Source organism: Vanessa atalanta, chromosome 29, assembly GCF_905147765.1.
Source record: "Vanessa atalanta chromosome 29, ilVanAtal1.2, whole genome shotgun sequence".
Lineage (NCBI taxonomy): Eukaryota > Metazoa > Arthropoda > Insecta > Lepidoptera > Nymphalidae > Vanessa > Vanessa atalanta.
In genome coordinates this window covers 241831-300743 of record NC_061899.1, presented here as the reverse complement: position 1 = coordinate 300743, position 58913 = coordinate 241831, and the positions used below count along the sequence as shown (strand labels likewise).

General features: G+C 33.7%; 3 protein-coding genes across 4 annotated transcripts; 1 reads left to right on the top strand and 2 right to left on the bottom strand.

Annotated features, from left to right (window-relative positions):
• Positions 1 to 7162: 7162 nt before the first annotated feature.
• Positions 7163 to 38896, bottom strand: LOC125074932 (glycogen [starch] synthase). Its single transcript, XM_047686414.1, has 18 exons — positions 38708 to 38896; positions 25527 to 25671; positions 19307 to 19384; positions 18506 to 18612; positions 16750 to 16941; positions 16047 to 16141; positions 15485 to 15587; positions 15220 to 15328; positions 14543 to 14696; positions 13300 to 13420; positions 12805 to 12971; positions 12513 to 12627; positions 11802 to 11879; positions 11016 to 11190; positions 10335 to 10464; positions 9913 to 9994; positions 9486 to 9618; positions 7163 to 7285 (listed from the first exon to the last, which is right to left on the bottom strand). The coding sequence occupies exons 2-18, from the start codon at positions 25663 to 25665 to the stop codon at positions 7188 to 7190; spliced, it is 2076 nt and encodes a 691-aa protein (XP_047542370.1). The 5' UTR covers positions 25666 to 25671; positions 38708 to 38896; the 3' UTR covers positions 7163 to 7187.
• A 1689-nt stretch (positions 38897 to 40585) lies between these two features.
• On the bottom strand, positions 40586 to 51806 carry LOC125075040 (breast cancer type 2 susceptibility protein homolog). 2 transcript variants are annotated; one of them, XM_047686595.1, is made up of 10 exons: positions 51482 to 51806; positions 48309 to 50751; positions 47030 to 48194; positions 46241 to 46421; positions 45463 to 45670; positions 44922 to 45028; positions 44527 to 44643; positions 43783 to 43972; positions 42725 to 42821; positions 40586 to 41738 (listed from the first exon to the last, which is right to left on the bottom strand). In XM_047686595.1, exons 1-10 carry the CDS (start codon positions 51743 to 51745, stop codon positions 40694 to 40696), a joined length of 5817 nt encoding a protein of 1938 aa, XP_047542551.1. In that variant the 5' UTR covers positions 51746 to 51806; the 3' UTR covers positions 40586 to 40693. The 2 variants fall into 2 exon arrangements, with proteins under 2 accessions (XP_047542551.1, XP_047542550.1); XM_047686594.1 differs by having other exon boundaries at positions 47030 to 50751.
• A 499-nt stretch (positions 51807 to 52305) lies between these two features.
• LOC125075043 (enhancer of rudimentary homolog) lies at positions 52306 to 56222 on the top strand. The gene is made up of 3 exons (XM_047686598.1): positions 52306 to 52446; positions 52519 to 52704; positions 53677 to 56222. The coding sequence occupies exons 1-3, from the start codon at positions 52444 to 52446 to the stop codon at positions 53797 to 53799; spliced, it is 312 nt and encodes a 103-aa protein (XP_047542554.1). The 5' UTR covers positions 52306 to 52443; the 3' UTR covers positions 53800 to 56222.
• Positions 56223 to 58913: the final 2691 nt, after the last annotated feature.

Genomic DNA, 58913 nt, shown 5'->3' with positions numbered 1-58913 from the left:
AAATTAATATACAATGGAAAACCTGTTAAAGTAAATCAAATTGAAGAAAAAAATAATAATAAAACTGAAAAGAAGAAGACAGATCAAGATGTCAAACTAGTTTCGATTTTTTACGATAATAAGAATATAAAACAACTACAAACTGTGAAAACAACACCAAACTATACACGTAAACAAAACCAAAATTCTCTATTAAATAAATTAATAGAAGAGTATTTTAAATCACGCTCACCTAATATTGATTACTTAGACAGTGCCGAAATGAAAAGATTTAAATCCAGGCGGCTGAAAAGACAAATCAAAATACATTACATGGAAAATCAAACAAACAATCCTAAGAATGTTGAAGACAACACTCAAAAAGATGATGACAACGTTTACATAGAAATAGAAACGCATTTCGGTCGAAAAGGCATTAAGGGAGAGAAGAAAAAAAAGCTAGTTAAAAGTCTTATAGATAAAATAGAGAAGGCTTTACGCTCTGATATACACGAAACAAACGATATGATTAAAAATATTAAATTTGTTAAACGAATCCAAGATCCGATAGACGGTAATAAACATATACTAATCAATAAAATTTTGCCACCACACGACCGTATCGAGCCGAGACAACTTGATCCAATAGATAAAACATTAAGCGATAATCAAAACTTACTTAAAGGGATCGATGATTCTTGGAAAAATCAAATTGAAAGTCCAAAATTCTTATCAATTTCGAAATCAGTTAATTCGGCAGAAATGAGAGAACTTAACATAAACTATGACAATGTTCTGAGAAATGGTATACCTAAACGACTTCAGAAGCCCATTAATACAGACACCGATGAGGATGATCATACTATAACTCCATACATTGATAACGATCACGGCAATGTTACTTTACTTTTAAAGGATATAGATGGCACTGGTTTCTCTATTGGTATAAATCAATATATCGGGGAACCACCAGACATGAATAGTATGAAAATGTTTAGCGGACTGGAAAATCTCATTAAAGAATATCATCAGAATTACGATCAAGATGTAAGTAGCGATTCTGACACTGATAAAGCCGAAAACTTTGTACAAAATAAAAATAATTTAATAAAAAGTAATATACGGAATGGTCACAATATTCTTAAACGGTCATTAAAAGGTATCGGTAATGTTTATAAATTCAAGTTATTTTATAAAAACATATCTCTTGACAAATATTTAAAACCATTCAAATACAACTATGACAAAAAATTATTTAAGCTACAAAAATATTTAAACAATAGAAATACAAATAATACAAAGAATAAAAACATGTACTCATTATTAAAAAAGATCAAGCTGATGGGAACGCCCGCAATAGTCAATAAAAATCTGAACAAAAACTCTTCAGACATATTAACATCTAATAATTTTATAAGTCGAAAGAAAAGATCTTTAAGCGTAAAGAAAATTTCAAACGTTAATTCAAAAATAAAACTCAGCAAATACATAAATACACGTGCTAGGGCGTATAAGAGAATATTACTTAACAATAAAAGAAATAAACGTCAAATCAATAAAATAAGAATTATTGCAAGAGAGTCAATAAATCCGGATAAAAATTCAGAAGAAAATATATTTACGATATCTGGAGAAAATCCCTTTGCTGATAAAGCGACTGTAATTAAAGAATTTGAAACACCCGACACTGTGATAGATGCTAGAAATCATTATGATGACGTATATCCTATGGGTGATTATTACAGAATACAACATCACACAGAACCAATGTACTCAAATTTTTACGACACCAAAAAAAGTTCCAATCGACTCATGTCTAAATATCCACATATCTTTATAAACGATGATATCGCTTCGAAAGAAGAAGAATTAAGCGGAAACAAGATGTATATAAATAAAGCACCTGATAGAATACAGCCAATACCAAAGAACGTAGAAGAAGAAACACTCAAAATAGATACACCAACTGTATCATCAGAGAAGGGCATTCCAAACGTCGAAGAAATTATTAACGCTATAATGCCCTCAGCCTCGAGACCAAATTATAAACTAACTCTTAAAATATCACCCAAAAACCCAATGAACATAAGCAAGGGCTTCAAGGAAGTACACACGAGTGTTAACAAAACCTTCGACGAGAATGGTTTACGGTACTTTACTTTGTTTAATCTGTCACATATATCCAAAATAGAAGAATTAAACAAGACAACAGTTTTAAAAAACGGTAATATTAATGTTAAACCTATAAATAACCAAGCAAAGGAACAATTTCAAATAAAAAAATTACTTCAACTACATAAAAAGAGAGTTGATCAACAATTAAGTAACCTAGTACGAGAAAGCAAACATCTAGAAGCAATGATTAATGGAAACAGTAAGGAGGATATAAATAAAACAATAAATACACTACATGAGGATATAGTTGCCACTGACTTGTCTAATGATGATAAAATGAATAAAATATTAGCCTCTATCAAAAAACTTCAAGAAAGCTACAATTTAATCACGAATGATTTACGAGCGCAGACCAGTTTAGTAACAGATAAACCAAAAAAAGCTTCGGATCCACCTGTAATACATACCGTGAAATCTAACGATAAAATCACCAACGAAATTTTAAAGAAAATAGACACAAATACTAATATATTAAAAACTTTTTTAGAAAGATTTTCAGATAGCCTCAAATCTAAAAAAGAAGAACCGAAGGATACAGAAGAAATAACGGTTAATCCAGCTGAAATCAAATTAAATATTGCAAAAGACTGGAAAAGATACAACAAAAACGTATTTTATGCTCCGGAAGAAAACAAAAACGCAACTATACCGTTTATCTATGCATATCAACAGAATAAGGGACCTCAAGCAAGCATGGTATATCACCTACACGCAAATGCTATACAAAATGATCTTAAGGAATATAAGCCTTTAAGCAAAATTGAACCTAATGTCTTCGACAATGTAGACGTTAATAAGCAAAATTTCAATGGCTCTAAATTCTTTATGGATGAAATTGAAAATGATTTTAAAGTAGCGCCGAATAAGCCCTTTATTAATGCAAATATAAAGACAAATACAACGACGGCTTAATTATATGTTTTATATCATTTCAAGTTCGGTATGAGTACAATATTATTGAAAATAAAATGATTAGGTTTGTAATTTTTGTTACAACACCGTTTAGAAAAACAGTTTGTTTATTTATTTTTATTGCTAAGTTAAAAGCTTATTAAAATGTCACGTAGACGTATTATATATATAAATTAGCCAAATTAAGAGAACCCGTAGTAAACTAAGGGACTCATGACAAAAAAAAGTATTTTTTTTTATATATATATATTTCGGGAAAACACGTGACTTCACTCCACCTGATGGTAAGTGGAAGTGGAGTCCAAACGCGAAGACAACTAGTACAGTCAGCTAGAATGAGCTGCACCAGTCAGCCTCGCCATGCCCGCCCGCAAGATCACGCTCGCCTCGTTTGAAGGCACCCAGGTTATAAGAGGGGAACACGTGTGCTGGTAAAGAGTTCCATTTTTCGGAGGTGCGACAAAGAAAAGATTTGCCAAATTTCGTGCGTACTTCTGTGTAGGAAATGTTGTTGTTAAGAATAAAATACAGTTTTAAATTTGAGATAAATGCAATATTTAAAACTGACAATAATATGTCTTTACCTGGAAATCAAGTGATTGAAATAGAAATTGAAACTTTAACAAAATATTACGACACTAAATATTCTATTAATTTACCGGTAACTACTGAAGCTGTAAAATAATCTACGACTATTTCTAAAGATAATTAAACACCTGCCACAGAATATTTAAATGCACTACCTACTCGCACAGATATAACAGACTAAACAATTATCAATACTACTACAGAATATACAAGTGATGCTTTCTATAGATGATTCAGAAGTAGAGTTTTTAATTCCAATAGCTTATAAAAATAACAAAACAATGAATTCTTTTGATTCAATTTCAACTACAAATAAAACTGAACCTTTAATAACTGGTACCTTGACTACAATAACAAAAAATATTTTAATGATACAGAATATAATAACGTGATTATTTTTAGTACCACTTACGAAACTACTAAAATTTTAAACAAATCTATAATAGAGTCAACGACTTAAGTTAAAGACTTTAAAGCTGACCTTACAAATATGTTAGAAGCTAATTATTCAAAAGCTGTTACAGAAAATACAATTGATCTTATAAAATAATCAAAGACTAAGGGCAACATTTTAAGAACTGAATCTACAGCTGAATTTTTAAATTTATGTATCTGATAGTCAGAAAACTGATGTAGATTGAACAACAAAACCTACGTTTGAATCTTCGTCTGATTCAAAGTCGTTATGAGATTCTAATAATCCAAAAATTAATACTTTAGGCTGAAACGTTAATAACCAAATCATAAACTAAAGCTATACGTGTATAGCAATCCAATAATCCATTAAGTAATGATATATACAATAAAACGAATTTATGAGAAAGAACAAAACGTTATATTTTTGTAAATAAAATAAAAAAAAATGTGCATTCACAAATATAAAAAAATTAACTTAGTATCGAAAAAAAAATTAATAATAATGAACTTTAATGATAAATTCGATTTTATATATAACCTAATTTTAGTTCAGTACTTAAATGTAAATCTCGTGTTTGAGTAACGATATTTTAGTCCAAGAGCGTGTGGGCAAAAACTATATTTGATTTATTTATCATTGAAAATAAAAGGAAATCTTGCTCAAGACTGCTTTCTGAAGCAAAGAAGTATAGCACTGCAAAGAAACCGAATCACTTATTGTCAAGCCAACTCGAGATTGCGGGACTCAGGCTCAGATACTGGAACCAACGAGTCAGATTTACATGATTTTTATTTATTGTTGAATTGACATTTCTTTCGGAGCGAGCGTATAATTTCAAGTTCAAATTCGAATACGTTTTTACCGAAAAAAAGATGAGAATTTTAAATTCCTCAAAGTCTACCGAGTTGAAATTGCTTCTTTTCTAAAACAAATACCGAATCTAACTGATAAAGAGAGGTTTTATTGTAATGCCTAACTAAACATTACTAGGGATACAACGCCTTTTAAAGGCTTTAGCAAATAATATTAGTTTCATAGTCGCTCAAGCTTTAAATTTAGACAATTAACGCGACAAGCACGAGTTTAATGTCCTTGTCTTATAATAAATAAACATAGTTATATTTATTAATAGACGAATACGAAATGAAATACTCATTAATTTTTATTTTTTAATGTTTTAATCATCATAAATATAAAAATATAATGTTCTTATTTAAAGTTTGAAATAGGAACTAATAATATTGTTCACATAACCTTAGGTACTCTTCATACCTATTTACAATCTATGGCAGATTTTTTTACACATAAATAAAAAAATTAGAAATATTTGTAAAAACAAATTTTGTACTCGTTGATGAATTATAAGCAGATATGTTAAAACCGACTTAATACTTAGAGCTGGCAACCTTACAAGCGCTCCGGCTTTCCTCCTCCCGAAAGAAGTAGGAAAGGGTTAAATAGAGAAAAAGACATAAGCGTTGTATTGTTTTTTTTTCTTATATTTCATGACACCTAATGAACAACTATTGCAAAAAAATCATCAAATATGACACTTTAAGAATTTAAGCCATTTCTTATACTGCCAATGCGATGTCAACCTGTATGCCTGTAATTCCTGGATCATTCACCATTCAAACTGGAACACATATACACTAATGACTTATTTTAATCTCTAATTTATATGATACTGAATTAAATACAATAAAACATACATTTGCAATTCATATATCATAGAACCCCGTTATTAAATTCTGATATATGTCTTTTTTTTTAGGGTCTAACAACTACACAGCGTTATAACAGATGCTGTACATAATATTTCTCACATAACACACAAACAAATCAAATAGAAATATTTGTCCTCAGCTCCCTGACTATACACCTTTAACATACTGTACTGACAATTTCTGACTCCCAATATCACTGCCCCAAGCTCTGACACATTTTTTTATCAGTACCTAAACTTTCGAAAGAAAAAGTCAGTATTGCTTAAACATTCCTTAAAATATTAATAGATTAAGTCGGTTCTTGATTGTAAATTGATTTAATTTCTCGATTCAATACATCAGCGAGTAATAAATCTGTTTTTGTTGACTGATAAAGCTATCTCTATTGTTAACATGTTTATTAAAATATATATAAATATTTATTTTAATTAAAATTTTAAAAATATTTAATTTATATTCTGTTCTTAAGCTATAATATAACATAATTTCAATTTGTAAATATATTATATGTATATTGGAGGGTATTTTTCGAGCTGTGCGGTATGAATTGCATTTTAAATACAAAAAACTATATATTAAAAAAATTATTCCGACTTAAACCACAACATCCATCTTAAACCCGAATATATTGTATAAAATTATTAAAATACCTCGCAATAGTTCAAAGTACAAAGTTTAAAAAAAAAAAAATACAATATATCAACAATGGCAAGAATGGAAGTTTACTCATAGGAAAATGGCAACACTTTAAAAAGATTATATTTAAATTGATTATCTGCTGTTTTATAAACTAATCTATGTTACAATAATTCGGTTTTTGACACAAATGTTTTAATAATTTCATAATTTATTTACAACTAATCTGCTTTTTGTGAATTTTGGCACAAATATAGTTTAAGTAAGATGTAAGATTAAAAAACTAAACAAATCGATTTCCATACATTTATCTATGTAATAAAATCAAGTATAATATCTAAAAATGTTTTTTGATCGTTTTCGATAGACAGGCAGCAATTAAATCCTGGAGCGCTATTCTGTAAAAACTCACTTGCTCGTCGAATTGTCTACTGGCTTGTGTTACGCTATTTTTATTTCTTCATTCTTATTCCAATAAACAATTGTTTGTCTGTTTGTCATTCAGATATTTTAACACGTTCATCCAATTGAGATGAATTTTCGGCCAGTTTTTCTGCATACATCATTGGCCTTCAATATGTTCTGTGTAGTTATTACGATTATTAAAGGCAAGGCATTTCACATAAACATTCAATTAGTGAGTTTTGAGTTTCTTTACCGAATAGCTCTACAGATACCTAGGTAAGTGCTTCATATCAAATCTAGTTTCCCACTTGTGGGCTATTTCGTAACCTATATTGTTTATATGTAAATTATTTATCAGAAATTCTCAATTCAGCTAGTTCCTTCTCTTCGTCTACTTCATCTTCGTCTTCTGAACCGTGAACTGATGCCGCTGGTGTGGTCGCTCCTGTAACAGATCGAAGGAACTCTTTAGAAGAGAAGACTTGAATTATAATAAACTAAAGACTTTTTAATTGGAACTCCTTGAGCGGAGAAGGCGTTTAGATGAGATGAAATAGTAACTGATATTAAACTTTTAAGGTCGCGTCACGTTTAGACGAATTTCGTTACACGAGAAAGAAAGAAATAACAGATAAATAAAGAGGGATAGAAAATCATGAGAAATTTAAATCTAGTCTTGAGCTATATTCAAAAATTTAAATATAGAACTCATTAGGAAGTTAGTTGAAAACCAATTACAAATTTGCAACTTCAAAGATTGCCTAAAGCGAGTTGGTAAAAAGTTGATAACAACGAGGCTCCAAAAAATCAGAAACTATTCAAGTAACAAACATTTTATTCTAGAAAAATATCGTCTTAGAAAAGATCATTTGGTCAAAAACCAGACACGCAAATGTGTCGAATTTTAAAGTTAATATGTTAAATAATATTTCATAAAATGAATATTGTTTGTGACATTATTTATAAACCCAGTAGTTTAGGCAAACAAACGAACGATTGGGCCACCTGTTTGGCGTCGTAAGAAATATGACCTATTCCTTACAACACCAATGCGTCACCAACCTTGGGCCAAGATGTTATGTCTTTTGACTGCTTCACTCACCCTTCAAACCGATAAACAACAATACTGAGTATTGTAGTTCAGCGTTAGAATATGTGATGAATGGGTAGTACCCAAACAGATTTACACAAAGTTACCAATGAGAAAATTAAAAATTTCTCATTGTTTTTTTTTTAAGTGACAGGACTTATACATATATATTTCAGTCTACGGATATTTTCAATGAGCGCTTGACAACTACGGCAATATATAAAAGTGCAGATGTGTGTTACTAAAAAGTATACTCTATATCCTAAACGATAGGTGATTAAGTGCAAGATCAAACATTTTACATGCAGGGCAGGATCTACTATATGGCTTTTTGGGCTTCAGCTTAGGGTCCCGTGGATTCAAGGGGCCCCCAGCTAAGTCAAGTCAAAGTAAAAAATAGACGATAATGCGAAAGAATCCATAACTTTATTAAATTAAACAGTCGTATGGTTTGCGGCCCTGCGAGTCCTGCATTAAAATAAGAATCTTTTGCTCATACCTCTGAAGTTATTTTACTTTACTTACTTGTTTTGGTGTTTTTTTTTTTGCCAAATTTTAGTAATACCAAGAGGTGATCGTTTCACCCAAGGTGTGTTATCAACTATGAATGGTAAATGCATATAATCTGCTCTCAACTATCTCTGATAGGATGAATGCCTTTTCGCTTCTCTTTTTTTAAAAAAGAACATTGGAAATCCACCTCAGAGGGAGGCATCAGCAAATCCTCTTTATGTAACAAGAAGCGGAGTCCAATGACAACGTTAGTACAATAATGGCAGCGTTCCTTAAACTTTATACAGTTGAATAACCGGCCATGAGCAAACGATACCCAAAATTAAATTCGCCAACTCCCTACCCCATAGTCCTCCATACAAAACAGTGTCTAAAATGTTTACAACACAACTCCAAGTGCAAAGTGACCAAACATGTTACTAGTCTTCCAACGAACGAACCTACTCCGAAGACTCGACACAGTCTCCCAACTTAGATATGAGCTGATCTATTTGCTCTGTGACAGCCTCAGTCAGTGGCTCCAAGAAATCGTTGGGCGTCTGGTAATCCTCTTGTTCAGACTCTGTGAAATCTAGATTCTTCTCGAACGTCACTTCTAGATCTGTTCCGCTCTCCAAGTCTGTTATTTCGAGGATCTCAAGAGACTTTCTGACGATCGCATTTCGTTTCTGATCTATTTCTGTTTGGACTTCTTCGTCTTTTGTGTCTCTGTGTTTTTCTATTTCCTTGTGATAGGAAGCCGTGAGCCACGACATTTCGTGGTGACTTCGCCGCACTGATATAAGCCATACATTTTAAATATTTTTATCGGTTTATTCTAATAAAGATAAGACTTATAAATGGCGGTCGAATACCTCACTATCCGCATATTCTTTGTATTTTTTGACGGTTAGAAAAAAACCCGCGAACATAAATTATTTAGTGCACAATAATCAATGTTTTTGCTGTCCGTACTAAGGTTTGTCGCCATTTATAAATCTAATTAGATTCTAATACATATGATTATAACATCGTAAAATATTTTCTCATAATAAAGACTCACTAGAATGTGTGGGGCTGGGGGGTTCGGAGATGGGTCGGGGGTAGTTGAACCTCTTGCCGAGCTCCTGGTCCATATGATCCACGTAGTCTGGGTACACTATCTTCAGCGCTTGGGCTCGCGCTTGACGGTAATACTGAAAATAAAATTTAGCTTCAAAATCAATTATAATAATTTTTAATTGGTCCAACTAATGAGAAATGCCCCAACAGCCTTCGGAAGTAAAATACTATGTCCCTTGTACCAGTTGTTACACTGGCTAACTCACTCTCCAAGCTGGAGAACAGAAATATAAGTAATGAATAGCGAGGGGACCCATAGGGTCTTGCACATAGATTTTTAATTAAATCCACTGAGTTGAATTCCTCCAAGAGAGATGTTTGACAAGCAGTGGAACAGGCTGACACTTTTTTTACATAGAAACATTTACAATTCCTAGATTCCTCCAGTCCATGAGGTCTGACAGTCTTTCAGTTCTGTTCCTCTGGATGATACGTTGTCGACGCGTCAATCTGTAACAAAGTTAATTTTCTATATATAATATGTAATATTTTGATGTGTAATTGTATAATAATTATAAAAGGTTCACCCGGGTTCGCTCACAAACAAATATAGGCATGAAAAAGATTTGAAGGTCATCCTGCGCCATTATATACATTTAAACTAATATTGTCTGTGTGGCTGTTGCTCTTTCACGGTCAAGTCACTGAACAGAGTTCGTTAAAAAATGGTAAGAAGCGAGCTTGAACCTCAAGGAAAGACATGGGCTTTTTATATACCTAACACAGGACGACCAACCCCTTAAACGCGAACGAACAACTTGTAGTCAATATTTAACATACAAACACTCACTTGGTAAAATCAAACATGTACTGCGCTAGCTGCTGCACGGAACCCTCCAGTGATATATACCGGCGGTCCACCACGTATATACCGTAGGACATGGGGTCCGCTATGTTCTCTTGCATGAAACAACCGAATCCTATAACATACAAATTACATTGTATGCAATTATTATTATTTATAAGACTTTTGGTTACCTATATACATATATGTATTACATTACATTACATTAACAGCCTGTAAATTTCCCACTGCTGGGCTAAGGCCTCCCCTCCCTTTGAGGAGAAGGTTTTTGGAGCATTCCACCACGCTGCTCCAATGCTGGTTGGGGGAATACACATGTGGGAGAAATTCGTTAAAATTAAACATATGCAGGATTACCTCACGATGTTTCCCTTCACCGCCGAGCACGAGATGAATTATAAACACAAATTAAGCACACGAAAATTCAGTGGTGCTTGCCTGAGTTTGAACCCTAAATCATCGGTTAAGATGCACGCGTTCTAACCACTGGGCCATCTCGGCTTATATGTATGAATTTGTTCAATACGAATAAATATTCATATTTGAAATAGCACAAGCCATATCTGACCTACGCGGCTTTATGTACTAAATACACTACACTAAATTGAAAACGATTCATGCCAAAATAGACCATAACACCTAAGAGATAACGTCCACATAGCTTACCGGATAGATTGGTGGTGATGCTGGGTATGCCCATGACGGTGCACTCGGCCGGCGTGTACCCCCACGGCTCGTAGTAGGAGGGGAACACGCCCAAGTGGCAGCCGCGGACGAACTCCTCGTAGTCCAGACCGAACAGCGGGTTTGTGGACGTCAGGAACTCGGGGTGGAAGATCACCTGCGGACAGACGATATTATTAGATATGTGGACAATTCACATATAAACTGTTGTTTGAAAGTGTAAAGCATTTATCTGTATATCTTATTCCATTCGAAGAAGGAAGCTTCGAGAGCTTGATTAATCTATGATATTATCTGTGGATATGGAAAAAACCGTTTTGAACAGCGACGAAACTATTATCGGAATTTTGGAAGTAAAATTAAAATGGCTATAAGTAGTTAAGTGTAATAGTGTTGTATTATAAATAAAGGTATATTAACCATAAACTCGAATGAAAGATGTAAATCTAAGGTTTGTTAATCTTTTTTCCTACTTCAATAGGAACAGATTATATATTTAAATATTCCATACAATTTGCTGCCAACTCTGCTATATTGCGCACTACAATCAGTTCTTGATTGACATATCTTTATTTATAATACAAAAGTGTTACACTTAACTACTTACATCCACTTTGATTTTACTTACAAAATTTCGAATATGACAACCCTGATATTAAAAAGCAATATTCTACGAATCCATAATGAATACCACAGATTATTTCTAACCACTGGGCCATCTCGGCTCTCATCCTACGATTAGAGTCGGCTAATTTCTATGTAACTTACTTTAACTTTATCGTTGACCGTATTGAACAGCTGACAGCGACGCACGGAGTTCAACACGGGGTCACTCCAATCGTCCACCTGAAAAATTGACATATGTTTAACGTATATAACTGTGATTATCTCACTATTGCGCTCCTCAGCCTATAAGAGGAAGTTTTAAAGCGAATTCCTCCACCAATGCGGGTTGGTGGTGTGCACATGTGGCAGAAGTTTGGTGTGGTAGGTTTCCTCACGATGTTTTCCTTCAACGAGCACAAGTTTAATTAAGTCAGCGCCTATCGAGTGTAATCTGACCCAAACATGGTTCTCAACTCAGATACACACAAAAAAATCATTGAAATCGTTCCGGCCATTAGAAGTACAGTTAAATACAAAAATAAAGAAGATACACTCATATAAAAAAAAAAAATATAATACAATACAAAAAACTTATATAAATACATTTATAGTGGAAAAAATATGAATTTGAACTTTTTATCGATAGCAATAAAGCTCGCTATAGCTAAAAAAGTTCCTTGGCAGAGGGAAAGATACGAGAGCTTACATGGTGTACTCTGGGCCCAAATCTTAAATCAAACCACTTGCCAGTCGCCATTGGCTCTACACATCTTCCCCTGTTTAGGTACCCTTATGATTTCAATATGCCACTGTGACATCCAAAGGACAATTATGATACAAAAAACCGCTTAAAACCGTATACGAGGTACTTACAACATTGTGCGTGGTGACGGGCGGCAGGCCGTCGCGCTGGAGCGCGTAGATGCAGCGCTTGAGGCGAACCGTGTCCTCTTTGTGGAGGAGATCAGACGCGTCCGGCAAGTGACCGCTGAAACACAACCATATTTAGTCAATCTTCTAAAAAATGGTTTAAATTGGTGTACTGGCTACTTCCAGTGAAGGGTGACTTTTCTGGTAGTAGTTACGCATTTTTTACATTGTATAATGATTGTTGAGAAATGTCCTAAGCGACACAAAAAGTCCAAGCAAAATTCAACTTTCTCACCTCAAACATATGTCATACATTCGCTTGCCGATCTTCTGCTGTATGTCGTTGATCGTGTCCCTCAGAGCCTTCGTGACGGCGTGCCCCCTCAGACTCTCCACGTTGAAGTTATTTGTTTTCGCGGGAAATATTAGAAACGCAACCACTGTCATTTCAGAGCCTGAAGACTGGAAGTACATTAGAAAATATCATTAGTTATATATAATATACAGTCGTTTTGGCAAATAGTCCACATGACGGTAACTGGTCACCATTTTTAATATCTTGGTGGCCACCCTTACATCCCCAACGCATCACCAAAGTTTCCAGGAGCTAAAATGTTGTGATCCTTGTGCCTGTTGGCACATTGGCTCTCTCAATCTTTAAACCAGAACCAAACAATGCTAAGTATTCCTAATTGGTAGTAGAATATGAGTAGACGGTACCGACCCGGTAGGACTTGAAGAGTTAAATCTTAACATTTAGAAAGAGCATAGCAGCTCCCCTGTAACGTACCTTCAAATAATGGTTCAACCTCGCCAGCGCCTCTATGAAGATGTCCGCGCCTTTGTTGCCGAACTCGTATCGTCCAGCAATGAAGAAATACAAGGTTTTGTCGAGGTCGAAGTTGAAGTGCCTGAAATAATATTAATTTTCGTTTGAAATATGTTTTTGACCATATTTTTATTAGTTTTACATTATATTTAATTACGTAAAAATACTATTTAACAATGCTTGTAATACAGTTTGTTAAATGACGATTCAAAAGTACTTGAATAAGGTAGAGCCGAGATGGCCCAGTGGTTAGAATGCGTGCATATTAACCGATGATTTCGGGTTCAAATTTTCTTGTGCTTAATTTGTGTTTATTATTCATCCCGTGCTCGGCGGTGAAGGAAAACATCGTGAGGAAACCTGCATGTGTCTAATTACAACGAAAATCTGCCACATGTGTATCCACCAACCCGCATTGGAGCAGCGTGGTGGAATATGCCCCTAACCTTCTCCTCAAAGGGGAGGAGGCCTTAGCACAGCAGTGGGAAATTTACAGGCTGTTAATGTAAGGTATATTTTGATTTTGTAAGAAGCTTCCTTAATACAGACTATTTTGAATGTCCATGTGCAGAATTTTAGCACGATATCTGCCGTCACCACAGAACACAAAAAGACTTGAGAATAGAGTAGATGACCAGATTGAAATCCTAAATCTTCGTTTAAGATTCACTTGTCTAACTCATAAAGTAATCCAGCTTTTATGGTGTATTTATTTAAGTTTGTCGGGGTAATAGAAAGTATTGAGTTTTCCTCTCGAAAAATCCTCAGTAAAACACCGAAAGTTGGATTTGCGTACACTCTTCGGTGCGTGGTTTTGCGCCTGAACTCTTTGCGGTCGAGAGTGTGAGGGATTACGTTCCCACTTGTGCTCTATATATCTCTAGCATAGTCGACTGCCCTTGATTGACCACCGTGTCCAAAACGAGAACGACATCATCATTATTAATTTATTAATGGTCTTCAACTTATGCGCATAGCAATGTCCAACAGTATTTTAAGATGTACTCCTATCATTACAGGATACCACATTAAGACTAAACATAATTTACAAAGGTAAATTTAATTCAGGTATAAATCACGGGTTAATATTTTTAACCATTCTCCCTGAACATGAGTTATCTGAGCTCAGAGCTAGATCCATACAGGTTTAAATTTAACTTTAAGAGCTTAAACATACCAATAGTCGAAGTAGTCCAAGACTCACCCATAGAAATGTCCTCTAGAGAATTCGTTTATCTTGTCCTTGGCTAACGCGTGTAAATTCTGAAACTCGTGCAGCGCGGAAAACTTCTTGACATTCAGACCGTTCGGTGTGATGAAGTCCGGCTTCCGTTTCAGAAGATGCTCCGCTTCGTAACCTGGTGACAAACCAATTTGAAGTGATAACTTCTTATGGGAGGGTAAACCGCTTCGTTACGTAACGCGTTACGGCGCCAGTCTGTTCTCTTACGCTTACGGCAACGGTTGGGAGGCAATAATGATACTAATAACGTACATATACAAAACTCTAATGTACAAATTCAAAAATTATAACTAAGAATAAAATATATTTAATTAATAAATAATCTTTCCTTACATTATCATATTAATACACAAAAAAATTAAATAATAACTATATTATAACTTTTTCTGCGTGGTTTGTGACATATTTATTTGTAGTATATTTTTGTGGTATTGTAATGTATCCTATATCTTCAAATAGTAACTGCTTAATTGGTCTAGATTGGGTTTTAGAATATTGGTTCAGATCAATAAAGAAATGAGCTCAAGTTAAACATCACCGTACCTCGGATAGCACGGTATCGTGTGATCTGCGACGCGCTGTCTACAGTAGTAGTCGTGAAAAGTGTTGAGCGATGTGGTGGTAGTTCGAGTGCTCACCCGTGATGTCGGAGACGGTGGTGAAGACGTGCGTCATGTGCGCCGCTGCGCGCTCCATGCAGTAGCGATGGTAAATCTGCCGCTTGCCGGCCTCCTCGTCCACAGAGAACTGAGACATTAAGACATTCCATAAATATAAAGATTTCAATTACTTTAAAATTATACTTTTTTTTTCAAAATGGCGGAAAGTTGTTTTAGTATCATATAAAATATTATCATTGTGTTCCTAACGTTGTTTTGAGTTAATGTCAGTATTCTTATGTACCTTATCCAAGTTATTATAGAAGTCAGTGTTGCCAGCGCAGAGGTACCGGCCGAGCAGTGTTGCATGAGTCGTGAACACTGTCGCTACGTCAACGTGACGAACCCTAAAACACACGGACGGACATTATAACCTTCAAGTAAGTAAGTATTAAGTAATATCATATAAGAATCTGTATATTAATCATATTTTAGACTTATTCAAGGCCTTCGACTATGTTCAATGAGCAAACAATATTTTTACGTAAATTATTAATAACCTATTTCGAAAGCATTGGAGGAAATAATAAAAATTTTCAGAGATGATTTGAATAACAAACAACACACGAAAAGTATTTATCATATTTTTAAAAATACGGGAGTTCCACAAGGATCAATACTAGAACCAATCTATTATCTCATTTATAAAAGGGACTGTCATTATTTAAGTGATTCGATTTGAACAAAAAACACACAAAAACCATTCGCAATAGAATTAATATAGACTAGAGAAACAATTATCTAAACGTAAAAAGGATTTTTGATCTTAGAACATATTTAATAAATAACATAATATATCGTCTCACCTTAAAACAATCAGACCGATGCCAGCTTGCCACTCGTGGAAGTGCGCGACAACTCGTGGCGGAGTATCGCTGTAGCCTTCCGCTGCTTTACGGAACTGTTATAACAAATATTGCATATATTTTAATACAGTTTGTTGCAGTTTTATTACATTTTTTATATCTAGGAAACTTCCTGAATAAGATCTGCTTGTAGTAATTTTCAACAGAACGAACGAGTTTGATGAAAAATTCAACAGCTTTATATAGTCAGTTGCTCGATCTTATACTTTATTATTTTAAAATAGCTTATTTTGTTATAAGCATGGACGTACGATACATAGGGACAAGAGAGTACACAGTTCTACAAAATATCCCATAAATTATAAGTATTCATATAAATCTAAATGATTAATCAATTGTACACCCAAGTAAGCAAACTTTCAGGTACTAGGCAAGCCCTTCTCAGTATAGAGTCTAACTACGCCAACAACTATTAAATAAATAGTTAATAGTTTATGTCTTCGTCAAACCCCCATTGTTTGGATAAACTTGGAATAAAGTACCATTGGAATGAATGAAGTTTTAAACAAGACTAGCTTGATAGGTAGAGTCTTACAAGGAGTATGACACCCTGTCTGTATTAAAACTTGGGAAAATCAAAATCACTTTTGAAACGCATCAATACAAAGCAATTCGTCTTCTTGCAGTCAATCCACAAACTAACCTCAGTGATAAAATGTGCCACCATGAACCCAAGGATAACAGCATCGTTCGCCTCCACGTCCAGGTGGGGTATGCCAATGGATGTGGTGTCCCACAGCTCCTGCTTATAACTGTCCATCTGCCAAGCGGCTGAACCGATGTCGAACAGAATAATTTGAGGATTTCCGTCAACTAACCATGTTCCCGTGTGGACCTGGAAACATGTGGATTTTAAAACTGGAAACATGTGGATTTTAAAACTGGAAACATGTGGATTTTAAAACTGGAAACATGTGGATTATAAAACTGGAAACATGTGGATTATAAAACTGGAAACATGTGGATTATAAAACTGGAAACATGTCAAAAATATAACATGCTAATGTACCACTGCTGGGCTAAGGTTTCCTACTTGAGGAGAAGTTTGAAGATTAAAACGTCACGCTGCGTCAATGATTGAGCTGGTCGTCACATGTGACCGTTTATCGTCAGATACTTGATTTTAGACAATTCCTCGCGATGTTTTCCTCCATCAGTAACTTAAGCACTTGATAATTCGGCGGTGCATGCATGGAGTCGAACCGATTTGGTTAAGAATCACGTGATCTCAACTAGTCGATTGTATAATAAATCAAATAAAATGTAGATCGAGCTTGTCTAAGGGCTTCCACACAAAACTGCGAATTCACATCGCATCGCAAGTATCTGCGAATTCGCACGAACGCACCGCAAGAATTTCCGATCTGCTTCGCATCGCACATTCCTACGATATTACGTCATCCTTGGTAACGCCATTTTAGTCCGCTCTGAGACAGCTTTAGAGAAAGACGCGCGGCGCCTGTGCCGCCTTCTTTGTTTATAAAAAAATGGCGGAATATGATGTAGATTTTTTAATTTCTTTAATTGAGGAGGGTCCCGTCCTTTGGGACACAAGTGATGACCCATTATAAAAATAAATTTATTAAGCAAGATGCGTGGAAGAGCGTCTGTGAAAGTTTGTTTCCAAATTTCCAAGACAAAGAAAATTTATCTTCTTCAGTTCTCAACGCATAGTACTTTTGAGTCAAATAGTTCCCATCAGAGTTCCCATCAGAGAATAAATGGATGAACCCAGAATCTTCTTTTTCTTTTATATCTATTTAACAATAATAGCAGTGCAATAATCTTTTTGCGATCCATCTTAGGCTTCCTAAAAACACGTCCAGTACGGCTGACTACACTTGAAGGAATGGTCGCCCTACCAAACGGTTTGCCGCACTAAATCGTATCGCAGAAATTCGCATCGCATCTCATCGCAGTTTTGTGTGGGAGCCCTTAGTCAATATAAAAAAAGTTCTTTAGTTAATCATATTTAGTATCAAACACTTTTAATTGGTTGCAAATAAACTATAGAACCAAGAGGATAGTATTTAGTTCCAATATACAATTACGATTTTAATTAAATCTAGACGTAGACAAATTATAATTTAATCTATTTATCTTATTATTAATTTTTAATCTATTTTATGAAAGCAGATAACTAGACGTTCCTGTCTGTGGGTCATAGACACCGGCACAGTAAGCTGAGAACGTGTCAGTTTTAAAATAATTTTTAAAATTAGAAAAAAATATATATCACGTCGAAAGTCAATAGTCTCTCTGCTGAGCAAGAGATCTTCTTTTCTTAAGGGGTTTTGGAACTTATTTCTCTCTATATTCTCGAATCTGAGTTAGTAGTTATAAATAGTAATAATTAGCTTTATGTTTTTATAGTAATATTATGGCAAATCGTTAGTTACTTTATATCCTTGACTTCTCATAACGTTGACAGCAGTTGTAAGGGGGGAGTTGGGAGGGAACTCTGCCTCCTCGACTTCTGTTCTTGCGCATTGCTCCTTAAATGGACCTACAAATCAATTACATATTAAACACATATTACACAAAAAACATTATTAGTTTTTACTTTAGAAACCGGTTTCTACAACAAAAATATTACATTGGACCGCGACTATTTGGAGACCTACACGACCGAATTTTTCACTTACTTTTTATTCTGGGGATCAAATTCAATTGTATTTTAACCATTGCTAATTAAACGATTACTTTGAATATTATCACACACTTGGTAGTGTTAACAATACAGTAACAGTATCATCTTCATCGTCACCAGCTAATCACGATCTTCTTTCAGACATAATAAGTCAGACGTAATTATCAGAACGGTTCTAACAAATATAAACTTATATAATATATTTAATTAGTTAAATACATATATTTAATATGTTTTAATCAAGCTCCTAGACAGTGAGTTATAGATCCGAACGTCAAAAGCGCAATGGTTTACTAGCGATGTAAAAAGTCGCAGGATTGATCTTGACGGCTTGAGCAATTGTCGTCCTAACACAAGCGATATTATTAAAATGAGGATTAAATAGGAATATTAGTAATTTCTTAATCTCTTTTTAAAAAAAATATCTATTCACTTATGAAGACACGCCACTCTACGTACCACGTACCTATGTGAGCAACTGTTTTCTCAACAGTTACCCGATTCATGTCGCCCAAGTTAATCTCAAACTCTCTTAAATTAGAACACTTACCCAAAAGACAATAATTTTCTCCCATTTCCTCAGTCGAAACGTACGCCTTGGATCTTATAACCGTGTAAATACCGCCAACTGAAAAATGAATATTATTTAAAATCACCAAAATCATTTTAATATCTGTTTATCTGAAAACACTACAAAGTTTATGGACATAAAACTTATACCGGAAGATTTTAGTATATAATGCATGGAATACGTCTGCCGACGGATTTGCTTCTGTTAAATGTAGCGAAACGAATTTTTTTTACATGTTCTAATAGTTTTTATATATTACGTAACCAATAAAAACGTATTATTATTTTAAAACCATTGTACCTCAACTATCAGAGAGTAATAACTGATATTCTTGCTGTCTTAATTTCTACATTCAAAACATTAAATTTAATTTACGATTGAAAAATGATTGCCTTCTTGAATAAGGTTTTTTTTTTACAATATAGTTAGACGAACGGATTAATAGGTCATCTAATAACGTGGTCACCACAACCTAAAGACCTAATCTTACATCGCTAATGCGCCATCAATATATTGAAGTCCTTTGTGCCCGACACGCGGACTCACTCAATTTTTAAACCGTAAACAATACAAAATATTACTGTTGGTAGAATATCGGATGAGTGAGAGATACATCATCATCCTCCTGCCCTTATCCCAATTTACTTGGGGTCGGCTCAGCATGTCTTCTTCTTCCATACCTCCCTATCTGACGTCATCTCACAAGTAACATTCAGCCTTTTCAATCCAATCTTTTCATTGGTCGTCCCCTTCCTCTATGTCCATCCACGTTCATTCTCAAGACCTTTTTCACAATATGTTCCTTATTCCTCCGCATAACATGCCCATACCATTTTTTTTTTATGGCATTTTTGGCGGTCAAGCATATGGGCCACCTGATGGTAAGTGGTCACCACCGCCCATAGACAGAGGCGCTGTAAGAAATATTAACCATTCCTTACATCACCTATGCGCCACCAATCTTGGGAACTAAGATGTTATGTCCCTTGTGCCTGTGATTACACTGGCTCACTCACGCTTCTAACAGGAACACAACAATAGAGAGTACTGTTATTTGGCGGTAGAATATCTGATGAGTGGGTGGTACCTACCCAGACGGGCTCGCACAAAGCCCTACCACCAAGTGCCGCCATGAAAGCCGCCTTCCACAAAACTTATACCTATCCAGATATATCTTACACGTAGCCCTGTCACCAAATATAATTGAATAAAGATGAAATACTCTATGTAAGCATTTTTTAAATTATTATTGTTTTCCACAGAATCTCCTACTATTTAGTTTTGACGCGAAGGTCATTTGACAAATCGACGCCATATTACCATAAACAAATAGATCGAACACGTAATCTATCCTACGATCAATCGATGCCCATTTATTTTAAAATCTTGCGATGAAACGCCGACGATAATACAAGACAATATATTTTGTAATCACCAATCAAAATACAAGATATACGCTGTTACAACTAATATCTTACAAACACTTTTGAATCCACATTTTAGAAGATTAAATTTCATATAAATCTACCTGTGAAATGTAGAATCTACTGAGAATAACCAGATAATAAACTGAGTTTCTTCACCAACAATTCAATAACATGGACAAATAAAGTAAATATAATCGAAAAAAATATTATCCTGCATGGAAATCAACGAACAACTCCAAGCTTTTTTATCATCTTTATAAAGTTCTATTTTAACATGACATTTAAATTTACGAATCAGCAAAACTTAAGTACTAGACGTACAGGCGTAACGTGCGTTATATGTGTATATATTAAGTCTTTAAGACATGAAACGAGTTGATCCCGTTTACACGCATTGTATATGCTCTGAATACTGACAAAAGCCTTTGTAAAGAACTTGTCTGGTCAGGGAACTTGTAAGACGAAAATAAAAATACACTTTATTGCTTACAAAATAAAGACTATATTGAATTAACGATACGGTTTCGTGTGAATTTCAATCTAACGCTCTCTATCTATTTTAAAAGACGACATTTGAAACAATAACGATACTAAATTAAACAGAGCTTTCATTAAAACCACGTATTATTATGATTCTAAGATTTATTCCAATTTATTCAAATTTGTTAATAACTCAGCTATATTATGCACTAATAAAATAAAAATCTATACTTGTGAAAATGAAATTTAAAAAAAATATCCCGCCGAGTTTCCTTCGCAAGTTCTTCTCAGGTCCGAGGTGTTAAATTCCGAACCGGCGGTAGATTTTTGACTATCAATAAGCAAGTGTAATCACTTCCATATTAAATAAAGATTTTTGACTTTGACTATAAACAGTTCTTGATTTATATATCTTTATTTATAACACAACACTACTCCACTAAACTACTTATATCCACTTTGATTTTACTTTCAAAGTTCCGATAAATATTCGCGGACATTCAAAACGCCATTTTTTCGCGAATCCATAATGAATATCATAGATTAATTCAAGATCTCGTCGTCGACCAATGGGTCACGTCAATTCAATGTCAAAGATGTTTATTTGGCTTTTTTCCTCTCGTGGTTGGAATAAGACATATTTTCATTTAGTACTAGGCTAGGCAAACCTAGACGAATAGTCACATGGCGACTGTATTCGAATTATCGTGTGGGCAATAATTTTTATCTTACTAGTAACAGTTTTTTTTTTTTTTTTAATTTTATTAGTAGCCTGTAAATATCCTACTGCTGGGCTAAGGCCTCCTCTCCCATTGAGGAGAAGGTTTGAAGCATATTCTACCACGCTGCTCCAAGTTGGTGGAAGACACATGTGGCAGAATTTCGTTGAAATTAGACACATGCAGGTTTCCTCGCGATGTTTTCCTTCACCGCCGAGCACGAGATGAATTATAAACACAAATTGAGCACATGAAATTCAGCGGTGCCTGCCTGGGTTGAAGCCGAAATCATCGGTTAAGATGCACGCGCTCTAACCACTGGACCATCTCTGCTCCTAGAATAGTTTAGATGTCGTCTATTGTTTAATGTAGAGTTTTTCTGTTTTTATTATATTTAACAAAACTGGAATGTAAAAGTTTGTAAATTATCGAATTTCGACGAAAAATAAATGTAACGCTAAACGTACTGCAATAGTAGTATAGTAGCAACTGTGACAGGAACAGCGAGAGAAACCGCGGGTCGAGTGCGTGGCAAAAAATCAAAATCAAAATATACTTTATTCAAGTAGGCTTTTACAAGCACTTTTGAATCGTCATTTAACAATCTAAAGGAAAGCTACCATCGGTTCGGAATGTAGATTCTACCGAGAAGAACCGGCAAGAAGTTACTCTTAGTTACTCTTTTTTAATATCTAAAAATACAGTCATGTTAGTTAAATACAATTATATGTATATGTTCTGTCTCCAGCCTGGAAGTCAGTTGACTCACGTGCTGTGTGAACGTAATGTACAATTATGTTTCCAATAAAATTAATGCCTTTCGTCTAGTCTCTCTGGAGACCAATACTAGAAACAACTTGTCATTATCGAATCGACACGTAATCGTTATCGCTTAACCGTTTTCCTATTCGATTCGTTCGAAGTTGAATCGATATAAATATAAATAAATAAATCAATATTGGACATCACATACATTACTCTGATCCCAATGTAAGTAGCTAAAGCACTTGTGTTTTGTAGCGTCCAGACCCAAGACAACATAGCAAACTAATGAACTTTTTCCACATCGACTCGGCCGGGAATCGAACCCGGGACCTCGTATGGCGTACCAATGAAAACCGGTGTACACACTACTCGACCACGGAGGTCGTCAGGACTTATTTTGACGTTTAACTCTCTCTGTAATGACAAATTTCCAACTGTTGAACAACGGCCTACTCTCGTATCAAGCAGTCTTATCTGATCTTAGTGTTCATTTTCATGAAACAAGATTTCGTTAGACGTGCGAATTGTTACACCGAGGAACAAAAGATGAATTATAACCCCAGATTTTGAATATGAAAATTCAGAGATGCTTACTGGATTTGTACCCGCCGTCTTTAAGGGTCATCTTGTCTCATCTCGTTTCGTAAATGAACGATATTAGCATATTAGTAACACCTCGAATAATATCGGAATTTTAATCGGCAAAAATAGCTCAACGAGATTTTTTCTTATTTTTTATCTCAAGTTTAACCACTCAAGGAGTGATTTATCAACAAACTCATTAGTTTTATAATCATTTAACGCACAAACGTTCTTTAAAGAATCTTTTGAATTTCACGAGCGAATATTTTTAGAATTTCCATATTCTGTTGATAAAACCTCTGAGAAATAACAATTATCATGACTATTACAATAAAATTGATTGATTTTTTGTTTGAAAACTAAAAAACTACTGAGAATTGTCAAATGGGAAAATCCGACATAGCACCTCAACAACCCAAGCAAGCATTTCCAAGAGGTTATTCGGTCTTGACAGTCTTACTAAACCCTTTTTCGCACCAATCACAAGTAAACGACATATAGTTTATTTTTTGGCAATATATCTTGCTTGGGATCGTTCATTTTAAGGAGAAGATTTAAAACTTATTCGAGCACGGCCGAGCCGAGATGACCCAGTGGTTAGCACACGTGCATCTTAACCAATGATTGCGGATTCAAGCCCAGGCAAGCACCACTGAATTTTCATGTGCTTAATTTGTTATATAATTCATCTCGTGCTCGGCGGTGAAGGAAAACATCGTGAGGAAACCTACATGTGTCTAATTTCAACGAAATTCTGCCACATGTGTATTCCACCAACCCGCATTGGAGCAGCGCGGTGGAATATGCTCCATACCTTCTCCTCAACGGGAGAGGAGGCCTTAGCCCAGCAGTGGGAAATTTACAGGCTGCTAATATAAAAAATGTAATGAGCACGGCCACATACGTGTGTCAGAATAAAATCCGTTCCCTGGTTTGATTACAATGTTTTTCATCGAGATAACAATCCTCAACCAGATTAAGCACGAGGATGTTGCAACCACTCGACCGTCTCGGTGGAAACATACAATCAATTATAATCATTATTTTTAAATTCGGACAAAAACACTATTTTCTCTTCAATCCAAGTTAGTATCGTAATCGTGTTTTTATCTAATTTCTAGACTGTTACGACATGCCAAGCGTGAACACGTAAAAACACGTGTGTGTTTGATATTATTTTAAAATGTAATTTTATTTCATTTTCATCTTTATTTTATGGAGTCTCCATTGATCAAAGTGTATTATTTACGATCTATAAATAACGACTTCGTAATATACAGGGTGTCCCAGAAGTCGACGTCAAGCCGAAATTTCCTGACAGGTAATGCCACACCAGTTATCAGAAAAATTAAAAAAAAAATTTAAGTCATGTATTTTTGAAGTTATGGAATTTTTTCTTTTATTCCAGAAAATGTACACCATGTGACCGTTTTTTTCATTCCTGTTGTTACATTTCATTCCTGTATGTATTTGGCGTATAAAAAAATTGAAAGCTCATGTCATATTACTCAATACAAGATTATATTAAAGACTAGCTGTGCCCGCGACTTCGTGCGCGTTGTTTGAATTTAAGTTATTTGGATATTGTAGCGTGATTTTATTTTTATTCTATATATAATTCTAAAATAAGAGCCTAAGTTACTCCTTATTAAATCCGCTTTCTGCCAGTGAAAGTCCCGTCAAAATCGGTTGAGCCGTTCCAGAGATTAGCCCGAACAAACAGAGAGACAGACAAAAATTGTAAAAAAATGTTATTTTGGTATATGTACCCGTGTATACATACATATGCATTTAGCAAAAATGGGTTATTTTAATATTACAAAGAGACACTCCAATTTTATTATATGTTTAGATAAAAAAGCGTGGACTTAGTATTTGTTGATATCTAGGCAGGATATATAACATTTTAATTCTACTTTACTGACGTACTCTATAACTAAAATGGTGGAAAAGAATAACTACTGAGTTTCTTGCCGATTCTTGTAGGTAGAATCTACTTTCAGGACCAGTGCTAGCTGTACACGTGTACTGTGTAACATGACGATTTTAACTAGAATAAAGAATATTTTGATTTTTGATTAGTTGCCTGCCCACTGGTGAAGGGGGAGCGGGGTATGTGTTACGGTATTACTTATGACTCGCTGCTCACAACGTGCAAGCTGAAGCAGCAGTATTTCTTGGTAACGAATCAAACGCTTTCGCTTTAATAATATTAGTTAGTAATACCTTTGTTAGCTGCCTCCCATGCGGTTTCAAAGGTCCACCTGTTCTCCTCCAGGGCCGCCTGACCCTTGTCCATGTAAGACAGCAGGTCGTGAGTGGACTCCGCGCGGTAGAACCGCCTCGAGGTGCGATCGCGCGACATCGTTACCTAGAAAAATACATTAATATATATAAAACTTCTCTCTTTCCATAAATTCAACGTTGACGTGCTTTTGATTAATTTTGACACGGCTATCATTGGTGTCGAACCAACTACGCTACTAGGACGCATTATAGTTCACAAGTGTGTGAGCAAGCAAAGGTGAACTCTCTTAAGCCCATGGGACGGCATATCCGCCAGGACAGGAACGATTTCTGTCACAGGACAGGGTTTACGTGCTTTCCGAAGCACGAGAGTAGACTGGCATTTATACTGACACCGGGTTGCTACTGAGAAACTCCACTAATCTATTTTTATGTAATTTAGGAGACTGGCAAATGGGCCATCGAAAGATAAGTTACCGTGGATATTGGTACTATAAGAAATATCAAACAATAACCCTAACATCACCAATACGACTCAATCCCTGGCACCTCGATCCTGACTCACACTAATACGGCTTCAAGCCGGAACACAACAATGCTTGGCTATAGGAAATATGATGTGATGATGGTCCTTAACTTGACGAGCTCACACAAACCCTTACCACCAAGTTTAAAGGGTTCAAAATGTCGTTTTATTTAGAATTTATCAAAAATACTAGCGCCCTCTATAGGCATTTAATGCTACTTAACACGAGTGGTTCTTAACCGTCGGTTAACCACTGGGTCCTTAGGTCCCTGAACCATCGTGTCAGAATTTCATGACGCGGTAGCTGCGTGCTACCGCTGAGGACATGCCCGGGCAAGGAGGGTTGCCCCGTATCTAGCTATGCCTAGGTCAAGCAGGAGGAACCATCACACAACCGTCGGCTCACGAAATCCTTTTTTAATATAGATGCATTACCTCCGCACTACCACCGTTTCAGAAAGCGAATAAACACACCTGAAAAAACCGTCCAAGATTTTCTAATATGTAGTGTTACTTTTTAAACACTAGACAAAAAGGCGACCAACGTCACTTAGCAGAATTTACTTGCAAATATGAACTTTATATTTATAAGTCACAGTTTGCTTACAAAACACGATTCAATAAACATTTATGATAATTGAACTATGAAGAAATCTTTCTTCGTAACGGTACTTGTTTCAACTTACAAAGTTATTATATATATGTTATATATATATATATATATATATATATATATATATATATATATATATATATATATATATCGGCGCGTGGTTACTTTGGTTGTTGATTTGGATAATTATTAATGAATCGAGTAGTTGGCAATAATGTTTGATGGCTGATTTACTTATAAGAGCGGGTCACCCCGAATGGAGTTGTAAGTGACATGGCAACGCGAGTCGTTATGTTTTGACAAGCTTCTCGAATGCGATGGTTGCTTGCAAACCCATTTGCTCTTAATCGAGATGAATTATTGTAATCCTTTGATATTATTGTGGTGTACGATTATTGAATCAATGAATACAGTGATTACACGATATTAAATACGCTTTATTTTGTGAATATCTCCATTGCACGCCCACATAGTCTTACAAATGTCGGATCAATCCCCGAACCCAACTATTCGGCATCCTGCTTCTCCGACATATATATATATATATATATATATATATATGTAAGTGTGCAAAAAGCTAAGTATGACAACTCGAGTTTTGCCATTACTGGTAACATGGCTCATATTTGGATCGGAATTGCGATTCATCAGGGAAATGCTGCTAGCATTCTTGCCATTCCACACGGTCATGATTCGTACAGTACAGTAACTATTTTTAATCCTTATTAGTATTTCGTTAAAGCCTGAATGTCAATAATTCTTTTGTAAATAAATCCTTAATATTGTACATGTATATTAGATATATGATTAACCCTTAATCAGGCCCCACGTGCACTGGCATTAAAACATATTTTTAAACATGGTGTGTTCTTAATTTTTACCTGTAAAATGTATACCTAAGATCTGTTTCTTAAAAAATATTAAAATTAAGACAAAAAAACGTGGTAGTATTATGCACTATGCCTGTTAAGGAGCCCTTTGTCGTTTTATAATTTGATTCTATCATCCCTATTTTTAATAACTTTGCCTCAAATGGATATATCGATATCGGATGAAAACATTACACAAATTGATAGATGTTTGTAATGTGGTCCTGCAACGGTTTTTTTTATTATCAACGTGGTATTTTTTTTTTTAAGTCATAGGTGGCAAACGAGCAGGAGGCTCACCTGATGGAAAGTGACTACCACCGCCCATGGACATCTGCAACACCGGGCGGCTAGCAGGTGCGTTGCCGGCCTATCAGGAAAGAGTACGCTCTTTTCTTGAAGGTTCCCAAGTCGTATCGGTCCGGAAAAACCGCCGGCGAAAGCTGGTTCCACAGAGAGATTGTGCGAGGAGAAAATGCCTTAAAAACCGCGCTGTTGTGAATTTACGGACATCTAAGTGGATTTACGGACATCTAAGTGGATTTAGATAGATAGATAGATAGATAAAGTCTTTATTTGGATCACACCACATGAGTAAAAATAAGAAGATAAAAAAGAAATGACAAAAGTAACACAGAATTTAAATTAATTTATGACGTAGAAAGAAAAAAAAATAAAAAATAAACAAAAAAAAAAAAAGTTACCTAACTTACAAAAATATTTACAAAAATAAATAAAAATTAACAAAAATGAACTGTAAAGTGGTGTGGCATCCAAAATGGACAACCTCTCAGTTGAAGCTGGCATAATATTAACCCAGCACTGATTTTCAGAGGCCTCCATGTGACGGTGAATAAAATGAAGTTAATAAAACTTAAAACTAGAGTCGTTATCTGAAATACATATACGTTATAAAAAAATAGGAGATTCGATATACAAATTAAAAAGTTGACATTTAGGCGGTATTTTTGAAAATTAATATGACTCCGACTCAAACTCAGCGATCACGCCATGGGAAGCAATGGCGGCCAATGCTATTAAGAAACAACACGGCGAATGAGCATTCTGAGAAGCGAGAATAGGTAAGTACTTAAGACCTAATCTTTGTTTTTGCTTTACATAAATATATTACGTTATATGTGTTTATAGATTAACCATGTAATTTACATAGATAATATCAATAATATAATATATTTATGTCCAAATTTCTGTTTTTTTAGAGACGGCGATAATGGTATTCCTAAAACCTACAGTGGAGGCAGACACTCCGCAACCAACATGAACATTCTGCATGAAACAAATTGGCCATGCAATTATAGGTACATTTTTAATTAAATAATTATACCTCTTTAACATTATTTAAAACTAAAGTTACTAATTATTACCTCACACTCTCACACTGAATGGCGACTAGATACTATTTGTTATTTGTATATATCTGTATATTTGTATGTATTTATGTATGTAAAAATGTATTTATGTACCTAGCTATATGTATGTAGTAGTTTATGTATGTATTATATTATTTGTATCTATGTATGTAGTCTATTTTACACCACCTACCATCTCTCTGTTGGCTACTACTCCATATTACCTCGGTTGTCTGGAAGAAATCGCCTTAAAGCGATAAGACCGCCGGTTGTACCATCTTTTCTTTATATACACTTACTATAAGGCTAATCTGTTTAATTTGTCGTGTACAATAAAGTATTCAAATAAATAAATAAATTATTTATTATCATACGGACATTATCATTTACGGACATCTAAGTGGGTTGCGGCAATAAATGAATTGTTTTGTAAAACTATGGCGGTCACAGCGGTCACAGTTTTTAATCAATGACGATAAGAATGGTTTTTTTGTCAAAAAAACGTAGAATTTTTTTAATTTTTTTTTTTATCTAATAATTTACAATTATTTTTTTATTTCAAAATTATCTCTTGTATAATAGAAGCAGTGTATATATCATACCATACTACCGCCAGACGGGTAGGTATAGGGGCATATAATGACCACTTTCTTTGAATAACGATTTTTCCCAAAATGAATTGTTTAGTAAAAAATGTTTAGCTTTATACAAAAGATACAAATATTGGTAATCAAGTAAAGGTTTTATGAATTAAAAAAAGACAAAAATCACTTTAAAACGATAAATCGTACTATGCCTGATTGAGGGTTAAAGACAATATTAATTTATTTCTTGAGATATTATAATTGTTATTTAACATATAATAAATGTAAATGATGAAGGGTTGAAAAGAATTAATAAAAATCTAAAAAATGACGGAAAAGCAATATTACAGACGAAAAAGAATCTTAAATTAAGTATTAAGTTTGTATTGACATAACAATTTTATACGACCGTCGATGTCGAACAACGCGCTTAGAGTAAGTCAAACTAAACACTGCAGTTCGTATCTATAGTGTGAGAGCGGGAAAGCATTATGTCACCTCCGTCGCACTCTAACAAAATCTTAAAAAATCCTTTTTAACTGTAATTGGTTGAATGTTAATTTATATTGTAATAGTTTTTTTTTTAGTATAAATGTATTATATTTAATTATTGTTTAGTAATTAAATATATTACTACAGGTAATCTACTTAAATCAAGTAATTATATTGGCAAGTGTTATTTCTTTAGATCAAGAAAATAAATTACAAGTAAGCTAGGGACCAGTACCCCTTGTTTAGTGCTTGAAGGAAATATTCAAAAGATTGACTGAGTTCTATAGCATATGACCACTACACTGCACTTTCAAGATACTCAAAAAAACGCTATTAATCCTCTCTCATACCCTCGTCTCTCCACAATCAGGAAAAGGAGACTAATTTCCAGGATTTTCTGTTTGTATAGCTTTAGTAGATTGGATTTGGGTATGGATATGGCTTTTTAGCTGCCAGGTACTGTACATTATTTTATTTTAATTATTTTATTATTTCACTGTAATATATTCATATATTATTTTTATACCTGCCTCGTACACCCCTACCTCTTTCTATATCTGTTTCTTTCCTCTACCCTAAGGTTGCCTGGAAGAGATCGCTGTTTAACGATAAGGGTTATTCAACTTTATGTTTACTGGTGTACAATAAAGAGTATTTTGATTTTGATTTTTTGATTTGATATGGCACCGCTGATTGAAAATGGGCAGATTAATCATAAATATTAATGATAATTTTCAAAAGATATAAAATCACATGAGTGTATGCTTTTAGAAAGTATTTAGAAAAGCTGGCAAAACTTCAGAAGACCACAACAGATCGAGGGTTTGAAAGATGGATGCAATTAGAACGTCTATAAAAAGTCAACAAGAAGATCTTTCGTCATCGTTTGCCATTTCTTTTGGACCAGAGAGCTTAATGTGTACCAAAAAAGTGCTGAACTGCGTAACATGTACCCTAATAATAAAATATTTAATTTAGACTATGAATAACGTCAGCGTCAGCGTTTGTTGGCGTTTTACCAAAAACTAGTTTTGACGCAAATGAGTTAAGTAACGATTATGCAAAATTTGCAACGTCGCGTATTTAACACGACTCACGCAATACGAGACCTGTCAACGTACGCCCCAGAATGTTTATGAATGAAAAAACGGATCTCTTGACTTCAAATTTTTCTTAATGGTATACTTCTCTAGGCATGAGAGGATTTTTTTAAAATTGTAGACTATTTATGGTATAGTTAGGGGGACGGACAAAGGAGCCTAGTGATAAATGTCCACCACCTTCACAGACATTGTAAGAGATATTAACCATTCCTTATAACCCTTGTGCCTGTTACAATGGCTCACTCACACTTTAAATCGGAATATAACAATATTAAGAAGATTATTGGCGGTATAATATATGTTGAGTGGGTGGTACCCAGACTGGTTCGAAGCTCTACCAGGTCAACACTACGAAGTAAGTTGCCAAAGAGATCTAAACATATAATATGATCACAAATATCACACAATATATCTATGCGCGTATCCGTGACACTCAATACACGCACCTTTTTTTATCAAGAGGCAAGAATTACCTATCTCTACATAGTATAAAACAAAGTCGCTAAATCTGTGCACTAAGATCTTTTAAACTACGCAACGTATTTCAATGCAGTGTTCATCAATAAAAAGAGTGATTCGAGAGGGAGAGAAATGTGAAAACTTTGATTTGCTAAAGAGGAATGTATAAGGTCCATATAATCCACGCAGATCAAACTCAGATCACTTGTGGGTTGCCTCAGCCAAAAATCAACAACAATAGAAACTCGAGGAGAGAACTCGGTGAATCGCCGCGCTAAGAAAGTTATCTGTGAAAGGCCTCAGATGCAAACCAAATTCCAGAGTTTGGAACATAGTCGCAAAGTAGCTTGCCTATCAGTTCTTTCGTAGAGTATACAACCAGAGTATGACAGCCTACATCCTACGTCATCGACGTTTCAACCATTGCAAAGAGCATTTTTCTTTATCCTCATTACTTTTACGCCCAGCGATAATGTGGAATGATCTTCCAGCATCTAATTCCTTATTATCCGCACAATCTTCTAGACTGTATCAGAACTTATATTATAATTATATTAGGTCGTGGTCAAGCGTAGTCATTACAAATTGTAAAAAGATGCTCATGACAGTTCACGACATGAAGCTTCCTAATCTGATATATATTTCAGACATGACCAATTGAATTTAGAAGATAATAAATCTCGATTTCATGTAATAGTGTATATATTTTAGATTTGTAATGTTAAACACGAGGGTTAGATTAAACCAGATCATATTTTAGATGATAAACTACAATGGGGTCTTAAAATATTCAATTATAATCTAGAAAGCAATCAGTAAAAACATTTGAGTGCTCAAGGTTACAATAAAACTAACGACTTCGTACATGATAACGAACGTTGGGAATGACACGATTACCCAAGTCGCTTCAAATAATCAAATATTGTAAACAAAAAAACACAATCTGCTTGGTGGTAGAGCTTTGTGCAAGCCCGTCTGGGTAGGTACCACCCACTCATCAGATATTCTACTGCCAAATAACAGTACTCTGTATTGTTGTGTTCCGGGTAGAAGGGTGATTGAGCCAGTGTAATTACGGACACAAGGGACATAACATCTTAGTTCCTAAGGTTGGTGGCGCATTGGTGATGTAAGGAATGGTTATAACGTGCCACTGACATAGCTTCGTATGTCAAGATTTTCTTGATAGTTCTTCTCGGTTCGACATTCCGAACCAGTGGACCGTTTAGTATAGTTCAAAAGTTGTGAAAGCGTGCTCGGATAAAGTATGGTTTGATTTGTTTGATTATATATTTAATAAAGATTTTCGCTTCAATTGAAGTTATTAATAATACGTATATTTTTTTAATGATAATATCTGATTTGAATTGAACTATTGTAACTACAGGAGAAGTAAACACAGAGAAAAAAAATTGACACTGAATTTATGATATTTTTGGTCGAAATCTAAAAAAAGCTTTTATATTTATTATTGTTTTTGATTGTGATTTGAAATTTGATAATGGCGTTTCAAGTTTAAGGGTAGACGAAGTTGTTCAGAAATTTGAAAGTAAAATAATACGAATACAATAAGTTGAGGTTAATAGTTTTGTTTTATAAATAACGATATAATAATCAAGAACTGTTTGTATTCCATAATATATCGGAGCTATTAGCAAACCGCATTTGAATTTCTCTGTAAAAAGAGAATCTCAATTGTGTTTCATTATCTGTGTCGTCCTAACAAAAAAGAATATCAGAAAAAAACTTATTTAACGACATTTAATGTTATTATTAACAATGTCTGCTCCTAAATCACAAGATGCTTTACTTTTCACAATCACGAAATAGATTCTAAGTTAATATTTTTCATGGTTAACAAAATTTAGTTGTCATGTCACTGCGCGTTCGATGACGGTTGATGCGCGGAATTCAAATTAAAGAAAAGTAAATTTTTTTCTTTACATATGTATATCTAAACATTGTTTATCTTAACTCCTTCAATTCCGATATAGATCCATTTTATTTCGTAACTAATAAATTCACTTGGCGGTAGACCTTGTTCAAGTCTGTCTGGGTGGGTATCATACAGATATTCTACCGCCAAACAGCAATACTTAGAACAGTTGTCACCAAAAGTTGTTAATATTTCTCACTGCCAATGTCTTTGGACGTAGATATTTATAAGGTTAGGAATAATTATTTTCTTCTTCTCCTCTTCAGTCTATTGCCAGTCTCTTCGCTTTGTCACTCTCAAGTTTACAATTTTTTTCTTATTGTATATTAATTCGCTTATCGACATTGATTCCATATCAATGAATTGACTTATATACTTCTTGTCATTGACCTGATATTATCTTATATACATAAAAATGGATGTTGGTTTACGTTATATGTAGATATCGACACCGTTTGTCTGAAGAAAATTCGATTAATATGTATTTTTTTATAGAGATTTTTAATAGGATCCTCTGTTTGTATATTTACAGGACGTGAGCGGAGTTTTGCTGGTCATTTGCTTGATCTTAGTGTCTACACTTTGGCGCATTCACGATTTAAGGAATACTTAATAAATCTACCAATTTTATAAAAAAAAAAACTATATACAAACTCTAGCGCTTTAGCTTGTAGGTACTAATAAATCATTATCATTCCATAGTATAAAACAAAGTCGCTTACCGCTGTCTGTCCTTATGTATGCCTAGATCTTTAAAATTACACAACGGAATTTGATGCGGTTTTTTTAATAGACAGATTGATTCAAGAGGAAGGTTTATATGTATAATACATGCACAATATACTAGAGAAACACTAATAATTTTAGATGTTTCTGAAGTGATTTCGTAAATAAACACATTGTATTTTTTTTCAATTTTGACAGACAACAATTTAAAAATATGTTGTTTTGGTATAAAACTGTAAGAAATGTAGTATATTTAGTATCAGCATTGCACCCGTGCGAAGCCGGGACGGGTCGCTAGTACTAATATAAAACTATAGAAAAAAAGGTCGTGGGTCATCTGGCTGGAACGAAGTTGCTTTCGCTATATACATATTATGTATTAAATATCCGACATAATTAAATAAATTAACAAGATTTAAGAATAATTAACTAACAATGACAAAGACGTCATTAAAATCCCGTGTGGAATAAGCTTAAATACCATTAAACAAAATCGCTTATAATAGAAAGAGACGGAGATAAATAGAAAGAGAGGGTTAGCTTTGAGGTTCACTTGGTGACAGGGCTTTGTGCAAGTCCGTCTGGGTAGGTACCACCCACTCATCAGATATTCTACCGCCAAATAACAGTACTCTGTATTGTTGTGTTCCGGGTAGAAGGGTGACTGAGCCAGTGTAATCACAGGCACAAGGGACATAACATCTTAGTTCCCAAGGTTGGTGGCGCATAGGTGATGTAAGGAATGGTTAATACTTCTTATAGCGCCTTTGTCTATGAGCTGTGGAGACCACTTACCATCAGGTGGCCCGCTCGTCCGCAAACCAATGCCGTGAAAAAAGCTCGCTTGGAGGCATAACGCTTTTTTCCATACGAGACGATTTCTGCCGTGCCAGTTCACTCCACTGTAAGCCGCGTAACAAACTTCGTTCCAAAAATATACGCGATGATTAGCGATCACGTTGAGTTCATGATCATTCTTAACGCGTAACTTACAATCGCAATAATATCAATTTAATCTCTATCAATCAATCAAAATATACTTTATTCAAGTAGACTTTTACAAGCACTTTTGAATCGTCATTTAACAAACTATTTAAAGTAAAGCTACCACCGGTTCGGAATGTAGATTCTACCGAGAAGAACCGTCAAGAAACTCATTTGTTACTCTTTTTCAACATCTAAAAATACAGTCATGTTAGTTAAATACAATTATATATGTATGTTATGTCTCCCGCCTGGAAGTCGACAAGCATTAACTCCGTGCTTTTTTATCATCTTGTATTATAATCTAGATGATAACTTATTAGCAAAGAATTACAAAGGGAACGAATGTTTTGCAAACGAATTTCTTCCTATAATTATAATTAAATCTGTTAATTGTTTTATTTCTGTATCGGAGTAGGCAGACCGGAGAGCAAGTGGGCCCGCTGGATTGCAGTAAATAGGATCAAAAGAATTACTTATGTATTATTTATTATGGATTATGTATATATTATAGTCAGTGTAGGTCATGTCTTCCAAGAAGACGACATGCTGGAAGATCTTTTGATGTTCAGTAAAAATATGAAATACAAAAACTAAATTTATTAATGTAAAAAAGGCACGGGCAACTGTGAGCCCGTGGATGTTGTTAATTTAAAAAAAAATAGGCCTTCTGATGATATATATGGTCTATTCCAATGGAAAAAGGAACGATGATAAACAAACCTAAAATTTACACATTCCATACGATTTTCCAATATAAATCAGCTATATCGTGCACTATAAACAAGTCTAGACTAATATATCTTTAATTATAACACAACACTATTCCACTCAACTACTTATATCCACTTTAATTTTAATTCCAAAGTTCCAGTTTCGCCGACGTTCAAAACGCCATTTTTTCACAAATCCATAATTAATGACATAGAGTATTCAAGCTCACGACCAATGATAGTGCGGCAATTCGGTGTCTAACGTTGTTTATTTGTCTTTTGTTGTTTTGGGTTGGAATACATATCATCATAGACATTTGCTCAGACTTCGCCATCTACTGCCTACCAAAGGATCCAAGATTATATAATATTACCTGTAGCTGTTGCTTAGAGTATAATTACATTGATGCAATGAAGAAGAATGAGGATCTCGTCGCCATCCCGGCTGCCAACTAGAGACTAGACCTTTGTGCTCTATATCAATCTGACCAGTCGAGTCTCCTACGACCAAAATTGAGGGTCTTTGATATGCCAACAATATTGGATATTTATTTTGTTGTCATAGTACACATTAGTAGAGTTGAGGACTACGCAAAACCTAAAACTATACCAAAAATTAAACAAGTTTTAGGGATCTCTAAACTTTAATTGAGAAAAACATAAACTTGCATAGAAACAGATAGACGTTACATTTTAAACTTAAATTCTATTTATGGAAGCGATTTACGATTAAATTTGAAAAATATAATGTGTAGGGCAAAGGGGTCACGTTAGATGCCAATAAAATGTACATATCTATATGTTTAGTGTGTGATTCTGTACGTGTTTATTTCCTTATCACAAATGTATGCACGTGTGAGCTATGTGTGAATGGACACGCACGCATGCTCTCTCGCTTGCGTGCGTAAAACGTAATGCATACGTGTGTACGACACGTGCGTATTTGTATCAATGTGTGGGTGGGCTTTAAACTACCCATAAAAGTCTTAAGGATACACGTGAGGTCCATTCCAAGCAGACACATAAAATTTTACGTACGTAATTTTCGAAAAAAAAATTAAGCACTTGAAAATTTACTAGAACGTGCAATTTTTTGTTTAGATGTGTATCTTACTCGTTCCCACTACTGTGCTATCTCACCTCTAGCAGTTGGCAACAGTACAATAATTATCATACAATTATGATAATTTTATGTGTATTTAATTATATTTTAATCACTACAATAACATTTACATAACATTACGTTGAGGTTAACGGTAGTGGGTTTTTATTTAAGCTTGTCTGGATAGGTACCTCATCATGTATAATTTCACATCATATATTCTACTGCTAAACTGGTATAATCATGTTTCGGTTCGAAGGGTTAGTAAAGCACATAACATTTAAGTTATCAATATTACATAAATACAATATAAGGGACGCTAAAGTCCCTTGACACGTGAGTCGTGAGCACAGATAGACAGTTGTGGGGGTAAGTTTGCGCATTTACACTTTCGGCCAAATTGCAGAATGTCCGATAGATGACAAGTATCGACTGACAAACGAATTGTATGAAGCCTCTGTGTCCCGGGCTTGTTCATTCTTAAAAGGGATCTTAAAAGTGTAGTAATGCCCCCGCACAAAGTGTAGTAATGTGTGGGGGACATGACTTATGACACTTACTATATAAAAAATAAATTAATATAAAAATGCAATCTGTATGAAATATAATTTTACCAAATTCATTGTGTGTAAAAACAACAGTCATTCTTCAAATAATCATATTGTTTAAGATAAAATATAAGTATGTTTTTCAGGCGTCATTCAATTGATTATATGTTGTAAACAAAAATATTAGTGATTTACAAGAGATAACATTTATTATATATTTCTTGATTATATTATTATGTGATGATTATGCAACAATGGATATTATAAATAAGACTGTTTTGAACTAATTTTGTTGGTATTTTTTTTGGCAGAAAGCATAATGTCTTTGTCAAAGTCAAAATAGATATTCAAAAGTTATTGACCTTTGAAAATCTGGTTCAGAAATAGACACCTTAGTTCTGCAAAACCTGATGAAAGAAACTTATTGGGTTTTTAAATAGATTTTTAAAAATTTATGGTTTTCGTTACTTTATCTTTTTTTTCTATCTGAGATAGCCTAGTGATGATCTTATCAGTCCTAAAACTTTCTCAATATTCTACAAAGGTCTTTTTAAAGAGACGAAAATATTTGATTATATTATGGCTTATGTCCCATTCTCCCCATTTTATTGCAATATAATATTTTTATATATTTGAAAGATTCAAATTTAAATAAATTATGCACATACTACTTTGTATAAATTGTTACAATTAAATCATAAAGTATTTTATTCATAAATTAAAATAATAATGTAAATATCTATATAAAAACTAGTCAGTGTGATGTTTATTAAACTAATCTTTAATAAGAAAAAAGTTACAAAAAATGACTCAATAAATCTCATTTAAAGAAATTCAAACAAAACTCTTTTTTAATATAGAGCTAAACAAAATTACTGACAATAAATTATATTTAATAATACTATTAAATACCTAAGGCTTAAATGTAATTAAAGATAAATAAATTGCAAAGAAATAACTAATGCATTCATTTAAAAAAAATATTTAAGCTGAATTATTTGTACCCTTGTTAAATAATTAAAATAAAAAAGTTACAATGTTTATAAAATACTAGAAGATAGTGAAACTATTTTTAAACCACGCCGGTGATTGAATGAACGACACGGGTCGTAAAAAAAGTTAAAATTTAACTCACCGATTTAAATGAAAGCAAAGGAAAGTGTTCCGAACCGGTAAAACTTGTAACTTATCACTGAAAAATTCACAATTCACGTGGCACGATTAATGCAACGCACAGTTTCAGTGATTCGAAATGATATACGGTAATTTTAATACATATAACATGTCTACGCGGGTAGAAAATTCAAACGAAAATAATTTTTTGTAGGTTAGCAAACGTCAAATTCGTTGCATCTGAAGGTCACCTTGAGATGACGGATTGACTCTTGACGGACGGGAAAGTGTTGCTCGAGCTATGGATATTTAAGTATTTCTAAAATATCCACGGAAACTGCTCTTTTATTTAACTGTCTATACAAAATAAAATAAGTATACGTCATTTATATGATGACATTTTTATTCCTTTATTTATATTATGTTAATTATATTAATTACACAACTTAGATATATATTAGCTATGAAATGAATTCATACTAGATGACTTATTCACTCGACCGCAGTTATAAATTATTATATTTGTATATATTTGCGTTTTGTAATTTGGTTTTTGAGTGAAATGTAACGGTTGGCAAACTGAGTATATATATTATACATAAACACATTTTATATTTATGTCGCGCTAGATATTCAATAATATAATTACATATTATGGCGCGCTTACGCTTTTCGTTCAACGTAGTGTAACAATATGTCCTCTCTATAAATTCTACAGCTTGTAGAATGTCGTCGTCTTTAAATTTAAAAATATATTTTATACTAGTTGTCGTCCGTTCTTTGCTTGAGTTTTCGGGGTCGGTCGTTGAGTGGTAGGCATAAATAGTCTGTCCTTTCTCGAGGCTTAAACTTAACATACCAAATTTTATCAAATTGCGTCAAAGGTTTGTGTATGAAAGAGACAGAGCGATGAGAAAGCAATCATAATTAAAATATTCACTCAAAATACAAGTAATGTAACTTGACTATTAAATTTTTATTAAAGTACTATGATATGGATCTTCGAATTATTAGCGCAGCTCCGCACGCGACCGTATTTAATGAATGACAAAGCCACACTAAAGCGCTGTGTACGGACTGCAGTTAAGTTCAGTCAAACAGTGATTATTCAAATCGCGAAATGTTATATATGATAATAGAAAGCAAAGTTAAACCCCAAGGAAAGACTAAGCTACTTTTTTATACTGATTACCTATACTGTTTACCAAGGGTCTAAACTCAGCCCACTGAGAATGAATACTTGCGGGCAGTTATGAAAAAAAAAACAGGCAATTAAACATTTTATTAACAATTTTCATATATATACATTTAAAAAACAACAAATATCTTTAAAAATACAATAATTTTCGTATACAAGTAATCAATATGAACCTTAAAAGCAATTAATAAAGCTTAATATGGCGCTTTTTGTTTATTTACAAAGCAGATTAACACCGTAAAGTCGAATTTTGCTTGCCATAGCCAATCTCAGACTGGCAAACTTCACAGATAGTAATATTATAATGCACAGTATTCGAACACACTGTTTCCTAACTCTTATAATCTGATGGGACAGTCCTTGTATATCAGGATTTTATGCCTTATATCTACGAGGTAGTTGAGGATATATTAAGATTTACAAATGAAGTTAGCCAAAGGTTTACTTGGTGGTAGGGCTTTGTGCAAGCTCGTTTTGGTAGGTACCACCCACCCATCAGATAATCTACCGCCAAACAGCAGTACCCAGTGATGTTGTATTCCGGTTTGAAGAGTGAGTGGGCCAGTGTAACTGGCACAAGGGACATAACATCTTAGTTCCCAAGGTTTGTGGCGCATTGGTGATGTAAGGAATGGTTAATATTCTTACAGCACCATTGTCTATGGGCGGTGGTGACCACTTACCATCAGGTGGCCCATTTGCTCGTCCGCCTACCGATATCAAATTAAGCCAATGAGTCTATCAAAGTTCACAATCATAGGTTAAGATCCACATCACGATATACAAACTCTTAATTGCATGTATGAAGTTTCACTCCAAACTTAAAGGTGGACTACAGTCAAATTCTTCAGCGAAAGGATCCATCAGGTTACCATCTTTATCTTCATCTGCAAAGTTTAATTTCACCGGATTTATGCACTTAACATAAGTTCTGTTTAACAACACTGGACTAGAATTAATTTCCATATTTTCAGGTATTTTTGTAGCACTGGCAACATTGATTGAAATATCACTTTTTGTTATAAGAGGGCTTTTGTAAGGTTTGATTGAGTTGGATTTGTTTATTATGTGTATTGAACTTAATGGCGGGGGTTCACCGTACATTTTAAGTTTAGCAATTTTCTCGTTGACTTTTCTCTTCCTCGCTAGCTCCTTTGGAGATAAGTTTTGTGTATCTGTTTGTTTAAAAGTCGACTCAAAGTCTAAACCACTAAGGTTCAAATTAATATCTACCTTTTGAGCGAGTGGCGATTCAATGAACAATCTATTCCTAGATACATTATAATCACTATTATTTAATCTGTACGGCGTAACATTTTCAGTGTTTCCATATTTAAAATTAATAAAATTATTTTTAATAGCAACACAATCGTTCATAAACTTTTTCTTATCAATAGTAATGAATTTCTTCGTCAGGTCCTCCGTCATTTTCCGGATAAAATCAATTTTACAAGTTCTCGTGAAATGTGAAAACTCCGTCGCTCGGTACTGCGCAATTTCTTTCCTAGTGTTGCCAGTTCGCTTCTGTAAATTCAGACACGCAACAATCTGACCCGTGTCTAAAATATTTTCGAAGCCAAACTTTTTGATGCCTCCCCAGAAATTTATTGATATTATATTTTTACTTTCGTCCGTTAAATATATATTTTGAAACTGATTCGTCGGTGGTTCGATGAGAAAAATCAAACCGAACGTATCTATTTCGTTATTATCTGTAGTTGTTATGTGTTGGAGGTCCTTTATGGGAAGACATTTTCTTCTAAGGGTATCTGTGTACATTTTCGTTTTATTTTTATTGAATTTCGATGATTGGAATATGGATTGCCTACCAGCTGATATTTGTACCTCGGAAAATCTGTAACAAGACAAAACATATAATTTTAATTCGAATCATCAAACACTTTCTCGTCTCAAACGCGGAGTGAGTTTTAACACAGGACCAATGAATTTACGTACGCTCAGAGACACGGGATTGCATATAGTGGTATAACAATATTCCACTTTTTTATGATTTATAGTTAATTACGCGCCAAATAGACCACTTGATGGTAAGTGGTCACCACCGCCCATAAACGTTGGCGCTGTAAGAAATATTAACCATTCCTTACATCGCCAATACGCCATAAACCTTGAGTATTAAGATGTTATGTCCCTTGTACCTGCTAACTCGACCTTCAAACCGAAATACAACAGTGCTGATTAAAACTTTCTAGCGGTAGAATATGATGAGTGGGTGGTGTCTACCCAGACGTACTTACAAAGTGTAAGTGGTAAGTGGTCACCACCGCCCATAGACAAAGGCGCTATAAGAAATATTAACCATTCCTTACATCACCTATGCGCCACCAACTTTGGGAACTAAGATGTTATGTCCCTTGTGCCTGTGATTACACTGGCTCACTCACCCTTCTAACCGGAACACAACAATACAGTGTACTGTTATTTGGTGGTAGAATATCTGATGAGTGGGTGGTACCTACCCAGACGGGCTTGCACGAAGCCCTACCACCAAGTAAACCAAGTAACCAACGACGACAATTCAAGGCCTAAGTTGTTTTATTTTTATTTCAGTTCAATTATTCAAAGAATGTGTTCTTAAAAATTATTGAATTCAAAAAAGATAACTTAATATATTTAAAAATGAACTGTTATGCTATCTGTACACACTGTTTTAATTTTTCATTGATTCATTTATGTTTTTCTAAATTTTTTTTAAATTAAAAAATTGCTGTTGCAATTGTTTTTTTTTTAATTAAACATTTCCTTTTTTCCTGCCATTGTAATAGTTTATCAGACTTCCGTGAACTGACGAGCGATTATTGACTTATTTGATTATTTTACCTCACAGTAGTAGGAACGACATTGTACACATCGAGCCACGCCCCCTCGGCTATGAGGTCCAGCACGCACTCGTTCGGCCTCCAAACTGTTATCATCGCTGAAACCAAATTGCATTACACATATATTGATTTATATATATCGGAGCGTGGTTACTTTAGTTGTTGATTTGGATAATTAATGAATCGAGTAGTTGGCAATAATGTTTGATGGCTGATTTACTTATAAGAGCGGGTCGCCCCTAATGGAGTTGTAAGTGTCATGGCAACACGAGTCGTTATGTTTTGACAAGCGATTCGAATGCGATGGTTGCTTGCAAACCCATTTGTTCTTAATCGAGATGAATTATTGTAATCCTTTGATATTATTGTGGTGTACGATTATTGAACCAATTAATACAGTGATTTGACGATATTAAATACGTTTTATTTTGTGAATATCTCCATCGCACGCCCACATAGTCTTACAAATGTCGGATCAATCCCCGAACCCAACTGTTCGGCACCCTGCTCCTCCGACATATATATATATCATATATTATACATAAGTGTAGTACCAGACAGATGATACAAATTTTATTGTATAAATCACCTATGCAGTGGACAGACAAGTGTGGAAGGTACTGGGATTGCCTTTGCCGCAGAGATAATCTGTTTTCCTTTTTATATTAAGTTCCAATTTGTTTGACAATTAAGCCTTTATTATTATTATTACACATTTCATTTGAGGAATGAAGTCAATACAGAGCTTCGTGTTGATTGTTATCTGTGGAATAAACTCTCCGAACGGGCGATAACTTCACATTCAATCCTGTAACGAGATACTTTTACAAACGGACAAATCGTTTTTATAATTGGACCAACTTTTCGTCGGAGCTTCGCCTTCATGTGAGAATGGTGGGAGGGGGTCTTCGGGTTAAGGACTGCTAATGCTATGGCATCCATATATTCTTTTCCAGTATCCCTGATAACTCGTATCATTAAATTGATTATCGGTTACAAACAAACAAACAATAGTAATAAACAAACTTATTTAGGCATTTACAATATTAGTTAGCATACCTTGTGAAATACAGTCGTTGTGCACATCAGCCACTCTCATCTTCAGCAAGGGCACCACATTTCTGGCGACATCCAACCCTCGCTTCTTCACCATATCCTGAACCTTCGCCTGCAAGTTCTGCATCAATTTCTCGCGTTTTTTCATCGCGTGCTCCTCTAGAAGATGTGTTTGGGATTCTGTCAGGTTGACCTTGAATAATTTATTATAGTTAGTAAAAGCTTATAAACAAGTATCATGGTGTGGATAATAACTTTGTCCTCCTGACAACACAAGTGCGTTTAGGCGCAGGACGGTTTTACGTGCTTTCCGAAGAATGAGAGCGATAAAAATGCCAAGTTCAAATATACAGAATTTCCTGACTTTTTTGTATTAGACGGACGCACAAATGGACCACGACAATCCATAGATATTAGCGCTGTAAGAAATATTAACCATTCGTTGTTACTAATGCGCCACCAACTGACTCACTTACCCTTCAAACCAGAACACATAACGCTAAGTATTGCTGTTGTTGTAAGTATTGTGGTGATGAGGAAGTGGTACCTACCCAGACGGGCTTGCACAAAACCCTAAAACCAACATTTTATGGGCCGTCCAGAGGTGAACCTGTGACATCTTTGGCTTTTTGAATTAGCCACTAGACAAACGCAAAATTGAGAGATTACACTATTTAAATGAGGTTGATAATGAGATCAAGAGACATATTTTTTCGCTCAACATAAAACACAGTAACAGTTCCGTACCTTAAACCCTGATAAATCTTTACTTCTCTTCATGAGTCTGCATATTTGAGAACTAGTGTCTAGCCCCTTCTCAGAATCTAAGCCCTCCGAATCTTCAGATTCCTGTAAACATTGAAACTGTTTATAATTTTAGAAAAGACTGTCGAGCACCCAGCTATGATCACCAGCGCAGATAGATACTACAAGGAAATGAAGCACAAGCCAACCATGAAATCTAACATGACCTTGTTCCTGTAGTTACACTGGCTCACTCACCCTTCCAACCGGAAAAAAAGTCCGGTCGTAACGCCATTGTCTTACGTCAGCCGCGTAAAATAATTTCATTCCAAAAATTACTTAAAGTAACAGTATATTCGCTCATTGATTAGAAAAGATAAATAAAATATTCTCATCACCTGTTCACCCATTTTCTCTATTTCATCATAAAGCTTTTCAATCTGATTCTGTCTCTCTGTTTCGTGTTTCATCTGTTGGAGATGTTCCAATCGCTCTGAGCGGGTAACTACAATTATTTTATAAAAGTAAAAAAAAACACTAAAATCCAAATATACTTTATTCAAGTAGGCCTTTACAGGCACATCTGAATCGACATTTTACAAAATATGTTAAATGAAGCTACCACCGGTTCAGATTGTAGATCAACCGAGAAGAACCGTCAAGAAACTCAGTAGTTTTCTCTTTTTCAACATTTAAAATACAAATTTATGTTAGTTAAATACATTTATATATGTATGTTATGTCTTCAGCCTGGAAGACAACAAGCATTAACTCCACGCTTTTTTATCATCTATATAATCTTGTATCGAATAATATGCTTTTTTAATAACGTATTTTTTACAAATGATTTGAATTTATGATTTTACTAAGTATTGCTGTTTGAAGCCCTACCAAATGCTTAAAAGTATATCGTACATAAAAATAAATATTAATAATCACCAGTACTGCCATCTGCAAACTTCTCGATATACAGCGTAGGATACACTCTGGTCACGAAGACGCGGACCCGCGAAATTTTCCCGCCCTCCGGCCTGACAGCTGACAAGCGAGCCAAGATGGCGCCGTCCCCATGGAAACCGAGCCTCGCGTCCCATTTAGCGCGCCGCGTCGAATTGCCGGATATCTTGAGACGTATCGAAGATGTATCCTAAAATTAGGAAAAATAAAGTATAATATAATTAACGTGAGATTGATTTGTTTTTATAATTGCTTGACTATATTGCTTAATTACGGTTTAGGCAAACATACGGAGGGCATTGTCGAATGAATTTCACTTTATGTTTATTGTCATGTCATACCCTTAAGTACCCTTAAGAGGAATATGAGTAGTATACCGTGTAGTTGTCGGCAGTGAAGAAGTGCCATCCAATGAAACCTAATCAGCTACGGCAGCCAATCTTAAGGAGCCTAGCCAATTATGTGGGTCATTTTATAGTGCACAAGCATGCACTCTGTATTCCCTCACAATGAAACTGCAAATCCGACACAACGGGAAAGAATTCAAGCACCAGACCAAAGGCGTTTTATGATCTCTTCGAGGCACGGGAGTATAATTCCAACTTCTAAACTCCAGGCAGCTATTGAGATTTTTTCCAGGGAATAACCCAATATTTATCTATCGGTTCGACCTGACCTATAAATCCAGAACCTCAACATCTGTCGCTAAATATGAATAAGCTATATTTGATATATAAACAAAGATCACATTCATTCTCACCTCCCAAGGAGACACCCCCTGTTCACAATTCATCAACTCGGCACCGTATATCGCCAACTTTGTACCCACACCAATTATCCCAGCAGATATTAATGTATCAATCATTCTGTCAGCACACGCCTTAATACAGTACCAACCGTCAGTAACTAACAGTTCTATGTTTTGCATTTGATTGGTAACACTGTAAATTTTAAAAAGATAATTAGAACCGAGTAACGCCATTGAAGTTTATTGTACTTAATGTAAGTGTTTATAGTTCGCGTCGAACTCGCTTAAGAAGACATTGTAAGGAAACTTTTCTTTTATATATATAAACCGGGTGTGCTGGTTGAGAGTTTTTTGGCGGTGCGGCAGAGTTGCTGAATTTAGTTCACGATGGAATTGACATCATAGTTAGGCGGTGACATCGAGAGTCAGCATGCGTAGACTTGTGGAGAAAAGGGGGAGCAGGAATTAAAGAGAATAATTCCTCTTAAGAATTAATTGGTTAAGCAATATTATAGAAATAGCTCCAAGCCTTGAGGCGAACCTCGACAGAAAAGGCCTTTTATTTTGTACTTGGCTCATTTATATATCAAAAAAATTGAGATCTATACAATTTGTGGTATTCGTTGAAAATAGTTTTTTGAATGTTCGCGAAGTTTTTATCGGAACTTTGTAAGTAAAATAAAAGTGGATATAAGCAGTTAAATGTAATAGTGTTGTATTATAAATATACTAATCAAGAACTGTTTGTAGTGCAAAAGATTATTCTGCTTCTCTTGCTATTAAATATAATTTAATACATACCTATCAACATATACGCCGTTAACGTATAATCCAAGCACTTTTAAGACCATTAATTTAGAAGCCAGCTCGTCCTTTTCCAATATCTTCCTTAACGCTGGTCTCTCAACATTAAACAACTCTCTATTATATCGATATTTCAATTGGTGTAGAACATTCTTTAACGAGCATGTATTTTTCATACAATTCGGAAAACGAATTTCATATGATAATAATTTCCAAATGACCAATTTCAAGTGATTTTCTATCCAACCGTCAGGCACTATCTTTCTGTTTACCGACTCTGTGAACTTTTTTATTATTTTATCTGTTGTCCAGACGTCACTGTCAATGTCATTTCGTTTCCCGCCAAATTCGAAATCAAGTACCGTATCAAATTTGAAGTTTAAAATATACGCATCCATGTTAACATTATTGGAATTACTAAATTCAATCTCTTGTATGTTTTTTAGTTTGTATTTTTTGTTTTTCTTATAATTTTCATCAAAGGTGTAAGTATTCAGTGGTCGTTCTGTTACAGCATGGCTGGGTACATTAACTTTGTGTATAGTTTGAGGCGTTTTAAATTTTCTCCTCTTTTTAGCTCTAGGACAAGATAATATCGGACTACCAGATCGTTTACTTATTGGTGAAGTTTCTTTAGAAAAATCTTCTGTATATAATGTCTGTTCTAAGTTCTTTATAACTTCCGTGTTCATTATTTCGTCAATATTTAATTGATTATTATCAAGTGTTGTATTGCCTTCTTTCAATTCTGGAATAATAGTTTTATTTTGAGGCTTACCATTAACCATTTCTTGGCAAAGTCTTAATGATTTTTCGGATATATTTACATGTTTGTCGTTTGCAGTTTTAAAACCAAACTTGTCTGCTTTAGTTTTCATATTCAGGTTAGTTTTATTTTCATAAAAACTATCTTGATTTAGATCAATGTCTTCAAATAACTGTTTACTTTTTAATAACGATTCTTTTGATATTTTAACAGTTTTATTATTACCTGTTTTAAAACCAATAAATGCAAATTCTTGTTTTGTTTGTGTTTCGTCAGCTACATCAAAATCTTGGAATATTTTTCTCGTCTTAGCGACAGCAGTTTCGGAGATTTGAACTACCTTATTACTGGCCGTTTTGAATCCTTCAAATACTGAACTAGTTTGATGTTCAAACGTTTCATAATTTTTAAATATCTCTTTACTCTTAGTTAACGCCGCTTCGGTTATCGGAACTGGTTTATCGCTAGCAGTTGTAAAACCTTTATTAATGGAATCAAACGTTTGTTTATCTTCAATAATTATATCGTCATTATCAGCTCTAGGTTCCGTATTAAATATATCCTGAAAAATGCTCTTAGTTTTAGCTAAAGCTTCATCAGATATTGGAACTGTTTTGTTACTTGCAGTTTTAAAGCCTTGCATTTTCGTATTCAGGTTGCACGAAGAATCTTGATAACTATTAAATAATTTACCTCGATCCTTGCTTATATCTTTAAAACTATCTTCGTTAATATCGCTAGCATTTTCTTGCGACCTAACTAAGTCATGTTTCGTACTATGGCTTTCCTTTTTATTTCCAAAGCTAGTATCCCTAACAGAGCTCTTGTCTTCTTTATAAGATTCATCACTTTGCACGGACATTATCTCTTTGAAAATTTTCTCTGATTTAGCTAAAGCCTCTGAAGATATTTGAACTGGTTTATTACTTGCGGTTTGGAACCCAGTAAATGTAGGTATTTGTTGTTTCAGATCATGATTCACATTAATTGAATTAGCATGTGGCTTCTTAAAAATGTCATTATTAGTCTTAGGAGATGGAAAAGGATTAACGAACCCACCACGTTTGTTATTAAGATTTGTGAGATTGTTTTTATTCAGAGCAACTTCTGTTTTATTTTTGTTCCTATTTACTGACAATTCTTTAGCTGTATCTATTTTATTAAAATTTTCGTCATCTATATTATCAAAAATATTTTTAGTTTTAGCCAGCGCCAGTTCAGATACTTCTATTCTTTTGTTAGTAGCTGTTCTGAAGCCCATAAAATTTTTACTTGTTGTTGGTTGATTCATATATGAGTCAAATTTCTCAGTGTTGGAATCACTAGGTTTTTCTAAGTCAGTTAAATTTATATCTTCGAAAATATTTCTTGTTTTAGCTAAACCCTGTTCAGATATTTTGATTTTTTTATTATTTGCAGTTTTGAAACCAACAATAGGTTTTTCAGTAACAACCGTTTTGATAGTTTTATTCTTATTAATAGTTTTTATAGCATTCGTAGCTGTTTCATCTAGTGATTTATTATTATCATCTTTGTCTTTATCAATGACAGTGAAATTACTCTCGAACTCATTCATGATGTGTTCATCAATATTAACCAGTTCATTTAAAAGTCCAATTTCATCTAGTCCTGCATACATTTCACAATCTTCTGCACCAAGGTTTAATTCTGCGTTATTTTTACAAACATTTTGAGTAGTTTCTGATAATTTAACTCTTTTATTACAAGATAGATCATTGGTTGCATTAGAATCGAGCATATCCGTAACTGAATCAGCTTCTAATACTTCTTCAAACATTCTTTTGCTTTTCATTAGAGCTGCCTCAGATATTTTAATGTCTTTACCACTTCCTGTCTTAAAACCTATTGGACTTCTAACCTTATTATGACACTCATTTTTTTCTGTATCTTGTAACTTACATTCATCATCCTTAATATTTACTTTATTGTTATCACATTTAGAGCTACTTTCAATATCTTCCACAAGTTTTGAAAGGGAAAAATCTACTTCCTGAACTTTAACATTATCTAAGATACTTTTAGCTTTACTGTATGAATCTGAATGTACTTGTATAGACTTATTGCTAGCAGTCTGAAAGCCAACATACATTGTCTTATCTAAAACGTCATGTTGATTATAAAATGATGTCTCCAAGGCACAAGTCAGTGGTAACTCTTCAAAATCGTTCTTAAAATTATCTTCCTCCTCACTACTAAATAGTAATTCATCTTCAATAAATGAAGTGTATTTTATTTTACTTTTATTAAAATCTTCGCATGTAACTCTATGAGATTTATTGCATATACTTAAGATGGGACTGGGCGATTTGTCTCGGTCACCTAAAACAGCCTCTGCATGAGTTTGTATGAACAGTTCACTGTTTATAATTTGTGAATTAATCAATCTCTTGGCAACATCAAAATCAAGATTATTATTTATGACAGGAACTGCTATTGTTTCGAATTTTTCAAATGATTCCAATTTGTACACTAAAGGCGGTGTTCTTGATTTAAGAATAGGAGAATTATTTTTAGTTATTATTAAGCTTCTCGGTATAAGTTCATCATGTTGTTCAACCTCATTTATATTTAATTCTATTATTTCAGCTTCTTTATCTTCAATATCTTTGGAAATAGTTTTACATTTATCATTAAATCTTAAATTGAGGGTATTAAGAGAATTATCACAATCTTTTCTAAGGGAACTAGTTTCATTCATTGTTTCTTTATCTTCTAAGTGTTTAGAATTCATATCATCATTGTCTTTATTGTTTTTTTGTGAATTTACATCATAATGGATTTTACTATCTAAATTATTAAATGAATTATCAAATTCTTGTGACATATCTTTTTGTACATCTATTAGGGCTTCAGCGTCTTCTATAATATTGATGAGTTGTGTATCTAATACACATTGTGTTTCAAATTTACTCGACTGAATTTGTTCCAACTTCTGGAACAAATAAAACACTTTTTTAAGTAACTGTTTTATTTTATATATTGAAATAAAAATACATATATTACAATAAACATTGCTATAAATAGCTCATTGCTCAGAGCAAAACATATATAAAAACTTAGAAAAAAAAAAATTACAATATATTTAAATTAATAACAAAACACATCACATTTCTAATGGCCAGCTCTAAGGGAAAAGGTTTGGAACTATTTCCACTGTAAGTGGAGCTCCAGTCCCATATATCCATATGATAGATTCATAAAAATGCTTTCTTTCACGTTAACATGTAAGATGAATTATAAATACAAATTAAGCACATGATTGTCAGAATATGAACATACAGTGAAATATTTTTTTTATTACTCTACGGTTTGAATGCAGGGCCTTGAGATCTACAGGCTTACCAGCTATTCACAGTACCAAAGCAGTCAAATAAAAACTAAATAATCATAAACATTTATAATTTTTTGATATTATTTTGTATAAAATTGGTAGGCTGACTATCATCCACCACCACTTATCTAGGGAACTAAGATGTTACGTCCTTTGTGCCTGTCACACTGTCTCACACTTTACATTGGAACACGAAATTGCTAAATATTCCTTGACAGTAGAATATATGAGTGGCTGGACCTACCCAGGCTTGCACAAAGCCCTAACACTAAGTAAAGTTAAATCATTCCATAATCATCTATACATTAAATCGATTGCAATTAAAGCTTACTTGTTCAGGTGATATCATTGTTATGGGCAGGAAATTACTCGTTTTATGCATATCTAAATGTATTCGACTGCTACTACTTTTACCAAAGGTGTCTGCATTTTGAAACGCCTTTATTTGCTTCGAAATATTCGATAATACATCTTGAACTTTATATTCTTTGCTTGTGTTTTGAATAACATTTTTATTGTCACTGTACAAGGCAGCTGTTGCTTGTACATGTTTTTTTAAAGTATTTGCGAAAATATTAGCTTCATTACTACCCATTACAACACATAAAAATAAATGTTGATCGCAATTAAATAAAAAATTAATACAATAATTCTTTGTTATTTTGTCTGTCTGACTTTAATCTTAATTAATTTATATTGTAAACAGATGTCTAAAAATTATAATATAATACGTTTCGTTATATGTTAATATACTACCTCTGCTACATTATTAAGTTTAAATATGATGAAAACATATTTCTAGAATTAACTGAAATGTATTTATGATTTTATTTTTGTCTACTTGGTTATTAATACTATATAAAAATATAGAAATTACAATTAAAAAGAAAAATAGATTCTATTATTATACTTAATTAAACGTAAAATGAATCTTAATCTGGTTACGTTCAAAAAATTTTATAATGAAAATAATTTAGTGAAAAGAAAAATTTAAATTTATTTCTATTTATATGTGGAACAATTTAATTTTCAATTTAATTAATAAATATTTTTTATATTAATATTATCCTAATAATAGCGCAGTAAGTTTTATTTTTTACGTTAAACAAGTATTATCTCTAATCTGTGTACATTTGTTTTTGAACGCAGGCTTTCTGAAAACCGACCAAACTCGGATTGTGATTTGTTCGTTGAAAATAGATATTTCTCGAAGTACGTTGATATTATACTTAAAACTTAATCCAAAGTGTAGTGTGTTACCAATTTTATATTTTGTGTACAATTTAATAAAAAATGGTGAGTATATGAGTCAAAAACATATAAATTTTTGTTTGAAAAAAATGGCGCTAACTGAGGTTATAATTTTAGTCCCACACAATTTTACTGGTACAACCGGGACCAAGGCCTGAGACGAGAACATACTCGGACTATGAGAGCGTCAACGACTGTATGGAAGGCGTCTGTAAGATCTATGAAGAACATTTGAAGAGAAGAAATCCTAATACGCCGACTATAACGTATGACATATCTCAGTTGTTTGACTTCGTCGATCAGGTAAAAAATTAATATAATACAAACATACAACATATACATGATAGTGTTGCTCATAGTTTTTATGCTATAATCATCAAATTTATAATTTTCGGCACCAAAAACGCCAATTGACATATTGTTTCTCACTTCTCAAAAAAACAACTGTTTCTTATGAAACTCGGCTGATAGCTTATTTCCTAAGCCAACTGCGTAGGTCATAAAAAAGTGCACAAGTGTGTGCCAGATACACAGTTACACTCTCATTTCTCTGATTCATGATCCAATTGAATTGTTATGTTTTGTTCACATTAGTAACGAGCACAAACTCATAACTGCTATTACCCAACCCCGTGTGGTTTGGGAACTTTGGTTTTGGTCACTTTTACTAGAGGATACCAGAAAATTTTCAAAAATATTTCAAACCATTTGGGCACTAAAAGATATTAGAAAACAAATGATTTATTAGATGATTGCGTGCACATCTTAAATATGAAGTAATAATGTTGTTTTCAAATTGAAAAATGACAATTATAACAATTTCTGATTGCTTAGAATATCCCGACTTTTGATTTATGTATGCATAGAACTATTGTGTAAAGTGCGACACACTTGAAATGTTCCACTGACTAGATTAATTAAAAAAGACAAGTTTTTTTAATGCTACTGTAGCTTCCATTATGCAATCAGTATGTTAACCTTGGGAACTAAGATGTTATGTCCTTTGTGCCACTAGGAACACTAGTTACTCTCAGTCATCCTTCAAACCTATACTAAATATTGGCTGTAGAATATATCATGAAATTGGTTGTCTGAAACGGACTAATCAAGTAACAAAGGTGGAACAACCGCTCATACTTTCCCTTAAGCGAGACTTAACTGTGTTAAGTCTGTGGGATGCAAATACTATTTATTAGATAAATATTATAGTAGAAAGTTTTAAAAATCTTAATAGGCATGATGTTACTTTAATCTTTTTCTCTTTTATTTTTCCAGCTCGCAGATCTCAGCTGTCTGGTTTATCAAAAATCAACGAACACATACGCACCGTATAACAAGGATTGGATAAAGGAAAAGATATATGTACTTCTACGTCAAGCGGCCGGTCAGAGCGACTGAATTGTAACATAGTAATTATACATTTGGTACCGTACTAATTCTTGTAAATAAAAACCTTTGAAATGATTGAGAGCACATTGAATAAAGATTTTTCTTAATTACCTTATTTGTGGAAGGAGTGGTAGGTTTTGACATGGTAATGTACCATCTGAAATAGCAATAAATATGTATTAATTAAAGTTAAGATGGTGATGAACACGTTGTCCCTTTATGTCTGTCTTGTGATGTTGGTATCAATTTCAGGATCCACGGTTGTGGAACATTTCTTAGTAAACATGGTCCGTATTCTATAACACGCGAATAAAGGAAATATTGATAAAGGGCGAAAAGTCTGAAAGTATGGTCAGCAAAAAAAAATGTTTTTCTGATTTCATTTATTTACAATTAGGTCCTACTTTCTGTGAATGATATTGATTTATTCAGTATTGTGTAATTTATATTGAGTACAAACTACTTTATTTACGAGAAATAATATTAACTGATATGTTATCTAACATTTTTCCTCTAACCGTAAAGGGTGAACGAGACGCGAATAGTGTGTGAGTGAATCACACACTACACATTGCCATATCAATCGCCATTTATTAATATTTTCTTTATTGACGGACTATATCTAAAGTGATTTTGCTTGTTTTATTTTTATAATATTATCAAGGTTCGTTTCCCGCCTTAATTTGCGTCAGTTAAGAATACAAGTGACGTTCTATCTTATTCTCACAGATAATTAAATTAAATACTTAATTATGTTTTTTAATGTGCTTTCTAGAATAATTTACTGATTTTGACGATAAAACTTATAAAATTAAATTTCTAATACATTTATATTATTATAATTTGTACAATTCGCGAACAGAACAGTTTAACTTTTTTAACACTAATGAAACTTTTTGACAGAATTAATTTTAAAATATTAATAATGTAAATATACTTATTGAAGTTCGCTTTACTTAGCATTGATTTAAGTTCAGAGTGTTTGTATTGCTGTATTATTTTTGTAAAGCGTATCTGAGGTGTATATACACACAGTTGAAGAACTTTATTAGTTATATATACAAATATATATAAACTAACTAACTTTGATGATACATCTTGTTTCAGAGAAGGTTTTAAGTACATATGTGTGCGGATGATCGAAATCATACTGTTCTTTATTCAAGTAAGCTCATAAAAGCTCTTTTGAACCGTCCTGTTACATTGTTGAATTAAATATAAAGCTACTACTGGTTCGGAAAGAAACTCAGTAGTTGCTCTCTTCCAGCTTTCTTTGATCTTGCTTGTTTTATAAATTTTGTTAACTTTTGTACAAATTATAATTATATACTTGTACTAATATAAATAGATACTTATGAACACCTTTGTTATGTTACAAAAATTATGTAAAAATGTCTAAAAGAATTTTAATGTATTGAAATTATTTTGGTTGAAAGCTTATGTTCCTCAAACACAATGAATCTTTAACGTTATTTTTTTCTGCCTCGTAATTCATAAACCTTTGTATTTTTTTTTATTTGTGCGTAAATATACGGAACCCAAGCTATCAGTGTAACGACACGCTTCACGTGTGCACCTGTGTGTGTGAGATCGTTTTGTATTTAACCGCTTCTAATTTGAGAATATCAATGATTATTTTTCGTTGCGTTCGAATATGACCTTGGAATTGTTCTCAAATTGCGATTAAAGTTTTCATAATCTAACCGAATATTGCTATGAAGAGAATCTTATCTCATTATATTCGGAGACATTGTAAATATAAACTTAACGACGGCCTTCGGAATGTTCTGAAGACGTCGCTTAGTAGAGTCGATTTCAATGGCAGGACGACTATAGTGACCTTGAATTGACATGACGTCATCTCGATTAATAAAGACACTCTTTTTATTTAATTATGCTTAATTCCAACCGCAAGGATTAATTTCTCTATTAGCACAACCATTAAACTAATAATTGATTAAACGTGGTATCGTGAACATCGGCGTTTTGAACATGAGCTGAGTCATCAGAACTTTATAAGGATATGAGTATTTAAGAGATCTATTATAAGTAAATAGTTGAGTTAGAGAATCGCATGCAATATGTCAATCAAAAGTTTGTTAACCTTTAGTCCTTCTGCCATTGAATTGCTATTAAAGTCGACCATAAAGCGATGTTTAAATAGACTTACGAAGTCGAAGCGTATAATCGATCGATCAACAGACGCGCCGCGTGTCTGTCCACTGTATCGGGTTAGAGAAATGTCCCAGAGAAATATCGTAATCAACCTTTATTTTATAAATAAAGTTTATGCTGAATTATCGTTCAGAGCTACTTGGTGTAGCTGTTTTTTGTTTTATTTAAGTACAGTAACGTAAGTGTGAATTCGTTAAGCGAAGTTCAGTTTGTTAATTTTAGTTGTAAGTTATGATTAAAGATACATTCTTGGAGTATAAAAGTTTTTTACTTCACAGATTTTTTTTTAACGTTGAGATAAATCGTAATCTTGAGAATTTTGTGCTACTTTTCTATAGTTCATGGCAAACGCAACAGGACAAAAGGTAAATAAACAACATAATTAACGCTATATCATTGGTCGAGAGCTTGTTAAGTAAATCTGATATATTCGCTATTTATTTGCGAAAGTGGCTTTCCGAACGTCGACGAAACTGTTATCGAAATTTTGGAAGTAAAATTAAAGTGAAAATGCATTAAACAAAGAAAGATTTATTAATCATTATACTCTTAGTAGTGCACAATATAGCTGAGTTATTAACGAATCGCATGAAATATGTAAATCTAAGGTTTGTTTATCTTTTTTCCTACTTCCATTGGAATAGGCGCCACGCAAAACACGCAAACTCAAGGGAGAGAGAGATAAATAGCTGTTCCACATTAAAAAAAAAACTTATAACCAAAGAAAGAGAAATAAAAATATAAACACTTACTGTACAAGTTTCACGTAAGAGAACCGAGATGGCCCAGTGGTTAGAAGCGTGCATCTTAACCGATGATTTCGGGTTCAAACCCAGGCAAGCACCACTGAATTTTCATGAGCTCAATTTGTGTTTATAATTCATCTCGTGCTCGGCGGTGAAGGCAAACATCGTGAGGAAACCAACCCGCATTGGAGCAGCGTGATAGATATTCTCTGGGAGAGGAGGCCTTAGCCCAGCAGTGGGAAATATACAGGCCTTTAATATTGTGTTTCACGTACTAATATACAGTTCATAAATAAAAGACAGCGCCGGATTAAATTTGAAATATTTATTTCTGTGACAGAGACAACATTTTACAATTTTGGTAAAATCTTATAATCTATGAACTAACTTTACAATAAACTATTACATACAACACACAATTTAAAATCTTACAAATTAAAGTGCATTATCTAGTATTTAAACGAATCTAAAAGTATTCTAGACAATAATACGCTATTTAAGACTTAATTTGGTTCCTTTAATAATTTCAAATCTGTTCTTTTTTAAATTAATCATGTACAAACATAATTATACATATATGTTAACAGCAACCGGCACAAAACGTAAACAATGAATACAAATTACAAAACAAGACCGTTATATTCGATACTGTTCACAAGTTCACATTTTCTACCAATCGTTGTTAACAATTTCAGAATATTTAAATTTTATGTCGCTAGGAAGAAAAAACAATTGTATATACACTATATACTTTAATATAACAAAAACCTAGCGCCCTCGATTGAATCAAAATATATTACAATAAATTTTTATCACTTAAAATTATTTAAAACTACAAACAGATCTAAGAGATTTTTTTTTTTTAATATCCCATTACTTATCTTTGTCTTTTATTAATCTGTCCCGCTCAGACAATTTCCTAACCTTAATATATCAATAAAAGATAATTGTGAAAATTTGTTTTATTGTAAAAAAAAAAAAAAACATTTATAATACTGCAGTCTATCATAACTCCTGGTTTTTTACGGATTCGAATCTCATAAAAATTATAATAACATCAGATTTAAATTAATAAACCGTCGTTGCCATAATTTGAATCTAGGGAAAGCCCGGTGTTAAAATAAGAATGTTGCTAGTGTAAATTATTCAAATAAAATTTATCTTCTATTTAATTTTATAAAATTTAGTATACTTGTATTTATATATCAAATTGGTTTAGCATTCAGTTTTAAACACATGATAGCAGATAAAGTCAAATACGATTAACAAAGACATAATTCTATGTTGAGAAAAAGGCTCCTTATAGTTTAATGCACCGAAGCACGGTGGCTTAGTTCTGTTGCCAACTGAAGTGGGCGATAATATTACTACTAAAGTAAATTGATTATTGAAACTTTGGCATGTATGATTTTTCTATATATATTGATCAAATGGCGTAGTTGTTTGTATAAAGATCGTCCGGGTAGGTACCATACGCTGAACATATATTCTACCGTCAAAAAGTCACTTATAGTTGTGTCCCTGTGTGTGATTGTAAGGGTGAGTAAGCAAGAGTAACTTCAGGCAAGGGTTAGAGCTCAAGGTGACGCATTGACGACGCAAGGAAAGGTTGACTATCTTATAGTACCGTGGCCTCTTCTTGCCAGCCTGTCTACATATTTTACACGAAAAAACAAAAAGGCTAAAAATCCAAGAGTTATTAATGTGAAATTATTTGAATTTCGCTTTTGTTTACATTCAATTGTTGTTTTCTTAGATCAAACGATTAGTGAATCTCGTTGAATTTCGTTTCATGAAAAATCAACCACTAAAATTAACATTCAAAATGGTCATGCTGACCTTCCACACCTTAATTATATATTTTTAAATTTTTAAGGAATAAATTGACGGGAAACAGTAATTTCGTTAACATTAAAGTTTAAAATATTTACAAATACTTTACAATGAACTTACACGTAACCATTTTATAAATAAGATCGAAGTATGTGCACTATCTTACAACAACTTAAACATGAAATTATACAAATTATGATTTAAAAAAATAAGTACCTCACATCATCCAAGCCAAGTATTCTACTGTTCTTAAAAAGTGGGGGACAAATTTTTGGGGGGCATTTTCATGATTAGAATTACAACATTCGAAAAAAACATCTATTCACTGAAATAGAAAGTTTTTCTTCGAAAATGATTAACAAAACCTAG

Coding starts and splice junctions, on each gene's coding strand:
- LOC125074932 (XM_047686414.1), bottom strand. CDS start 25,665: ATGTCGCGCGATCGCACCTCGAGGCGGTTCTACCGCGCGGAGTCCACT. Junction 16,942..18,505: donor TGAGAAGTCAAGGATATAAA/GTAACTAACGAT, acceptor ACATGTTTCCAG/GTCCACACGGGAACATGGTT. Junction 9,619..9,912: donor ACTGGAGGAATCTAGGAATT/GTAAATGTTTCT, acceptor TTTTATTTTCAG/TATTACCGTCAAGCGCGAGC.
- LOC125075040 (XM_047686594.1), bottom strand. CDS start 51,745: ATGGGTAGTAATGAAGCTAATATTTTCGCAAATACTTTAAAAAAACAT. Junction 45,671..46,240: donor AGGGGGTGTCTCCTTGGGAG/GTGAGAATGAAT, acceptor TCCTAATTTTAG/GATACATCTTCGATACGTCT. Junction 42,822..43,782: donor CAACGACTGTATTTCACAAG/GTATGCTAACTA, acceptor ATTTGGTTTCAG/CGATGATAACAGTTTGGAGG.
- LOC125075043 (XM_047686598.1), top strand. Junction 52,705..53,676: donor TGTTTGACTTCGTCGATCAG/GTAAAAAATTAA, acceptor TTATTTTTCCAG/CTCGCAGATCTCAGCTGTCT.